Source organism: Nelumbo nucifera, chromosome 3 (genome assembly GCF_055504915.1).
Source record: "Nelumbo nucifera cultivar China Antique chromosome 3, China Antique-T2T, whole genome shotgun sequence".
Classification (NCBI taxonomy): domain Eukaryota; kingdom Viridiplantae; phylum Streptophyta; class Magnoliopsida; order Proteales; family Nelumbonaceae; genus Nelumbo; species Nelumbo nucifera.
In genome coordinates this window covers 3,498,931-3,571,019 of record NC_142651.1, presented here as the reverse complement: position 1 = coordinate 3,571,019, position 72,089 = coordinate 3,498,931, and the positions used below count along the sequence as shown (strand labels likewise).

The window sequence follows — 72,089 nt, the reverse complement described above, 5'->3', positions numbered from 1 at the left end:
TAAGCAAAAAGTGTAAGAGATGCTGACTGCCTTATACCCATAAACTTGTTAAATGGCTATATAACCATGGTAGCTGACTAGTCCAGGTTTAATAAATGAGTCCTAACTATGATACTGAAAATTCCGGTATCATACCTGTATGGCATCAATTGACAATATACAAGTACGTGATATGTGGCTGTAGGTAGAGTCTGGTTTTGGCAGGAAATCCAGTGACCCTGCCTAGCCTGTTTCTTTGTCCACGCAACTTTAAAATGCAGGTCGCTTTGCATTTCCTTTAAAATACAAATTTTGGCTGAACCGACCAATTTAATATATATATATATATATATATATATAGTTACCTTTTATTTTCTTTTTCTGGTAACCAAAAATAAAAGATATTAACATCAACGAGACCAGTTGTTAGTTGAAATAATTGTTATAAGAAGTTGATTTTTGGACAACCATATAGCCTCCACAATAAAGAGTTAAACCAATCAATTTAATGATCATGAAAGAATGAAAGCGAATGACGTGACGGCATCGATATCTTCATAAGTTCGTAGATTGCTTTTGTTATCATTTAATCAAAGTGATAAAATAATTAAAATAGGTCATAAAATGCTAATTAATCAAAAAAGAAATTCTAATATTCTAATCCTATGATAGGTAGTTGCCCAAGAGGAAGAAGAATAAGTGGTCTCAAGTATAAAATCAAATACTGCATGCAGTGTAATACTTTATCATGCACCATGAATCAAATTAAAAGATGGTAGAGAAATTATTTTTCTGATTACAGGACACCATTAATAGGATGCTGTTTCTAGGAAAGCAACGAGATACTAGAAAACGGAGGAATGGCCACTTTCCCACCACAAAAGATGAGGAAGGAATTGGAGGAAGCCAAAAGACGAGCTGGCCAACTCTTCCCTCCCTAGCTCCTCCCCGGCCCCATTTTGCATCGCCATCAGTAGTTCATCAGTCAAAAAGCTTTAAAGTTAGCAAACAAGCACAAGACATTCCAATGGATACAGGCCAAAACTCTCGTCCTAATTTAACAATTAGTTATATGCAATCCACGTTGTTGCAGTAGTGTTTGCTTGCCATGTTGTGATCAGAAGTCCCATTCCCTGATCACATGAAGTCTCCCTTTTTTTTTCCCTTTAGTTGAGTGTAAATTTAACTCTTTCCTTTTGGTTGCTTTGAAACTGGAAAAAACCTTGGATTATTAATTCGACTACAACATCTGAGGACGAGGCTAATCAATTTATCATCTCCTCCTCCACGCCACTGTGGATACGTAGATATCTAATTAACTTCATGCGATGTTAGCGCAGCATATTTCAGTTACAAAAATGTCGCGTCGTTATAGCTTGTGCTATCTAGTACAATATTAATATTCGTATGATGATGGCGATGAATCGATGATGAAGATGTAGCTACTTCTATTCTATTCTATTATTTGGAATGGAAGCCCGAAGACTTGGGGATGGGGGTGAAGTCCCCGCCCCATCCTGATTCTAATTATATATCTGATATTATTCATATTATATATATATATATATATATATCAAAATATATTTAAATATTATTTATATTTTATGTTTTATTTTAAATATATTTATTTTTTAAAAAATACTGTTAATTAAAAATTTTCAGGAATTGAAGTCCCCATGGAAAAATGTCTCCATCTGAGATTGAAGGAGAAGGATAACTTTTATCCTCATAAGGGATTGGGGTTGGGGATGGGGATTTAATACAAAGCCGGGGTTAGAGATAGGGAATATGATCCCCGATCTATTGCCATTCCTAAAGTGGAGTGTACTTGCATGGTGCAATTCAAAACTATTTGAATGTGTATGTGGGGCCCATCTTGAAAATTGTATGTGGGCCCCACATATATGTCCACATACGGACCCACATGCATGTCCGCCAATGATATGTGGGGCCCACCTAGAGAAATGTATATGGGCCCCACATGCATGTCCACTCATGATATGTGGGGCCTACCTAGAAAAATGTATATGGGCCCCAAATACATGTCCACCAATGGTATGTGGGGCCTACCTAGAAAAATGTATATGAGCCTCACATACAAGTCCACACATAAGACCCTACATGCATGTCCACCAAAGATATGTTGGACCCATCTTATAAAATGTATGTGGGCCCCACATACATGTCCACACATGGATCCCACATACATGTCCACAAATGGTATGTCGGGCCTACCTTGTAAAATGTACGTGGGCCCCATATACATGTCCACATATGAACCCCACATGCTTGCCCACCAATAGTATGTCGGGCCCACCTTATAAAATGTATGTGGGCCCCCACATACATGCCCACCGATGGTATGTCGGCACTTAAAATGTATATTGGCACTTAAAACAGCGTACCCAGGGCGCAAGCACCAAAGGGAAGAAACCAGCAGTCCGAACTCCCTTCGAGGAGCCCGAACTCCCTACGAGGAGCCCGACCTCCCTACGAGGAGCCCGACCTCCCTACTAAGAACTCGAACTCCCTACGAGGAGCCCGAACTCTCCCTTAGGCCCCGAGCCACACAAGGCAGTGACCCAAACTAACCCGCCTCATGGCAGTTCGAGACACTCCCCTATCCAAACTCAAGACTTCACCTCGTTCGCCACTCCAGCACTTCGCCTCCGAGACGCCGAACTGAACAGACGTACCATACCTGACACCGAGGAGGTCCCTATCCAAGGGGCGGCGCATCTGATTGACTTGGGATCTGACGCTTGACAGCCGCACTTCAACGGTCACCTACCACCGCCACCTGCCACCGTCATCGCCAGTCGCAGAGACGGCTCCGACAAAAGGAAGCAGTGGCGGTTTTGACCAACAGCGGGGATGACACCCAAACTGGCAGAAGGCCAGAGGCAACCGTACCCGACCTGACAGAAGCCTAGGAGTGAGTGCGCGAGGTGGTTATAAAAGGCCCCTTACCCCCAAGAACAAAGTATGCAAACTTTGCGCTATCTGGTTTTATCTTGCCTTTCAAGGATTCTAACTTGAGCTTCGGGGCCTCCACACCGGGTTCCCCCTGAAGTTTTCTCATCTTCTCAGTTTCAGGTTCCCCGCAATTCCGCTCAGAGGCAAGGTCGTTGACAGCTAAGACCGACCGGATTGCGCACCATCAATTGGGGCCCTCTGTGGGAAACGCTTCAAAAAGCCTCCCTCCAAACTCTCATAACCTCTTTTCTTCAAAAAACCCAACACTCATGGCTTCTTCCAGCAACGCCGGACGTGGCACAAGGACAAACACCACCGGAGAACAACTTCAAGTCCCTGTGGTGTGCGTCGAACAGTTCACCATCCCCCTTTCGGTGGATGGGACCCCTAGCTTGAATGTGCCACAAGCAGTGGCGCCCGTAAACCTTTCTGCCATGAGCATCCCCTTTCCTCCCCCTATCGAGACAACCTTTACTGAACCAACTGTCGCCCCCCTGGCAGCCAGCCAAAACCGGTTGGACGACCTGATGCAGTGCATGCGGGCAATGCAAGCCCAAATGCAACAGTTCCAGCAACACCAGCTCCATCAGTACCAAGTACTGCACAACGTCTCCTAGTATCACTATCAATAGCAGTTCCCCCAACTGCCGTTGAACCAACCACTACTTCCACCTCGGCACCCTGCTCCGAGGCCGGTTAAGGCCTCCCCACAGGATGGACGCCCCCACCAGGGAAAGCCCTCCCGGCCCCAGAACCCCCCTAACAGCCAGGCCTCGTCCCCAGGCCGAAGAGAGAGAAAAATCATCCCCGCCTCACAGCTCGCAGGAGGGTCGGGAACCTCGCCCGCAAGGTCAGCACCTCAGCGCTCCAGGCCCGAGTTCCCGCTCATGGAAAACCAATTTGGCACCCTGGCAGCAGACTACCAGCATTCTGGGCCCATCGAGCTCGGCTACACACAGGCCAGCAGCGCCAGTACCAGGCCCACTCAACAACGAAGGCGCCGACGAAGTCGCCGAACTGCCACCTCTGTCCTGCCAGAGCTCAGAGGCAAGTAAGAGACGAGCTTGGATGAGGTAGGAGTTGCCCCGATTCTCTCAGTTCCTTCCCCCCTCGCATCAAAACTCCTGGCGGTCCCCTTGCCCAGAGATTTCAAGCTCCCACCTTTGGACAAGTATGATGGGTCCTTCGACCCCAACGACCACGTTGACGCTTTTTAGTCTCAAATGCACCTCGCCAGGGCCAGTGAATCGTGCATGTGCATGGCCTTCACCACCACCTTCAGGGGGGTAGCCTGCACTTGGTACAGGAACCTGGCCTCCAGGTCGATAAAATGCTGGGCCCAGTTCGTTCAAGTCTTCACCGCACACTTTGTCACCAGCAAACGGTGCCCCATAATAGAGGAAAGCATCTCGGAGTAATCCAGAGGGAAGGAGAATCCATCCGGGGCTACATCAAGCGGTTCAATGAAGCATGCTTACAGATATCGCGGTTAGACCTCGCGGTGCAGCTCGCGGCGGCCAAGAGAGGAGTAACGCACAACAAGTTCAAATGGCACATGGTAGCTAACCAGTACGCAACCGTGGCCGATGGTAGCCAAGAGAGGAGTAACGCACAAAGAGTTCAAATGGCACATGGTAGCTAACCAGTACGCACAAAGAGTTCAAATGGCACATGGTAGCCAAGAGAGGAGTAACGCTCGCGGCGGCCAACCGATCTTCTTCACGGAAGACGATGCGCGAGGGGTCCACTACCCCCATGATGACGCGCTTGTCATTAAACTAAGGATCAGCGACTTCGAGGTCAGACGCGCACTCGTAGATTCGGGCAGCTCGGCGGATATCCTCTTCAAGTCAGCATTTGACCAGCTATAGTTACAGAGGAGCGAGTTGAAGCCCGCGAACACTCCTCTAGTGGGTTTCAGCGGAGAGGAAGTCAGGCCCCTCGGAAAAGTAACAGTACCTATGGAAATCGGCACATGGCTTGTGCGGTGAGACTCAGCCATGATTTCCTGGTGGTCGTGACCCCCTCCCCATACAATGCCATAATAGGGCGGCCAATCATACATATCCTGCGGGCAGTGGTTTCCACCTACTATTTGGCAATGAAGTTCCCTACATATTTCGGTGTGGGGTTAGCGCGGGGCGACCAGTTCGAGTCCCGCAAGTGTTATGTTACCGCCCTGAAGGAAAAACCAAGGTGGCCGATGACCTTGAACTGGAGCGGCCTGTGGAGCAAGGCGAGGAACGCGCTTCGCCCACAGAGGAAATGGTTGCAGTCCCGACTTCGACTACAGACCCAGCTCGCACACTACAGATCGGTGCTTCCGTCGAGGAACCACTACGAACCGAACTGGTGAGTTTTTTACTTCAAAATTTAGATATTTTTGCCTGGTTCGCGGCTGACATGCCCGATATCAGCCCCAGCCTGATACCTCACAAACTTAATACTGACCCTGTAGTCAGACCCCTTAGACAGAGAAAACGCAACTTAGCCCCAGAGCGCTGGAGGGCGGTCGATGAGGAGGTCGAGAAGCTCCTCGCAACAGATTTCATAAGGGAAGTCCATTACCCGAGCTGGGTACCCAACCCAGTGCTGGTGAAAAAGGCAAACAGCAAGTGGCGCAAGTGCGTCGACTACACCGACCTGAACCGAGCTTGCCCGAAAGATTGCTTACCCTCCCCAGAATTGACCGCCTAGTGGATGCGACCTCGAGACACGAGTTGCTAAGCTTCCTGGATGCCTACTCGGGCTTCAACCAAATCAGGATGGACCAGTCCGATGAGGAAAAAACCAGCTTCATAACCGAGTTCGGCCTGTACAGCTACAAGGTCATTCCCTTCGAATTAAAAAATGTCGGGGCAACCTTCCAAAGACTTGTAAATAGGTTGTTTCGGCCGTTGATTGGCACGAAGATAGAATTTATGTAGACGACATGGTCGTCAAGACACAATTTTCACAAGAATTAATACGAGACTTAGATTATGTCTTCCAAAGCCTCCGTCAATTTAGCATGAAGCTGAACCCTAACAAATGTGTCTTCGGTGTCACCTTGGGCAAGTTCCTAGGGTACATTGTCAACCGGCGCGGTATTGAGGCCAACCCGGACAAGATAAAAGCCATCATAGATATGAGACCACCCCGGAAAGTAAAAGAAGTTCAGAGGCTAAACGGCTGCATAGCCGCTCAAAGCCGCTTTATGTCCAAATCAGTAGTCCGCTGCCTGCCCTTCTTCAAAGCAATCAAAGGCAAAGGGTTCGAATGGACCCAAGGCTGCCAGCTCGCATTTGACGAGCTAAAAAGTTACCTCGCTAGTGTGCCAACCTTAGCCCGGCCCGAGGAGGGCGAGGTCTTAGAACTGTACCTCTCGGCAAGCGACGAGGTGGTTAGTTCGGTACTAATAAAAGAAGCAGACCGGGTCCAGCGACCCATCTATTATGTTAATAAAATTTCCCAGGGAGCAGAGACAAGGTACCCGCAGATAGAAAAGCTAGCACACGCACTAGTGATAGCAGCTCGGAAACTCCGCCCGTACTTCCAGGCTCACACCGTCATCGTCCTGACGGACAAACCTCTGAGGCAAGTTTTACTCAAGCCCGAGGTTTCCGGTCAACTGACGAAATGGGCAATCGAACTCAGCGAGTACGACCTCCAGTACAAGCCAAGAACTGCTATTAAGGCCCAAGCCTTGGCAGATTTTATCGCCAAGTGCACGTTTAGCCTCGAAGCCCCTGAGTCGATCGAGCCCGAGATCCCCAGTTCGGGCGAGCTCGGAGCTCCCAAGCCAATAGAGTCCGAACCCCGTGAAATAGCAGCCAGTGTAGCATCTCTCCTGGTTAGGCCAAACGCAAACTGGGATGAGGAGCCCTGGATCCTTCACGTAGATGGCTCCTCGAACCAATAGGGCAGCGGGGCTGGAATAGTGCTACGCGGCCCAAGCGGAACGAAATTGGAATATGCACTACGCTTTGAGTTCGCGGCATCCAACAACGAGGCAGAGTACGAGGCTCTGAGAGCCGGGCTGAACCTAGCGCACAAGGTCAGAGTAAAGCACGTAATTATCTGCAGTGACTCCCAGCTCGTGGTCAATCAAGTTACAGGCGAGTACGAAGCACGCGAGCTCACTATGATTGTATACTTGGCAAAAGTAAAGGAGGCTCTGTTTAACTTCCAGTCACACTTCATCAGGAAAATCCCGAGGTCAGAGAACACTTAGGCCGATGCCCTGTCCCGGTTAGCCAACACGAGTCACAACGCCATGAGAACCGTGTACGTAGAGGACTTACCTCGGCCCAGCATTCACGATGGGGCAGAAGAGGTCGCTCCTGTTCTTGAAGCAGAGTCAAGCTGGATCGACCCACTCTCGAGTTCCTTGCTAGATGGAACCCTCCCTACGGACCGCAATGCAGCCAAGAGGGTGCAGCGCCAGGCAGCCAAATACATCATAATAGACGAACGGTTGTACCGACGATCCTGCATGCTTCCCTACCTGCGTTGCTTGCGACCTACCAAAGCCGAGCTCGTACTCCGCGACACTCATGAAGGTCTGTGCGGCGGACACCTGGGGGGCGGAGCCCTCGCTCAAAAGGCACTTCGACAAGGATACTACTGGCCAACGGTGAAGGCAGAAGCCGTCGAGCTCGTTAAAAAATGCGACAAGTGTCAGAAGCATGCCAATATCCACAATCAGCCTTCTGCCGACCTCAAGTACCACACCAGTCCATGGCCCTTTGCACAATGGGGCATCGACCTTCTGGGGCCATTCCCGCCAGCAACAGGTGGCAGAAAGTTCCTAGTGGTGGCAGTAGATTACTTCACAAAGTGGATAGAAGCTGAACCTCTGGCAACAGTTACAGCCCGAAACATACAGAACATCTTTTGGAAGAACATAGTATGTCGCTTCGGGCTACCTTGAGTACTGATATCCAACAACGGGAAACAGTTCGAGGATATCAAGTTCCAATAATGGTGCCAAAATATGGGAATTCGTCAGAACTTCACGTCGGTCGCACACCCGCAGGCAAACGGTCAGGCAGAAGTAATGAACAGAGCCATCCTCCGCGGACTGAAAGCACGACTAGACCGAGCTAAAGGGTTGTGGGCGGACGAGCTACCAAGTGTCCTGTGGGTTCACCGAACCACGGAAAAAACCGCTACGGGAGAGACCCCCTTTAACCTCACCTACGGCACCGAAGCGGTAATCCCGGCGGAAATCGAAATACCTACACTACGACTAGAAGCATACGACGAGCAGACAAACGGAGACGAGTTACGCACCAACCTCGGCCTACTGGATGAGGTAAGGGACCTCGCGCACATTCGAACAGCGGCCTACCAGCAAAAAGCAGCTCGGTACTATAACGCCAGAGTAAAGAAGAGGAGCCTCCGTGTCGACGACCTGTTTCTCCATAAGATCATGGTGCCCGAACCCGGTGTGGGCAAACTCGGACCAAATTGGAAAGGACCCTACAAAGTAAAGAAAGCACTCGGGGGGGCATACGAGCTCGAAACCTTAGAGGGTAAGCAAGTACCCCGAGCATGGAACATCGTCAACCTAAGGCGATACTACCTGTAGACCACCAAGCAAAGTGGATAAAATCACCACCAAAACAGGCCACGCAAGTGCGGTAGCCCGGGCAGGAAACAGATCGGACGTATGGTTAGTTCGGAAAATATGCTCAGTTTGGGAGAAAGAACAACCAACACTTAACAAAAAGAAAGTCATTCCATTTCAAAAGAAAGGTAGTACATAAAAAAAAAATTACAAGCCTGGAGCTACTTCTTCAATATCGGAAGGCACTTTAACAATACCCGAAGGCCCCGTCTCGCCCTCGGAGTCTGGCTCACCATCAGCAGCATTGACCCTCTCCTAAGTTATGCGCGAAGTGGATATGGCGCTAATATTGAGCTCGGGGTACGTATTCCAGATCATCCGCCGGCTTAGTTTAAAACCCCTCCTATATGAATCCACCATCAGATCATCAAAGCTCGGCGAAGCAATGTACTCATCGACAACCTTCTTCTTGGCATCTTCAATACCTTGAGAAAAGATCTGCGTCCTCTCCCTGATGTCCTCCTGAAGGTACTCAACCTGATGCTGCAGATCCAGCCTCAAGTCCGCCATGTGCTTCACCACCACTCCCATAGCCTCGGCATCTCTCTGAGACCTCGCTTGACTGATCCGTGCAAAACGAGCAGCCTCCTCGGCAGCACGAGCAGCACCTTCAACAGCTCGCGAAGTCGTCTCGGCAGCGCGAAGAGCCTCTTCGGCAGCTCGCGCCTGCATCGAGCTCCTCTCCACCTGGGCCGCCAAGGCGTGAATAGAAGAGTTCACCTACCAAAAAGAACCGAGTGATCAAAAGAACCAACAAAACGAAAGCCAGAGAGCTCTAAAAAAGGGAGATCACTTACCACCATGGCATGGGTAACGACATGACAGGCCACTTGATGCAGAGGGAGATCGGTCCACGCCGCGACCTCCTTGGGGAAAATGGCCTCCTTACTCTTTTGAAGACCATGGGTTGGCGATAGCACACTCCTGAAATCCCCCGGGGCCCCCGAGCTTGAGGGCCCAGCTCGCGTATGAGCATACCTGGAGTTAGCAGGGGCACCGGAGTATGTAGGAGCCCCTGTGTAAGTAGTCTCAGCATAAGGGATGCCTCCCGGCTCCTGCATTGGAGGAACCATCTCGGGCTCCCTTGGCAGATCTTCTGACGGATAGTCTGGCACCTCGGGCTCTGCATCTCGGGGCAGATCAGCACAAGTTCACTTGGCAACCTGCTTCCTCCTTTTCATGCCTTGGAACAAATGCCCACCATGGGTCCCTCGAGAGTCCTTCACACCTGCGAAAAGAAGTTCGCCATCAGTAAAAAGCAAAAGAGACAGCAAGACAGAATCTCTAAGTGAAGAAACCTACCCGAGCTCAGGCCGGCCACAATGAGCTTGGCCTCCGTTAGATACTGTTGACACTTCAGCCCAAGCCGCGCCCATTGCCGGAGGCCCTTCGCCGTCTCTTTCTCAAGCGTGACCCCGGAGTCAGGAGCGACCATCCCCCACCCGGTCTGAAACGGCTACCCCAGCACACTTCGCACCCCGAAATAGTCCTGCTTCCATGCTGGGACCTTGTTGGGGAGTCCATGTAAAAGCATAAAGCCCGGGCGAGGAGACAGGTAATATGCCCGCTTACGCCCGGGGAGGGGACCCGCTTGCTACTTAAGCATCAAGATTGAAGAAAAAATCTCCAAGTCCAAAGGAAAGCTCTCTTCGCAAAATAAGGAGATTGTCCCACCAAAATTCGAATGGAGTTCGGGTAAAGCTGGCCAACTGTCACACCAAAGTGGTTCAAGACTTCGACAAGGAGAGGATGGAAAGGCAATCGCATCCCCGCGGCGAGCTGCTCCCGGAATATCACGATCTCATCAGGACCGTGTTCCCAAGGAAAGCTACCCGAAGGTATGAAATAAGCGTACTCCCCAGGCAAGTTATAGTAGGTAATGAGGGATTAGCTCCCTCGGGCGTCATGGTCGAAGGGCCAAACTTGTCTAACATCCGACTCCGACGAGAGATGGACGCCAAACTACCCGAAGTGCCTCGGCCTACGGGTTCGAACTCTTCCTCGAGCTCTACCTCCGGCTCGCTAGGGCTATCAGGGGATGCAATTCGGGTAGCTTTCCTTGGGCCCGACCTCCCTACTAAGAACTCGAACTCCCTACGAGGAGCCCGACCTCCCTACGAGGAGCCCGAACTCTCCCTTGGGCCCCGAGCTACACAAGGCAGTGACTCGAACTAGTCCGCCTCATGGCAGTTCGAGACACTCTCCTATCCGCACTCAAGACTTCACCTCGTTCGCTACTCCAGCACTTCGCCTCCGAGACGCCGAACTGAACAGACGTACCATACCTGACACCGAGGAGGTCCGTATCCAAGAGGCGGCGCATCTGGCTGACTTGGGATCTGACGCTTGACAACCGCACTTCAACGGTCACCTACCACCGCCACCTGCCACCGTCATTGCCAGTCGCAGAGACGGCTCCGACAAAAGGAAGCAATGGCGGTTCTGACCAGCAGCGGGGATGACACCCGAACTGGAAGAAGACCAGAGGTAACTGTACCCGACCTGATAGAAGCGTAGGAGTGAGTGCGCGAGGTGGCTATAAAAGGCCCCCTACCCCCAAGAACAAGGTATGCAAACTTTGTGCTCTCTGGTATTATCTTGCCTTTCAAAGATTCTAACTTGAGCTTCGGAGCCTCCACATCGGGTTCCCCCCGGAGCTTTCTCATCTTCTCCGTTTCAGGTTCCCTGCAATTCCGCTCAGAGGCAAGGTTGTTGACAGTTAAGACCGGCTGGATTGCGCACCATCACAAACCATCACTGATCAGAACAGCTAGACTGTTTGGCCTAGAAACCGATTAGGAGACTGGTTGCTTTTGCACCTCGAATTGCTCTTTGCCATTGAGTCGTTTGATTAGAATAATTATTTGTTGGTAATTTTTATTTTAACTTTTTAAATTGTCACAAGCTAATCTATTCAAACTAGAAGATCAAACCGCTGACTCAGAAACCGGTGGCTAATGTGGTTACATTTTCGGATCAGTTTTTCAAACCATGCTGAATTGGCTTAATTTACTTATTTATATTGATTATTTTCTTTATTTAATTTACTTCATTAACTTAATTTCTTTATTTAATTTAATTTAATTATTCAATTGCTTAATTTACTTAATTAATTTTATTGGCCTTTTCAAACTTTAGGATCAAAAGTGGCCTTTTGAAACTTGAGCAGTGCCGCATAAGCTCATTTTTTTATATATTTATTATCTAACGGATCTGTCAATGACGTCTCTAATATCGCCTATTTTTTTCCTTTAAGTGGCCTTTCCATCATAGGGCAAAAATAGCCCTTTTAATTCGTTAGGGTTTAAAGTGTTTTTTTTATTAATATATTTTTTTTATTTTGCAAAAGAACCAAGAATACTAATATTAGATAATCAAATGAAAACATGTTTTAAAACAAGAAATTTAAGGACATGGTTTTGATTTTAATTTTGAAAAAAAAAATCACATACAACAACATGTTCAGAAGAATCTGTTTTCAAACCAAGTGGTTTTGATTTGTTTTTGAAACCGGCAACAAAAAAAACCAATTCTTGTAGAATGCACCTTAAATTGTTTATTCTAAATTGTATGTTTTGACAGCAACAAATATCAAAACAATGAAAATAACTAGCGGAGGGACCTTGCTTCGTAGAGGTTGGAATGGAACCGTTGACCCGTTAACCTGGCTTCTAGCCAAAAGCCGTTGAATCGGTCAACAATCCATTGATTCGAGCGGTTGAACCGTCAACCTGTTGACCCGTTTAATGTTTTTTGACCATTTTTTTACTTTTTTTCATTGGTAACCATCTAGGTAACTGGTTCCGTTTTATCCTAATCTCGGTCCCTAGCCAAAAATCATTGAATCGGTCAATGACTCATTGACCCAGGCGGTCGAACCGTTGACCCATTCAATGGTTTTTGGTCTTTTTTTTTATTTTTGTTGTCAGAACACACCATCTGTTCGAACCGTCGACCTGAAAACTGGTGGCCAGAACGGTTCCGTCTTCAGGTCATATGAGTCACACGCTCGAATGACATAACACATATGGTACTGCTTAATGGACCTTAGACACTCAATTTTTTGTCTGTAATTTTTTTTGTCAGAACGGATTGTCTGTTTTTTTTTTTAATTGGGTACCATCCAGGCAACCAGTTCTCTTTTACCCCAATCCCGATCCCTAGCCAAAAACCGTTGAATCAGTCAATGACCCATTGACCCGAGTGGTTGAACCGTTACCCGTTGACCCATTCAATGGTTTTTGGCCATTTTTTTTATTTTTTTTAATCTGTGTTGTCAGAACTGGTCGTCTGTTTGAATCGGACAGTCGAACTATCAACCCGAAAACCAGTGGCCAGAGCGGTTCCATTTTCGGGTCGTATGAGTCACACGCTCGAATGACATAACACGTATGATACTACCTAATGCACCTCACACACTCAATTTTTTGTCAGAATGGGTTGTCCGTACGAACTGTCGACCCGAAAACCGGTGGCCAGAATGGTTCCGTAATTTTTTGCTTGTAATTTTTTGTTGTCGGAATGGGTCGTCTGTTCGAACCGAACAGTCGAACCGCCGACCCAAAAACCAGTGGCCAGAACAGTTCCGTTTTCGAGTCGTATGTGTCAAACGCTCAAATGACAAAACATGTATGATACTATTTAATGGACCTCACAAACTCAATTTTTTTACTATAATTTTTGTTGTCTGAACGGATCGTTTGTTCGAATTGGATGATCGAATCGTCGACCCGAAAACTGATGGCCAGAATGGTTTCGTAATTTTTTGCTTTAATTTTTTTTTTTACAAAATGGGCCATCCGTTCAAATTGGACAGTCAAACCATTGGTTGTCAGAACGCTATTAATAACATTTATCAATAATATTAAGTAATTATACTATTTAATTAAATAATCATTAATGATAGTTTTAATAATATTATTTAGTTATTTTTAATATAACAATAAATATTAATTTTATGCATAGGATTTATAAACAATATTCATTAAATTAATAATTACCAAAATTAAATTAAACAAATAGTATTAATCAGTAATAGTAATTATAATATTTTATTAAATAATCAATAACAATACTTTTAATAACATTTTTAATATAACAATAATTACTAAATTTATTAACAGTATTTATTAATAACAATATTTATAATAACAGAAGTTATTAATTATAAACACTAATTATATATTTATTAAATTACTGTAATAATCAGTAATTACTATTATAATACTGTTATAAATAGCAGTAATAACAGTAATTAGTATAACAATATATATATATATAATATAATATTACTGATGGTGCGCAATCCGGCCGGTCTTAGCTGTCAACGACCTTGCCTCTGAACTGAGCAGCAGGGAACCTGAAACGGAGAAGATGAGGAAGCTCCGAGTGGAACCCGGTGTAAAGGCTCCGAAGCTCAAGTAGGAATCCGTCAAAGGCGAGATAAAACCAGATAGCGCAAAGTTTTGCATACCATGTTCTTGGGGGGTAGAGAGCCTTCTATAACCACCTCGCACACTCACTCCTAGGCTTCTGTCAAGTCGGGTACGATTACTTCCATGCTTCTACCAGTTCGGGTGTCATTACCTCTGCTGGGGCAGAACCGCCACTACTCCTTTTGTCGGAGCCGTCTCTGTAACTGGAGATGGCGGTGGCAGGTGACGGTGGCAGGTGGCCGTTGAAGTGCTGGAGCGGACTCCTTCCGTGTCAGTCAGGTGCACCGCCCCCGGATACGGACTCCTTCGGTGTCAGGTACGGTGTTCTGGAGGCGAAGTGCTAGAGTGGTGTGCGAGGCAAAGTCTTGAGCTCGGATAGGGGAGTGTCCCGAACTGCCTTGAGGCGGGCCAGTTCGGGTCACTGCTTTGCGTGGCTCGGGGTTAAAGGGAGAGTTCGGGCTCCTCGTAGGGAGTTCGAGCTCTTAGTAGGGAGGTCGGGCTCCTTGTAGGGAGTTTGGGCTCCTCGATGGGAGTTCGGTCTCCTCGAGGGGAGTTCGGACTGCTGGTTTCTTCCCTTTGGTGTTTGCACCCTAGGTACGTTGCTTTAAGTGCCGAGCTACTTGTTTTTTGCCACGTGGCATGATTGCGAGGTCGGGCCAAATCTTCCTTCATCAATTACCATTTTAAAGCACATTTCATTTCCATCAAGACATTCTCAAAATGAACTTTGTTGAAAGAAAGTTGAGAAAAATATGTGAGAGTTAGGATTTTAGGTAAACTAAATAAAAAGAGTAAAACGATTTCATAAAATAACAAATGGGTAATTCATGGTTTAGAAATATTTGGAGAAATCTATATAAATATATTGAAATGTGTATGTAAGAAGGCCTGAGGATGAGGGAAATGGAATCTAACAGTATTTTTTGCCTTTTTTTCATATAAATTACAAGAATGCCACTCTCTCCTACCAACTCTCTATCTCTCTCCTGCCATCTCTCTCTCTCTCTCTCTCTCTCTCTCTCTCTCTCTCTCTCTCCTGCCATCTCTCTCTCTCTCCTTATAATTTATAAGAATGCCACTTTCTCTCCAACTGAGGGAGACCTTAGCTTGGAATCGTGGCTGCTTAGGGACCTACAATCAAAGGTAGTCGAGTTCGAGCCAAGCCAAGCTCGAACTTCTAAGTTCAAGTTCAAGTCTCTAATTCGAATCGAGCTCATGCAAGATGACACCTCGACCACTGAGGGAGACCTCGGCTTGGCACCTCGGTCACTAAGGGAGATCTTGGCTCAGCACCTCGACAATTGAGGGAGACCTCAACTCGGCACCTTGTCAACTAAGGGAGACCTTAGCTCGACACCTCGTCTGATAGGGAAACCTCAGCTCGATACTTCAGCAATTGAGGGAGACTTCGATTTGGCACCTCGAAAATTGAGGAAGACCTCGGCTCGGCACCTCAACTGTTTGAGAGACCTGCAATCAAAGGTAGCCGAGCTCAAACTTCCGAGCTCAAGCTCAAGTCTCTAATTCGAATCGAACTCAAGCCTAATAGTTTATGAGCGAGCCCCTGCTACACAGGGCCCCTTCCGCTAGTATTCCATTAAGTGACAAATGCTAAGAGTGGGGGCAAACTACTATAATCCATAAGTTCAGGGGGGGTTTATTACAAAACAAAATTTGTGGGGCTGAATGTTAGTACCCCTATGTATAGGGCGGCTATTTGTAATTTATCATTTTTTATAATTTTCCTTTGAAAGTAAAATATGTTTTTATAGGAAACCACTTTCTTGCATCTAAAATATATAAAATAAGATCTGGTCTACCCTGATCAGATTTGAAAATAGACCCAATTTTGCAGCTTCGAGTTTCATTATGAGAAGAGGTTTGCTATAACTAGGTGAAAAAGAAATAGAGGGCTTCCCTGCACGACCCTACCAATTTCTGCCACATGGAAAGAGACCAATTGAATTACTCAAATGTTATTCTATAATCCATATCAGACCTATGCCCACAATACTTGATTGTTGTTCAATCCATACTTATTTCAAATTTTTAATATTATGAAAGTGAATTAGTCAAATGTTTGACTGTTAATTTCCCTTAAGTTTGGTAAATGTAATAATTTCTCTTGAATTAACTTTTTAACATAATTGCAAGTAGGACCCCATTTGTTAGAACCCACTAAAAAGAAGTATGAAATTGTCCAAAACACTCATGTAGTTACATTTGATCAAAATTTGTGTTTTTCAAATATTTTCTTCATATGAATCACTAGTCCAAATCCTTTCAATCTCTTTTTCTAAAATTGATTATTTTTTTAAATTTTCCCTTCATATCAATCACTTAAAGATAAAGCTACAACTTTAAATTATCTTCTATTTTTTTGTTGTTTATAAAGTTTATATTGTTTTTCTTGTAAAAAACAGCCTCAATAGTAACTACATAAGTATTTTAGACATTTTCATGCTTCTTGTTAGAAGATTCTAAAAGAAAAGGACTTACAACTGTATCATAAAGTTCAGGAGAGGTACTTCAGGAAGGTTTCAGCAATTTACCCTTTGCTGTGTTGGGTTGTAGTGCAAATTTATTTGCACTGATGCAAAACTATGACAATGCAAATGTTTTGAGTGTAAATTTTGATTTAGTTTATTTCAAATTTTACTTTACTTTGTTCGGTTGCAGTACAAATGAAGTAAAATAAGACCTAAAGCAGAATAACATAAAATCCAAAACAAAATTAAACCAAAATTTACATTTTATTTCATTTGCATTCCCATACATTTATACTAATACAAATAAAATTACATTGCAACCAAACACAGCCTTAATATTATTAAAGTTGCCCAGTACAAAAGAGAGAGAGGAAATTAACTAAAATACCAAACGAGCAAATCTGTTCCCTACAATTATTACAATTAATAATATATGTTATGGTTGATGGAAGTCGACTCAATCCACTGAATTCTGCTTCACTGCACAAATCCTGCTTTGTCATTCATTCATATCTCACAAATGCTAGCCTTTCTTTCTGTCCCTATAAAGTATAAACTACAACAAGGGAATTTAAAATAAATAAATGACCATCATCAACTTGCTCTCTAGGCCTATCACCACTCATTTTGGCAGGTCATAATCTCCCAAAGCTCCTTCTCCTCCTCCTCCTCCATCTATAGGTAACGCTAATATTTAGCTTTCTGTTTTGCATTGAAAAGAGAGGGTTCTACTTATATATATATATATATATATATATATATATATATATATATTCATTCCAACCACAACATAAATACTTTTGACAAAACAAATGTAACATGTCCATGGAGCCTGGGCCTCACACATATGGGCCATATGGGCCATATGGCCCATATCCTAGCTGGGCCTGGGCCTCACACATTGACATGGGTTTCTCAATTAAACAGACCATAGATAATTACTATTTCTTAACAGCAATGTTGATTACTAGTTAACGTTCCACACTTTGACTATTTGGTATTCTGACGATATTATATTAATCTCTGGTCAGCTGAAAACAAAAGGCAAATAGAAAGGAAGAAAATAGTCCTGGTAAGGGAACGAATCAGGCCCATTGGCCCCGATTGCATCTCAATTATTGTGGGAACATTCCCAATTAGTATCTTATACTTTGTACCTACTGTCATTTTGGTTCCCGAACTTTAAAATGTGATGATTCAGTATTTGAACTTTTAAAATATGATGATCAGTACTTGGCGTTAACGAGCTGTTAATCAGCCGTTAAGTAGTATTTTAAAAAGATACAAATACCTTTTGAGTGTTATCTAATTTTCTTTATCAACTATCTAAACCTTGACAAAAAACTAATTCCCAAATCCTTGCCTCTTCTATTCAAGAAAGTTGGGGTCACCAGAATGCCCATACAAACGTGACCCCAACTTTCTTGAGTGGAACAGACAAAGATTTGGGACTGTTAATTTTTTTTATCAACGTTTAAATGGTTGATAAAGAAAATTAAATAACACTTAAAAGAACATTTGTGTCTTTTTTAAATGTCACTTAATAGTAGATTAACATCTGATTAACAGGATTATCACATTTTAAAATTTTGAATATTAAATTATCGCATTTTAAAATTCGAGAACCAAAATGACACTACGTCCAAAGTACAGTATACTAATTAGAAAATTTCCCTTGTTGTTGAAATCTGGATACAGAGTACCAAATCAGGGCTGATACAATTCGAGATTCCTGAATACTGATGGTTAAAACAAGTACACAACTCTGGTTACACCTCTACTTTGACCAAATACCCCTTCTGGAATGAATGGTTCGTCATTATGTGACTCTTTAACACTTGTATCACCAGGGGTGAGGGAAGGGAGATGCACATCCACCATAAAATTCACTACACTTGGGGGGAGTTCCACAGTTGGGTTTTGTTTTTTAAGACAAAAAGCAACTAGTTTTTGTTGTTGTGGTGGAAAATAAAACCAACCATATTGTTTAACACCCCCTTAATATTTTTCATTCCATCGGCTTATTTATAGTCCATTGCCAAGGTTGCAGAATCATCTATTCCCGATGTCTGTTTGATTCAGTCAGGAATCAAAATCAGATTCTGACGTTACTGTTTGGTTCAATCAGAAACAGGAATGGACATCAGCCTAAATTTTTAATTTTAACCCTGTTAAAAGAACCACAATGGCAGTATTTAAGACACATATCAATCCAGAATTAGGGGAAGAAGAAGAAGAAACGGCCCAACTATTAGAGTGATTTGATAAGCGGTTGCCAGAGATATTCAAGATCTGGAGCTTGGATGAACATCCAATCGAGTTTAATAGAGATTTAAGCTGGTTTGAGTGAACGTCCAACATGACAGCGTTCAACAGTCTCTCTATTAATGGTTCTGGAATGCAGAAAAAATAAATAAGTTGAAAAAACAAGATAATTGAGGAAGACACATGCTTATAAGATTTTCTGTCAATAGACATGCTTGGATTTATGCGTTTTGACCCATTTTACTGCACTAATAAAAGTGCATGCACACGGTGTACATGGCAATATCAAATGATGATGATGATAATATTCGGCAACCAAATAATCTTACTGATTTAACCATTGACTTATTTAACCAGGAAAATGGGCTATGATTAAGACATTTTTCTTTGTATTTTAGCTATTTCTATCTTTATTAACAATAATTCTTATTTTTCAAACATATTTTTGTTTAATATGAAGAATATAATATTAATGCATATTCAAAATTTTCTATAAAATTTATAAAAAAAAAAACTCTATATTTTTAATTATTTAATTTATGAGATAATAAAAATTATGTATTTACCAAGAGGAAATGTAATTCAAATATATTGTTTGAATATTGGTTTTTAATACTGTGATCAAATCATATATATATATATATATATATATATATATATATATATAATATGTTATTTGTATTGCATTTTTGTAAATTTCCTATATGATGAAAATAGTTGAAAAAATTACTTATATTTTTTGTTTTATTTATTTCAACTATTATATTTTCTTTTCCTTTTAATAATTTATTATTTTTTAAATGAAATTAGATCGTATCAGAGGGCTCGAGTGGGACTTTGGGGGGATTTTACAATTTTTTTAAACCTAAAAAATGTAAAAAGAGAAGGGGGTCGACAATTGAACCATTGCCCGCTTATCGGGTTGCTGGTTCAACAGTTCAACCGTTCGGATTGTCCAGTTCACTAACTTATCAATGGTTTTTACGAAAATACCAGATTTTATGAGAATCGGACCCATAAAATTGACTGGGTGACGGTTCAAACGATTTGACTGTTGGGATCGATGACGAGTTAAAAACCTTGGGTAGTGTGGATGTTGAAAGAATTGCTTACACAACTTTCAAACTTTGGTCAATTAGGGGTTGGAATCGAATTGGGTGTTTTTCTATCAATAAATAAATTAATAAATGGACCAGAATGAGAATCACATTTCTTGGGGTGGGATCGGGAATGGCCATTCCCCCATATTGGGGAATCCCATTGCAGCTAGAATGGGAATCCCATTCTGCTGAACCAAACCACAGGATTTAGAATAGCTGATTCCCGACTCCTATTCCCTTGAGCCAAACACACCTTTAGTCTCAACTAAACATTCGAGTCCATTGAAAAGTTAATAGATTTCCAATCCAATCCAACTTTTTTTCTCTTATTATACATTAGAAGAGGATATACTCATAGGAACATTGATAGTCTGACACCATACATCTTTTTCATTCCATGGGTCTACACAATTGGGGGGAATTAACTCATTCACCAAACTTGTAACCCCCCCAACCCTAGTGAAGATAGGAATCTACCCCAAGTCCCAAATCTCCGCTACAACTAGTGGGTGATGACTTGGCAATTGGGTTGTGTGGGTCGGGTTTGGGTTTGGATTGGCTCAAGACATTATGAGTTCGGGTTGGGTTGGGTCATTCTCAAATTCAGGTAGCTAAATATGAGACCCTAACCCTAGTTTTTTCGGGTTGGGTTAGGTAAGGTTCGCAGGTTGGATCAACTTTTTGCCAAGTCTAATGGGAGACTTTGCTAACTGAGCTAGTTGGCATGTTCAAGACATATATGGATCTAGTGCCTCAAAGCTTGCACCTATGACTCCTGGATACTTCATACAAGTTATCTAAAAGTGCCATAGATACTTATATCAAGACTAAGTAGAGATGGCAATTTCTACTTGGTGGGGGTAGGGTACAATATTAGGCTAAACCTGACCTTTCTTGACCCACATATTGCTAGAAAGCATATTAACTTATGTACTAAATGTTAAATGTAATAATAGTTTAAATTTTATGTGAAAGATAATTTATAGTTTGTATTTTTTACATGTTTAATCAAATAATTGGAAATTTGGATATTTGTTCATACTATTTTACTTATTTATTACTTATATAATAAGAAATTAAATGCAGATTCTAAGCCCAATTCACCTCATCCTCAAATACAAGGAGGGTTTTGCATTTTTGTGTGCTAGGAGGGTTTAGATTTTAAAAATCCAACCCACTACAAGTTTTAGAGAGGGTGCAGGTTGAGAAGTGTAAAGTGACAAGTAAAATCTACAATTTACAAAACCCTTCCCAAGCCCACCCAATTACCATCCCAAAGAGTAAGAGCATCTTTACCTTTACTTACAAATCCACCCGTTGCCATCCATAAGAATGAGAAGATCCTCATTTTTGCTATATTAACATATAGTGCCCATAGGCCATACCTGCCTTGGCTTCATGTTTACTAGGGGTATGAGTCAAATCGAATATTAGATTATTTAGGCTTCAGTTCATTCCGAGTTAGAAATAATATGACGTGTTAAATTTGAGACAAAAATACTGATTTGAATTTGACTTAACTCAAAAGTTTATATGCTTAAGCTTGACTCAGCTTGAACTTGACAATAATAGTCTCTTCTATACCCCACCCCACCCCACCCACCAATATATTGTGAACATGTTTTTCCTATATCATATGTTGGCTAGTATAACCCTATTTATTGTATCATTTAATGTTAATATTTACAAATATTGATTGTTTAAATGTTTTAATTTTTGAGTCTAATCAATGAGTTAATATATTTAAGGATATTAAAAATCTGAAATTACAGTCTCCTCTTAGTTTATTAGTAGCCTCCCTTATAAACTGCATCCTATTCATGAATTTGACATCAATTCACGGACAGGATTAATACTGTTAAAAGTTAATTAAAAATTATTCAGTTTAAGTTAAAACTTATTTCAAGAATCGAATACCAAAAAAGAAAAAAAAAAAGAATTTCAAGAATCTAGATGTCTGTCAACATTTTATCACGTTAGTCGTCCCAATTAAAATGAAAGGTATTCCAAAATCAGCGGATGATCACAAGGTAATAATATAGGCAAGGAACGATAGTGGGTCCATGTTCTCAATACGAGACGACAAGTGGCAAACTATGAAGAAACTCCGGAGTCCAGATCCGTAAGGGAGTCTTTGTGTCCCCGCTTCCCAGATCTCAGCTTTACTCAGAGATGGTACAGTACTAGTACTATACAAATTTTCTGCACAATTATTCCTGTAAAATTGTACACGCGTGTGGCGCTCATTTGTCCGTCTGAGGGTTTTTTATTGAGAAAAATACGGAAACACACGATGCAGAATTCTGAATTCTAGCCTCCCCTACAACTAGCCCTTTCCCTCTATAAATCACATCCTGTCCGTGAATTTGGCATCAATTCACGGTCAATAAATTCTGATCTGTGCTGATTGGTACTTCTCCCTTTATTTTTTTTAATTTTGGATAAGTTTATGAGATATATGCGTCCCAACTCCCAAGGGCAAAAGGTTTATTGTCCCACAATTTTCGCTTAATTTTTTTTGTCTTAAACTGTAATTTTTAACATTTAAATTTAAAAAATATTTGTATATACTTATATTATATGTAAAAATAATTGTATATTATTTTGTTGATAAAATACATATGATTGATCCAAAAGAAAAAGACTATTTGGCTTCTAAGTAAGTTTTTAAAACATTGGTTTAAATTTTAAATACTAATCTATTTATCTATCTATGTATAATAAATATATTACATAAATTATAGATAGATACCCTGTACTTTGGGGGTAGTGATAGATAGGCACCTTGAACTTTTAGTTGCAATACTTGAATACTTGAATTCTCAGAAATATTGGCTCCATCCGTTAGTATTCTCTCAGTTGAACATTACATAATGTCAAAAATACCCTTTTCATGTATTTTTTTTAGAGATCATTCTTTAGAGTAAAATAATCACTAGAGAATGCCCTTATTGGAAATTTTGAATATATTATTTGATGTCCATGTGAGAATGTCATCCTAAGGTAGATGTTCGGTTACCTAGAATGATCTTAGACATACACAAGAAGGGTATTTTTTACATTATATAATGTTTAATTGACGGAATACTAAACGGATGGATTCAAGTGTCTATTTTTGAGAGTTTAAGGTACTCGTTGAAAGTTCAGGTTACCTATTTGTCACTACTCCCAAAGTACAGAATACCTATATGTAATTTACCCATAAATATATTATATAATATATTTTGAAAAACATATATTATACTATATAGCATGACGGGCAAAGTTACGACCGAAGTGAAAACGTTTTATTTTGGACCTTATAATAGGCTTGGCCATCTATACAATGGCCCAATTTTTGCATGTAATATTTCCAAAAGTACTTGGTCTAAAACTCCTGATTTCATCAGGCGTGTACTTGATGCTGAGTTGAATCAATGAAGCAGCCTAAGGGCTTTTTCCCAAAAAAAATAGAATGACCCATTTTGTAATCTAACTTGGTGAGAAAGCTTCGCCCAAAGATTGTTTGGCATATGATCAAAGGAGATGCACAGAAGATTGCTCTTACTCTGTTGAACCTTCATTATGAGATTTTTTTTTGCAAAGACTGAAAGAGAATTCATTGAGAAGAATTTAAAATACATTTCCATTCTAAGTTAGGTTATTTTACAACTAACAAATTGATTAACAACATAATCAATGTCTTCAATCAATGCTTGTTCCAACTTCCAACCATCTTCTGCTTTTGCTTTTGTTGGATACCTGAGAGACTTGAATAGCAGAATCTGTGAAGACTTGGACCTGTTCCAACCATTATGAGGTTCTTTGGTGTATTTCACTAAATTATAGCCGATTGTAGGGAACTTCCCCTTCCATTCTCAGTCTCCTTCACTTCTAGCGCATGCAATAAAGCAAAGCAGTTTACACATTAGCAAGATATGTTGGTAATGTTTTCAGACCTATTATTTGGATTTAATGAAAAAAATTTTGCCTCCAGGCTTTTTTATTTGAAAAAAAAAAAAATTTATTTGCATGGCAGTAAATCACCATGTACTGATGTACTAATAATGATTTAATTTTGTTTTAGCCTTTTTCGGTAACACACACTAATGATGTTCTAGAACAACTAAAACAAAGTAATGTGGCAAAAAGAAAGAACTAGAAATAAGATGGTTTAGTGGGGATTGAGATGAAGGATCTCGATTTGGGGTGAATTTTTACCTTCAAAGAATCAAAATATGTTTAAAATTCTTTGCATTAGACGCGTAATGGTGGAAGAGTTATTGGCTGTTGTCCGATCAAATGCATTTTTGAGTTAAAATTTAGGGTTAGGGATTATAAATTTATAATTTAGGATTTAGGATTTAAAATTTAAAATTATTATACAAAAATATGCGTAACAGGGCAAAGTGGTCTTGGGAGGGATTGAGGATCTGATCCAGATTTTTAAACCCTAAGAATGGACGGCAAATATGGAAATCTGCATCAGTTATAGAGCGTGTAGAGTGAAGGACTCATGGCAGCGCGAAAATGTGGACCCCAAGAGAGGGAAGTAAGTAACTAATGTCCAAATGGTTGTGTCAGCAAATAAAAGCAAAGATTGTACTGTATGCAGGATAGACCAAGCAAGGTATCTATCACTCATCTGCAGTGGCCATTTAATAATTCTTGAATTCTGATAAGAAGAAAACGACTAAACTATTCTCTCTTTTTAGATAAGGATTCACCATTCCCTCAACATTATAGTTTGGATTCTACTTGCACCCGAGTAGGGTAACTGATAAGCCTTCCTTCCAAATTTATATATATATATTGGTCATATTTCAAATGAAAATGTAAAATATCAATTTAATTTGAGTGTGAATTGTATGTATGGTGCGGGGATACAAGCTAGCTAGCATATATATACGTTTGAGTGGAGCTTCATCCTCTCTTTCTCTCTCTCTCTCTCTTCAATTATTATTATTTATTAGGACAAAGGATAAGATTGGTGGTACAATGGGCCTACTCTAACCATGTAGATCCTGTATGTTAGTCATTCCTTGTCTCACCCGTTGGATTTTAGTCTCATAAGAGATTAAATTTAATGGATTTGATTGATCAATTACATGAGAAATTACACCTGTATATTTGATTGAAAAATTAGTTTCTCTCTTACAAAACCTAGATTAAATGTGCCAACATTACTGTTCATAGGGTTGCTAGTCATGGACTATATTTAAATAGCACCCATACTTGTCTATCTTCCTTAAAACAAAGGTGAATGCTTTTGTTATGAATTGCGAGGCGTGCAATCATGGATTCCAAATCCTAAATTTCAAAACACAAAATATTAAGTAACAAGAGGGAGGGGAGATGAGCTGAGACCAGATCTGCTCCTTACACTTGACACCTCACATGCACAATATTCTCAATGCATGGTGGATGTGCCTGTGAGGCACCCATTTATGAGGAGCAGATCCTGCTTCAGATGAGCTAGGGTTGTAAATTGGGCTATTACCTACTCTACGTGTGGGAAGAATGGGTAGCTCAGAGTCTCAGACCCGATGATAAAGAATTAAAGAAATGTGTCATCCTCTGGCTCTGTGATAGCAGCACATATATAGCAGTCAGCAGCCCTGATGATGCCATGTGGGGCAGAAGCCCCATCAAGCCTAATTAAAGAAAAAATGCGATAAACACATAATACAAAGAACAGGCGATCGAGCAGCGATTGCGATTTGCAAACCATAGAGTAGAAACATTGCCTTTACGAGGATGGGCGAAGGGCACATGCCGTAGTATCAACCTATAAATTATAGGGTAAGTTTTAGAAATTGGATTAAAACTTGTCCTATTATTTAAAATATCCCTAACATGAAAACATTAAAAGAATTATTTTACCTTTCATTTTTTTTTTAATTTTCAAAATGATAACAATTGAATAAACAACATTTTATCATATAATTTTGGGATTTTCAAGTCTTGCTCTTGCTCCAATCTCAAAGTTCTCAAAGGCTGATGAACGGCCCGGCTCACCCACATGTAAAATGGGATTTCCTACTAAAATTTTGAGTAGAGACTGATGAACGACGACTCATCAAAACCTTTGATATTTCGATACAGGCATCCTTGGACAACACAAATGTGTTAGGTTACTAATTATTCATCAACTTGTCATTAAGCCTCCATGTTCGGGCTGACCAAAGATAACACTCATATTATCCTATTACATCTCATTTAATACCCCAATCACTATAACTGGAGATAATTAACAAAATAAAATAGAAAAATAAATAGTATTTTAAAGATTATTTCCAATGGCTTTCAAAAATAAAGATTATTTCTAGCAATCTGATATTTTCTTCAAGATTCTATGAGAGATCCTTTTGTTTTTTTGTTTTTTTTTTTTTCCTTCCCCCAAGTAGTTGAATAAGAGATGGGTTGGCTTTTTAAGCACACAGAATTGATTATGACTATTTTACTTGGAAAGGGAAAGTAAGGCAAATACCGAGCTGAGAGAAATTGCAACTAAGGCTACGTTTGTTCGCAATGTAAATTTAGATTTACATCGAGGATTATTACACCGATTGGTTCATGAGTGTAAATTGGGAATTGGATGTTTGCCCATTTAATACTCTTCACGTTTAGTAAATCATTGAGGTAAAAGTTCTTGCAGTCCTGGTTGGTCGGCCAAGAAACAAAGCACCGCGAGCAGCAATGAGTGGCATTTCAGATGGGGAAACTGGTGACCAGGGGTTGCAACAGGAGAGGCTCTCGCATGTGAGCGACGTATCAAACCCATTTCTTGCACTTGGCTTCTTCTGTTGAAGCTTCATCCAAGAATATAATGGGAGCTTGCAATCGCACCAGTGGACGAAGAGAAGCCCATATACATAGAGTCCATGAAAACCGAAGAAAGATCAAGTGATATCGACAGTAGGGGAATCTCAGGTTTGGGGTAACAAAGTAGAGCTAATGTTGCATTGAGTTGCTCCTCTGCACCATCATACTCTATCCAAACTTGCATTGGATCTCCGCTTATGAGGTGCAGGCTCTTGTTGATCCCTTCTTTGCTTGAACAATAAGTCGCTGGAGTTTATTCAATCAACTTAAGGTTGTTCATATCGATCCCAACATGATTATCATTTATATCAGCAAATTCGGGGCTAAGAATTGTATCTAGTTCTACGGCGAAAACGTGATTGGAGAAGTCTCCGTTGTTGGTTTCATTGAACAGTCCCAGGTACTAACTTGCCACTGCACCTGGGAACCCCATGAATGGCGAGAAAGCCAAGGTGATGCCATGGCCACTCACAGTAGTCAATTGGGGAACCATGGCAAATACAAAAGTGGTAGAGAAGGAAAGAGACTGGGGATATTCAGGTGAAGTGGAGTTAAACCTCAGAGGAGATGGGTACAAAGCATGACCAATTGGTTCTTGCCCCAGCGACCACTGTTGTCGCCGACGGTCAACCACGGAAAAAGGGGCTACGCCCCGCCATCATCTTCCTCCGACGGTCAACCATTGCTATCACCACCTCTCTGTTCTCGTCAGAGGAAGATGATGAATAAATAACCCTGTTTCGAAAGAACCTTGCCTCGACCGAAGGGGTAACGGATAGATCGCGGGGTTGAGTTTTACACTTTAACCTTTAACTGTTGGACAGATCGGTAAAGTTTTACATCGATTTTAGCGATGTAAAATTTTCACTGATTTTCGATGAATTTTCTGACAAGAATGGACTTTTACACCGATTGATGAGGTATATTAATACCTCTACCAAATGCCTGCAAAATAGAACCAAGGTGAAAAGTTTACCCCGGTTCTCATTTACACATCTACCAAACACAGCCTAATCTCCTTTTCAATTGTTTTTGATATCTTTCATTAGCATTTTTTTTTTATTTTTTTGAATATTTTCTTGTGGGTTTGTCAAATTTATTAATAACTAAATCTGTTTTTTATTTAATTGAACTTAATAAAGTTTTGCTAATTTTCTTTCTTGGGCCAAAGTTGTTGGAGAAAGAAGATTTGAATTTTTGAAGTCAATGGTTTATTCAATTAAAGTCTTCCTCCAATTGAAAGCTGCTCTGCTCCATGTGGTTTCTGTAGTGTGAGTGGAAAATGTAGCACCCATCACCACTTAACTATGTGTTGATGTCTTCACTCTTCATCCAAATTAAATGTCGTTGCTGTATTTGTTGTCGTGAATAAATGGTTGTTCGTAATTTTTCTGATTAGAGGAAAGGAGAATAAGATGATCAATTTCTTGTTTGTGTGAAAAGATGTTTTGAAAATTTGAAGGATAATGAAAAAATAAAATAGACATTTTCAATTATTAGATAATAAAAGATAAAATAAACCATGTGGTGCAATAATTGCAACAAGAGAGGATCAGGGGAACTTGTGAGAATATTTTAAAGCCAGGCCCGTTTGCTTTTCGGCGTATTACTTGATCGGTAATGAGAATAATAAAGTTTAAGTCTCGGCCTGTTAGATTTTCGGTCTATTGAAAAAAAAAAAACATTTACCCTATTTAAGAACTAACGGCCCTTCAAAAACTTGAGGGGTAGCTTCAAGCCTTTTAAGTAATTAACCACATAGAATGGGGTAGAGAGGAGAAAGTACTTTTAGTTATCAACAATCCTTGCCCTAGAATTAAAATGGAAATTACGGAAATCAGAATCATACGGTGCAAGTTTGGTTTGAGTTTGTTAGGAATTAAATGCCCATCCAATTCCACTGGTTCATGACCATGGATTCGTGAATATATAATATAATTAAAAACACCTCTCTGGCTCTCTCTCTCTCTCTCTCTCTCCCATCGCCATAACAACAACAGACAACAGAAGACAGATGGACAGACTGAAATTACGGTAAAAACACGAAGGCCTTTCCGTAATTGGCCTACCCTTTCTACTTTCTAGTTTGTTAGCTTTGTGCCCTACCAGATAAGCATTACACGAAAACCTAACCCTATTTTACTTTTTGGGTCAATCGGTGTCCAACTGTCGATCTCACGTCTCACCCAAGATCAAGAGCAAGACGCCAATCAATATATCATCATCATCTTCTTAACTTCTTTTAAAAACTTTCAAATTCACAAAAAAACCATATAAAAATAGTGAAAGAGTCTTGATTAAACAAAATTTTCTTTAGCTTCTGTTTTGTTTAAAGGAAAAGGTAGGGAAATCCATACAAAGTTTGTAAAGATTTTCCTACCTTTCCCTACTTTTTCCTTCAAACCAAACACAGTGTTAGAGATTCTCTTACCCTCTTCCCTCCACTAAAAACTAAAAAGCTTTGCACCAAAGCATTGAAAATCGCAGTACTGGTCTCCTACTCCAAAAAAACCAATCTATATCTATCTATCTATTATATATACCTGTGTATACTATAATAAAACCCTTTGGTGAATGCTGCTAATGGTCACTCCCTCCTGTCAGACGTGACATTTGGATTGGTCTACGTACCCAACCATTCTCACCAACTCAAAATGCTTAACTCCCAAGTAATGAATATCTAATATTATTCTATGTATATGTAAACTAAAAACAACATAACCACCGGTAAGATGACATATCGCCGTAAAAAAAAAATTAAGGCGTAATAATATGTATGGACAAAAAGAACCTTCTTTGCCTTCACAAAGGAAGTAAGATGTAAACATATTCGTCTTCCAGACTGCAGCTACACATCAGATCAAACTTCCTTACTCATCCAACTATCAACTATCTGATTCTTCTCTTTCCTTCTCCAAAATCAGGTTTCTCATTTCTCATTTTCTTGTCTGGGCTCGAAAAATAAAACCAATAATTAACATATAATAAAAATACCACTTACACATTCGGACTCCAAAGGCCCCATAAACGCGAATTGAACAACCCCAACACGTCCGGTAACACCTTCCTGGCCAAGCCCCTGTGGTTGCTGGCCGGAATTTGTACGGCGGCCTCCTCCATAACCTGCAGGTTCTCCGTCGCGTACTCCACCACATCGCCTTCTTCATAGTCGTCTTTCTTCTCCACATCTTCCGATTTGTCTAACAAAACAGTCGGAAAGGCGTCATTTTCCGGCACTAGGCAGCTCGTCTCCAGCTCTGCTAGTACAGATTCCGGCACTTCGGGCTCTTTCTCCGGCGCCATTGTCTCCGCTTCCGGTTTCTCGATGACGAGACGACGAGCCATCTTGTCTTTCTTCTTGTTTCTGCCACTCTTCTTTGAGTTCTCTCCGTTGGTCAGATGCTCTTCGAAGGCCTCAATGGCTTGATGTATGAGCTCTCTGTTGGGTGACGAATCCCACCTGAACCAGTAGCTCGTGTAGCAGTCGAAGCACCCGCAGTCGAACATGGGGGGCTTATGAACAATACTACCACCGTTGTTGGGCTTCTTGCACTTCTTCTTTTCTTCGACCATCGAAGGTGGATTGGTCGTCTTCATGGACCTTGTAATCATGTAAGCCAAAACCTCACGGTCCTCTGGGGAAAGAACGGAGGCCAGGGCAAGAATCGCAGCTGGGAGGAGCTTTAACACGGATAGGGCATCTCTTGTTGAGCAATAATAAGGAAGAGAGGACGAGGAGGGGGAAGGATACACTTTACCTTTGTTTTTAGGGTAGAGATTCTTCATCTGCGGTTGATGGATGGGAGGGAAACCCGTTTTCTTCTCTTTTATTTTTTTTTTTTTGTTCTGGAGGTTTTGTTCTTGTCCCCCGGCTTTTGGGTTGCGACGGGAAAGGCAGCTAAGTTGCAGAGATGGTGGCGCAGGCTCGCTTTCTTGGGATGGTATGAAGTTTTGAGGAGAAGAAAGAAGGGAGGAAGAAAAGGGAAGAAAGGAAGATTGTTTCTATTTATCTTGATAAGCACGGCAGACAGGGAGGTCATTGTCTCAGAGGCAGCGCTTATTTAAAAATTAAAACCAGTTTCTTAGCTTGCTGTTTTTCGTTTTTCCAGTATAAACTATAAAAATAAAAGAGAGCAGACCAGACCAGACTCCATTCTCCAGACCAGAGGGTTAAGTAAAGGGTTTTACTTTACTTTACCTATCTTCGTGCGTCCGACCCACGCAGACCGGTTAATACCAGTGTTTTGGAATCCTGTTTGGGGAGGGTATAATGGTCATTGTGTGAACTGATGGAAGCAGAAAACACCACTGTCCGGTGTCTACTGCCTGCTGTCCATCCGCTGCGTCTACCGAGACAAAAAAATCGAGCTGAATGCTGGAAAACCGGAAAAACCGGAAAAGTGAAAGCCATACGAAATAAAAGCGGTCGATGAGTATGAGATGAAGACAACTGGAATAGTTGAGTGGGTCAGACGTTAGAGGCCATCCGATTGTTGACCATATTTTGACTATTCGTCTATGCGCTATGCTTGTTTTTCTGAATCAGAAGACAGAACACACAGAAGTCGAGTGTGTGGAATGAACCATGGAGGGCCAGTGGGTCGTAACGTTAGCAATAGCAGATACAGCTTTCAATTGCGCTTATTCTATGGTAATAGTTAGTATAAATGACACGGATTGGGTAGCGCATTTAGATGGGCCTAAAAGGAAAAAGGCAAAGCAGATTTTATTGATGATGATTGCCAATGTTAAGCTTTTAATATAGGTATACGCATGTTCAAAGCCCAATATGATGAAAATATTTTATATATATATTGGAAGAGGCCTAAAGTGTGAAACACTTTATGGAGATGGTCTCATCGTCTAAGGACTAACGATAGATATCCTTTCTACTTTGGCACATTTTTTTTTTTTTTTTGTTTATGTGCTTTGTCGTTTTAGTTTATTACTATTTTATACCACTTTGCAAACATGTTGTGTTGTGTGTGGCTAAATTCATAAGTGGGGCGTATTAATTAAAGGAATTTAAAAAGAAAAGAGAGGCTTGGCGTGGGCCCACGGATCAGAACAGTGGCCCATCAGAGGAAACAGGTTCTGGAGGGTGAACAATTTGGTGATTCTTTTAATATACAATTCAAAAGAGGGTGATATTTGCAACCGATATAGCATTCTTATCTAACATACAAACATGATCTTTTCTTTAGAATTAGTTTGCAGGTAAGTATATTATTTATCTGCCTATATTTTCAGAAAGTCCATTAAAAAGATTAAAAAAAAAAAACTAGGTTTACAAAACAAGTAGACATTTAGACAACACCCTTATAGTGGAAGTTGGAGAGAGGTTTGGAATTTGGATTCAATGCAGAATTAGATATCCCAACCCAACCCGAGTCCAGATGGACTACAAAGAGAGTGGTTAAGTGACCCATCAAGAGGCCCGATACACGGCGGGAATATGGTGTGGGACGTTGTGGGGCACAGACTGCATAAAGTGTGGACCCAACCCAAGTGCACGAAACAACTGACATGCTGATTAATTGGTCCCGTAGTCGGCTGATCTGGAATCCCATCCGACCTACCACCTTATTTCATTTATAGCCTCAAAGCTATGAATGCATGGTAGGAGTTACGGATCCCAACAGGCAACAGGCAACAGGCAACACATTTCATTTATCAAATGAAATTAATACTGATTTAACTTAGCAAATGGAAAAGGGGCTTAGAGGGTTTGGATGTGATATCCCAACCCTATCTAAATTTTCAAAAGCAATGATGCTCAGAACTATCTGTCGGATGGGAAATCAAATCATTGTCTACCTCTCAAAATTAACAAGTGGTTTTCGAAAAGATTAAAATGTTTCATCCTTTCCACAAAGAGCAACCCCTGGAATTAAGGTTTGAATCCATTAAAGTTTCATAAGGCATTGCTAATTAGTTATTATTGCCTTTTTTTTTTTAGAAAAGCAATATATATATATATATAGATAGATATTTTCTTTCTTTTATGTGGCAGCTTATCATTACACATCACAATAACCACATTCTACCTTTCAGACATGAACTAGTTGCTAAATTTTAAAGGAAAACCTTGATATTATTAATAGCATCACCCTTCATCGTCTTGACATAATACTTGCCTTTTTATTAAGTGAGGCTTATTTGAGTTGAGTTGAGTTGGTATGCATCTTTTTCTTAGAGGGATTATACCCATTTTTAATTAATAATATATGATAGGACATGTTGAGAATTTTTTGTCCTTTTAACACACGGATATATATATATATATAAAGACTAAAGAGTTGTATAGTTGGATACTAAAATTGAGATAGATTTAATTCACTTCACTTCACTATTAATAGTACACGATTGGAGATTGGTCTATGCTTAATTCAGTCAGTTAGTTGGCCTTTGATGCCCCTTAATTTCTTATTTCTTTTTTTAGACGGATCCGGTCACAGCTCTGCAAACGGATATACATTTTAATAATATATAGTGTATAAATATGTTTCATATTATATATTATTTTATATTTAACTTATATTTTATTTTTTTTATTTATAAAAACTACTAAAAATTGTAATTTAAGGCAAAAATGAAGTTTTTTTTTGCAAAAATAGTGAAACAATACATTGAGACACAAAAAACTCAAAAATTTATCTAAAATAAAAAAAAAAAAATCACTCTAATCAGAATATAAAGTTATAACTTCCAAAAAATTTACATACAAACAGGTCAACAATCAAACCGGCCGAATTAAACGATTCTTGACTAAACCGAACCCAAAATCCAAGCAGAGTGACGATTCGAACAAAATTTTCAAACCGGACAGTTGAAAACATTGGTATAACCGTTCAAATACAAATATGTAACCTTAATATTTATATTGCAATCGGATGTACCCATCCAAGATAAAGTTATTTCCGATCCTTGGTCAAATCTGTCCTTCAGATTCAGTCTTACGGAATGGTCTATCCAATAGCCCGATAGTGATATCGGGCAAGAGTGATATTTCATTCCCAAGGGAGGGGCAGGGAATGAAAATAGTAATCCAATCCTGCCCATCAAACAGTAGAAATCGGAATGATTCTATTCCCATGAACCAAACGGGGCCTAAGAGTGTTGAATGATGAACCTTATTTTTTATGTTATGCATGTCTCCATGTTTGGTTTGGCCTGCCGTAAACATCTCTTCAGTAATGGGGGAATGAGTGTTTTAAGCTTTAAATCCATTACGTAAATTTTACGACGGGGAGCTTTGTGTAATAAGGCCAAAGCCAAAAGCCCAGCCCAGTCCACGCAGCTTAACATCATTGAGGAAAACCCAGCAATGGCATTATTGGCAATAGCTCCTCCTGATCCTGATTCGTGAGAAACAGCAAGAGGAAACAATTTCAATGGTTAACCTGATTGATATTTTCCAGGTACGTACTGTAGTGCTGCAGCATTTATTTGCAGCACAAGGGTGATAAATTATCAAGGAAGAAAAGAAGAAGTCAATTCATCAAATAAGGAATAACAGAGGTCGTCCTTCAAATTTCAAAACCCAAAACAACACAGCCACAAACTGAATAAAGTTTATCACCTAGCTATGCCAATGGATCACTAGACTACTAAAAAGCAAAACCATTACCAAGTTCAAAGACCATACAATATAAACGAAAGCTTTGTCCATTGTGATGGCCTTTAACACACTTCACTTGACAATGATCAATCAGCCTTCTTTGACTCGGTAGGTGTTGATTGTGCTTTGTTCATGGCTGCGGACCGCTTGTGTTCTGCCATCTTAGAGTGGATTTCATTCCTTTCCTTAAAATACCTCTCAAACGCCCTTGGAAGGAACTGAGGAATCAAAAATCCAAAGAGATTGATGGAGAAATACGCTAAGTTTGCAACAGCCAAGCCCTTTCCAAACCATAGCCACGCAACATCCTACACATTACTAGCACTGAATTCCATTAGTACTTGTACCAAACCCTTTCCTATGCAATATCTCAGCCGAGCTTAGATTTTTCAATTTTGGAATCAGATTTTCAAATCCGAGTAGCATAATGTTTATACACAAATGTAAAAGGAAAGGAAAATATACAATACAAGAAAGAGTAGTAAACAGAACTCCATTTGCATTTTCAGGCCCATGGACTATGGTGAGAGCTTAAGTCGTAGATGGATAATGCAGGCCAGACTTTGTCCCAATCCCAGCCTAATCAACTCAGACTCTCCTTTTGCCTTTTGGTTTAAAAAACTTCATCAATTCATGACTAGCCAAACCAGACGTAACAACCAAGTATTTCTAATAATATAATAAATTCCTTCTAGTTCTAAGATAGTGTTCAATAGTCAACATGAACATTCCTTGATTATTATTATTATTAAGGGAGGGAATTAGGCCATCTCATAAGGAGCAGAACCTTTCTTTGTTTTTGCCTTATCGGTTGAGGTTATTCTAGTACGTACTATGTAGCTGTAGCACAATGCCCATTAAGCTGACGATCCAGCTTACCACTTTGGATTACTATGCCTGGTGATGGTCAGCTGGTCGGCTCTAGTGTAACGCCCAGAACTCGGAAGCCCGTATACGTATACGGAACTTAGAAGGATGATCCAATCCGATCCTTTCAAATGGAGAAAATGCTCCTTCCACAGTGGACGAAAGAGCCACGTGGTGTATATGGATGACGTGGCTTTGGTGAAAGGAGCAGAGTACTCCCTCATGAATCATGATTTCTTAAATCTCTTAATAGAAACGAAGATTGAACTCTTAAAAAGGCCGGGCCCAGTAGTTAGTTTTGGACAGAAGGGACATGGGCCTTACCAGGGTCGGCCCGGTTATGGAGAAGAGAAAGAAAAGAAACGCATGTGAAATGTGATGACTCAGGAGTCAGGACCGAGAGTATACCTTAAGTTGTGCATTAGCAGGCAAGGTCTTGTTAAGCCAGACATCGAATATCCAATTGATGATGATGTAGATCCTTCTCACAGTATAAAGTAACGGAACTAGAGCTCTCACCGGCGGCGAGAACAAGGACAGCCCGCTTATTATGTTCTCCGTCAGTATCTGGAAGGAGAGCAAGAACAGATGCGGCGTGGCAGAGCGGACGGCGTGGTCATCCCCTCTGGCGAACCCTCCCAGAACGTAAGCCAACGGTAAGAACAGCCCTATGGTGGTACCCAACACCACGTAGAGCCGGAACAACTTGCTCCCCTGGAAGATCTCTTCTGACCCCGCCATTGTACTGCCGTGCGCAGGGAAGGCAAGTCGTGAAAGTAGTAGGAGGTAGACCGAGGCGAAGGCCGGGAATATCAAGTCTAAGATTGGGACGAGGCCACTTGCGGAGAAGACCATGATGAAGGCTACTAGTTGGAGCTCTATTACCCGCAATGAACCCATAACTCCCCCCATGGGTGCCGATGCCTGTGGTTGCTGTTGGATGGGCTTCTGCTGCGCTTTCGTGCCGGTGGCTGATGTGGTCGTCTCCGGCTCCTTCCAAGAAGACACGGCGACAGATACCCCCGACATGTCTCTCCAATTCTCTGTTTTATTGCGCTGTGAGCTTTGCTGTTTCTACTTGTACGGGCTTTTGCTCGGGTTTTTATTTGTTTCGGTATGGAAGTTGGTTCTCAATAATTTTCACATCAGATTGATTACCAGGCAGAAAACAAAACAACAATGAAAGGAAAGGAAATAAATAGTGGATTTTGATGATTTGCTCTAGTCTGCTACTAGTGTCTGGTCGGTGGAGGTCGAGAGGAAGGCCGGAAGGGACTAGGGAGAGGAGACTTTATTGGGTGAGGAAGAAAGGTATATGGGAGTGTTACAAGCCCCGAAGAGTGGAGTGGGGGGATGCATGAAGGCACCACGTTTGGTTGTGAAACAGAGAAAGAGGCATGTAGCAGGACACGCGTTGGTGGGCAAAGGCAACATGTGATAAGTGAGTTCCAAGTGGCGAGGGAAATTTTATATTGCCGAGCTTCTGATCTGCTGTTTCGGATCCCGAAAGCGAAAGCGGACGTTTTCAAATTGAGTAATGACTGGACTCAAGTTCATACCATCTATACTGTAAACCCTCTTAATTCTTCAAAGATAAAACATTAATAAGTTTGGAATTTATTAGGGTTTTAATCTGTTATATATAGAACGCTTCTGGCTTCTGGGGCAGCGGTAGGTAGAATGTTTAGACAAATAGATGATTAACTATGACTTACGCACATGGAAAGATCAACGGAGAAGGACTGCTGGCTGGAGGGGGAGTTACAATTCGCGTTGAGTAGTGACTAGTGAGTGATTCAGGACATTTTTAGTGTATCTCGTCGGTTGTCATTGGCCGGTTTCAAAATATCGATACGTATTGGTCGATACTTTCGTTGTAGAACTTTTCCGAAGTGTTTTTATAGTTGGTGTATTGAAAGTTTGACCGGTTTAAGGGGTGGAAAAGCCTTAAATCAATCTCCTTGAACCGGTTTAAAAAAAAAAACAGTATCAATTCATCCAATAGACCAATACACCCCAATTGGCGTCTCGATCGTTTCAATATTTTGAACCTTGGTCACTGGGTCAGGGTGGACTAGTTTCCAGCGTTCCTTTCAGTGGGCCGGTTGTCAAATAATCTTAACCCATGCCTTAGCAGCAACAGTCCGAGTGTTATCCTTCTGTAATTGGGCCTTCGGGCCTTTATATTATCCTCCTTGGTGGAATAATATTCGAGTGGATTGTCTATCCTTTGAGCCTCCTTGTGGCGTTTCATGAATGAATTTCCTCTTTTACGGTCTATATACTTATCCTCACAGACGTGTCTTCACTATCCATCATTCACGGAAGTTTATATCAGTAGACAGTAGCCCAAGAGATCGTTCGAGATTTCATCATCAGATCAAAATTCTTATTCTTTGTACATAAGAGGCCTATACTTCAAAGTTCAAACCCTTAGGCTATGTTTGGTCCCAAGGAAAAGGTCGAAAAAGGTAGAAAACTTATAAGAAATTTGTAAAGGTTTCTTTTTCTTTTTCAACTTTTTCTTTCAAACCAAACACAACCTTAATGCTTTCATCCTGCTAGGGTTTAGTACTGTGAAGATCAGAATGCATGTGCACTAATGTTTATCCATAGGTTGCGTGCTTAATTGTTAGGGTTGGGCCTCTCCGTCACCTCTGGGCCTCAATCAAACCCCATAGTCGACTATTGGCTGCCTGATGTAATCTTCGAAATAGCTTTTATCGTGTATTAATGGTCTGGCTGATCAGGATTCATGGGCATGCCCCCTTCCTAACAAAAGGTCCAATCCATGTCCAACTCCAACGCTGGAAAGGATCTTGCGTAATCTGGGTGGAACTCAGATCCAACGAACTGGGTCAGTACCTGATCATTAGCAAACCCGAATCAGGATTTTTTTTTTTTTCCAATTGAATAAGGAGTTATTAGGGATCAGATCAAAGTAAACTTAAGCATGGAGGGATACAGATTCAACGTAAATTTAGTTGGAACCTGTCATTCGCTGTCAAGCTTTGTTTGGTTGAAGGGTTTGGATATGAATTCAGCCCATTGACCGGGGCAAAACAGCCAGCTATTAGTGGGACGTAGCATACATACTATTACAGTATTACTGGCATTAGGATTTAGGACCCCCAAATTAAATATAAATTCCTGTTGAAAAAAAAAAAAAAAACAAAACAACAAAACATAAGACTGAAAGAACAGGCAAACAACCCTTTAAATAAGTGTTTTCAACATCTCGTTCACCCAACCTTAACCTTAACGGACCATTTGACCACAATCCAATTATAGACCCAACTTTGGACATTGGTTAACGCCTACGCCTTAACCCACCTTTACTCAAACCCATTGACTCGGTCAGAGACCCAAGGACTGGTCCTCCAACTTGGGCTGGGTTTGGTCAATTTTTGTTCATCTCTATTAATTTATGATGATTATTGGTAAACTATAATATTCATTGGAAATATTGCTAATTTATTGGTAAATTATCAATTTTTTTGAAGGCTCATATTTTAGTCTACCTATATGTGGGGTATATTTATAGATGTATTATTTTTCTGCACATTTATGAAATTACAGGTTTTGGGGGTAGTTTTTTTTTAATAGATATAATCTGGGGGGGGGGGGGTAGTTGAACGAGTCGGCATCGGGTTGATTTTAAAAATACAGCAACGTTTTGCTTATAAATAAATGGAAAAGTGACAACCCACCAAACCGGATATAACTGTACGGCTGCTTCTCCCGGAAATTTCCTTTTAATTCTCCTCGATTTAATACTCAAAATAGTAACCCTGTTCCATTTTTGCGTGTGAAACAAAGGAAAATCAATGGTGGAAGGTGACTCACGAGTCACTAACCCAGGCATTGTATCCTGATGCACGTCGGACGGTAAACTGTGTGGATCTGCAAAAATATATCGTAATCCATCCAAAACTCTAAAAAAAGAAATGAGGACGACAAGACAGCATTTGGCTCCTACTCGTCGGACTACCTTGCTTTCTGCCAGGATCCGCTTCTTTGCTATATAATCTTTGCTTCGAGTGTCGGTCGGTGCAATGCCATTTCATATTTCACATCTTAAATTCATAATGGTTCATACTTTTGTTTTTTGTCAACAAAAAGTGATTAATTCAAGTGATGATAGTACTAATATGATTGATCAATAAAGTATTAGAGTTAAAATAATATTTTTATATTAAAACAGGAAGAAACTTTTTTGTCTTATTAGAAATTAGAGTGTGGTCATTTGTGCTACAGTAGTTATCTTTTAGAAATTATGGTTTTGTTTGGTTTTAACTGCCGGTTTGAGTTTGAGGCATATTTTTACCGGCGGGCGACTGCCGACAAAACCCTTTGCCGGCGGTCAGGGAATTTATCACAGACCGCCTACAAATCTTGTTTTTTTTTTTTTTTCCTTTGTAACGCATGAATGTATGTTAGAAAATGAAATGAATAAAAAAAAAGGAGGCCAATACAAAATTTTCAAAGAAATGAGCTGTGTTAATTACTTTTAATTTTATGTTATATCTTGTATGACCACTAACTTACATAATACAATCAGAAAATGCATTAAATATTTGTGAGGTTCCAACATTGTAACATAGATAGAATTCAATTCATTTTGAATGTTAAGAAAGGGGGAAATGAGGTCATTTTGAGTTTATCCATAAATGAATTACTTCCTTTTTAGGGTATGATGAACTCATGGGTTGAAAAATGTGGAATAAATAGTAGGCAAGTTGATTTCATTCCATATAAAATAATTAATACCCCATTAATTTAAAATGGGAAGCCACCTAAGTGAAAATTCAAGACCTTCGCTTGAGCAATTACTCAAGTACTATCAAGTATCAACACACCCATTTTTTCCCGCAATGAAAAAGCACATGTTTTGCAAATTAAGGTTGTGTTTGGATGAGTTTTAGCATTTGTGCTTCTAAAGCCCAACAACACAAAGCCCCAATTTTAGGATTTATGTTTTGGGGGGCAAAAGTGTTTTGACTTTACATTGTTTTGTTTTTAAAAGCAATTTTTATCTACGGGTGGATTCGAACCAAGTCAAGTCGAATAGTTAGCTATGCGAGCTCGGCTTGCCAAGGTAGTATGAGGCTCGAGCTAAAACCTTGAGTTCAGACTTGGCTTAAGTCAAAAGCTCGTAAACTTGAGCTCAATAGCCTCGACTCAGCTCGAGGTTGACTTGAGAAAAATATTTTATAAAAATAAAAAAAAATTATATATAAAAAATATTTTTCATTTGATATTTAAAAAATTAAGAATTATAATAATTAGTTATTATTATATATATTATTTTCTTTAGTTTTATATTATTATTATTATTATTATTATTATTATTATTATTATTATTATTATTATTATTATTATTATTATTATTATTATTATTATATGTATGCATGCATGTATGTATGTAGCAATTCAAGCCGGCTTGCGAGTCTCATGAGCCAAGCTTTATTAGGCTCAAGCTCGGCTCGATTAATAAACGAGCTTATAAATTGGGCTCAAATTCGGCTCAAAGTTTGGTTGAAGCTGCACCAAGCCAAGCTTTTCATGAGTCAAGCTCGAGTAGCTCATGGCCACCCCGACTCTTACCAAAGGTTTAAAACACTTACGCGCTCATATATCATATATGTTTCCCACAAACTAAAGTTTAAAAACAAAATCTTATATAAACAGAGCCTAATCTTATCAAGACATCCACTTTACCTTTGAAACTTATTTTTCCAATTAACGGACTGGACCATTTTGCAAATTGCAAAAGCTGTTAAATAATGCTGAAATTTGATTTAGACTTGGTTCTCTTGCCCGGCAACATTTTTCAAGTTAAATGCATTTAGCCATATTCTTTTTTTTGGCACCAATTATTTCTTCCTTTGTTGTCAGTTATCACTTTAATTATTGGGTTTTCAGGGCGTTTTAGTCTTACAATAGTTTGGGACTTTGGATAACCTTCCTCTTCCATGGGAAAGGGAAAATGATTTACCCATGTAGAAAAAGGGTAACACACTAATCCAAGGAAGTGGGCCTAAAAGTTTACCCGAGGGAAAATGCACTTTTATGGGCCCGTAGTTTCCTACAAAATAATGTAGGAATTGACCAATTTTCCCCTATTGTATATAATCTAAACAATGAACTTAGTGTAATTACCCTTATAACCTTTGATTAAAAGCCACTGTAACCTCTATTAATGGTTGGTAAAACTCCTTAGTTTCAAGGCAGAAATTTTATAGTTATCGTCCCATGAAAAGGAAAAACATAGCCTGGGATGTGCTCAAATCAATTCCCTTTTTTTGTAAAGCTTGTAGGTGATCGATTCCACTCATCAATCAGATAAACCAACTTACATGGTTTCAACATAGTTACCAAAAGCTAAAGCTAAAGTGTTGGAAAGGAGAGCTCTGCAGTCTGCACTCCCCCCAATAAGAGTTTGTTTCGCTAGGGCATAGGACTGGACTCCAAGAGAGCATGAGTAATACCTCTTGCATCTTCTTCCACTACAACCAAACGGAGGTCCAATGAGAACCAAAGCGCCTTGAAATAGAATAATAGCCACGCAACATTTTTAGCCGAGCAGTGGCTAATGGACTTGTGACATTCCTTATTTTAAGGATTTATCTCTTTTTTGCTATTAAAAATTCAGTGTCGATAAAGGCATTTTGACTGCAAAAACATACTATAGGGCAAAATCAAAATTTTGCACTCAACATATACATATTTTATATTTATACTCCTTCTAAACTGATCCAGTTTGAGTCTTATTTCATTCAAGCACAATATTTCTGACCAGTTTGAGTTTAATTTAGAATTTTAGTATTTTTAATAATCTTACTAATTCATAGAAGTCAGGAATCATACATAAAAAGATTATTGTGTAAGATCAATTTCAGATAACTTAGGCCCTATTTGGTTTGTGGGAATAGGGGTATGGGATGGGTTATTCCGATTCTAACTGTTTGGTTAGACAAATTGAAATCCCATTCTCATTCCTGTTGGAATGGCATTCATCCATTTAAGGAAATGGCCATTCTCTGCCCCACCCATGGGAATGAAATATCATTTCTGTCAATTCCAATTCCCATCCCCATTCTGATTCTGATTCTGAAGGATTTTGATTTTTTCAATTCCGATCATGAACCAAATGGACCCTTAATACAGTTATCTTTGAATTTTCTTTTTCCTCTTCTTTTCTTTGTATATTCAAAACTTTAAAAAAAAAAAAAATACACACACAAACACACAAGAATAGTGCTTTTCTTTTTACCTGATTTCTACTACGTCAAATCTGAACTCTTTTTGCAATCCTATTTGACCAGTATCCTTATAAAACTCCAAACAGGTAAGGAACCAAAATTGGGATTAAGCTGCTTCGTTTCACCTTAATTGCCTCAAATGATTAATGTAGGGTTCAAGCGTCTTTATAATCCTTTCCATGGTTTTAAAAAAATGATTCGGAAATGGAATTGTTCATGCCACTGGCTTTTGGGTTGATGGTTCGATTGTCCGATTCGAATAGATGGCCTGTTCTAACAATAAAAATTAAAAAATAATTAAAAATAAAAAAGGCCAAAAATTGTTGAATGGGTTGACGGATTGACGATTTGACTACCCGAGTCAACAGGTCGTTGACCAATTCAACAGTTTTTTGACAGGGACCGGGTTTGGGGTAAAACAGAACTAATTGTCTGGACGTTCCCAGGCCGAATGATCTGACTGTTCAGGTCAATGGCGGTTCGAAAACCATGATCCTTTCTATTCTCGGAAAATTTGAACCGATGGTAGAATTGATAACTAATTACTAAATCAATAGTGGAAGCTGAATTTTTTGCCATCTATCAAAGAATCTCTCAGGCACACCAGTTGGAATATCTCATCTTTTCATCTGTTCAGATTCTCAGTCCGTTGTTCAGGCTCTTCAAAGTCGTTCTTCGTAACACTGGTCAACCTTGGGACTATTAACAGAGACACAAACTCTTCTTTCTTCTTACGGTTAGACTCAGGTTCATTATAATCATGTTTGCTTAGGAAAAGTAATTTTCAAGGTTTTCAAAATCGGACTGGATCGGACGGTCGGATTGAAAAAATCAGGAACTGATCCAGTTTCTCCAAAAACTGGATTTTTCTCTAAAACCATTAATTTTGGTCAGCAAACTGCTGAACCGGGCGGTTAACCGTTCGAATGATTTTCACTGATTTTTATTTTTTTATTTTTTTGTCAGAACGGGTCAAACATTCGGTTTGAACGATCCGACCATTTAACCCGATAACGGACCCTTGACCAATTCGGTCTCGGATCGGTTTTAAAAACCATGATAATTTTGATAAGAAATGCCAAAGGCTTTGCCTTGATCCGGAAAGGGGAAATGTTGGAATGTATTAGATAAAAAAAAAGAATGCATTTTAATAAGAACAATAGAAAGGAAAATTTTCAAAATTTATTCCATTTTTTGTATGGACTAATATCATTATGAGCTCAAAGAAAGAACACAATGTAGAAACAAAAAAAAAAAAAAAAGTAAATTCCATCATGATGGCATTGAAAAACTTAATGTGAAAAGACAAAATTCCACCTGGGTCCTAAGTCCATTTTCAAATCTATGTTCTTTAAAGCTCAGCATCGGTCCATAGGAACAAACTTGTAGAGTGCAGGCTTTCCGTGGTATGGTCAGTAGACCTCACATGCACCCTGTTCTGTCCTCGTCCCTCTGTCCATACATAGATTTGAGGGACTATCCAATTAATCAGATTATAATAAATAAAAAGAAATGATAATTGAATTTAACAAGATTGTACAAAAACAATTAAACTTGAGTAGGATATGTTTTATTTATTTATTTTATATCATACTTAGCAGCCTGTCTTCCAAATAATAACCTTTTTTTTATGACTTTCAGAAGAGAAGAAGGACAAATTGTGTTATCAATTTTTACTTATAATTCCTATAAAGTGTGTAAGTCTTTTCAACACAATTGATCACAAATTATGGGTTATATAAAAGTATACCTTATGATTGCAGTAAAAATGAATACAGGATCGAAGTAGCAGAGTGTACCACCACAAAAAGGATATATCGGATCAGGCGATCAGCCCATCTCTCATACCCCACAAATCTCCACCCAAACCCAAATTTGATAAAGGCGGAATTCAATCCACTGCTCCAATCTGCAGCAGATTTCGATAACAACCTAGCTGACAGCTTCAGATTTGAACGCATATTTTACCTTACTCTAGCTTGATTTATTGAAAACTATGCATACGGCAAACTAATAAAATAATTCGAACATTATAATTTACTAATAAAATGAACAAATTTCATGAGACCTGTAGCAAATAACTCTCTATTAAGCATGCAACATTCAAACCAATTTTACTAATAGATGCATTTGATTTTATGCATAAGTATAAATACAAATGTTCGAATATTATCGGATTGGGGTTGGGGCAGATCATATTGGTGTATTATTTGTATTCGTATTTATATTCAATTTAATGAAAAAAAAAGGTTCAAAGTCGGACATTGTACACGTTTATGAATACCCCTTAGAATAAGTCCTTAATCTTGTATGAGGAATGCTAATCATGGTTCAAAACACGGTTTTTAAAATTGACTCGGTGACCGGTTCAGTCAGGGGTCCGGTTACTGGGTCGAACAGTCCAACTATTCGAACCGAATGTCCGGCCCATTCTGACAAGAAAATAAAAAAAAATTAAAAATAAATAAATAACGGTCAAAATCATTTGAATGATTCAACGGTTCGTTGATCAAAATCAACGGTTTTGAAGGAAAATTCAGTTTTTGGAAAAACGGAACTGGCCAGGTGACTGATTCCTTTTTTTTTTATCCAACCATCCGGTCCGGTCTAATTTTAAAAACCATGGTTCAAAATATCATGATGTGTTACGTACCCAATTTAAAATTTTTTCGAATTGAAAAAATGAATATTAGTTGTTAAAAACTCTGAATACACAATTTTTTTTTTTTTTATATCTATAGCATCGATACTTTGAACCAGGATACTAACCAGACTTTGTTAATATTAATTGTTTAAACACTTGTATTTGAGTAAGCTTAGGATTTATAGTATGGGGCTTAAAAGTGTTTTGGCTTTAGATTTATCTCTCTTTTAAAAGGGAAAATCATAGTCGAACCCCTTTTCCACATCATTTCTTTTCCATATGAGATAAGTCGAACCCCTTTTAAAAATAAACTTTTATCAAATTCTCAGCACTTTTTCGGTTCATGTGTTTCCCAGGACCCAAACCTACAAAATAAACATTCATCCAAACGGAGCCTTGTCACGCCAGTGAGTGTTTTGGTCGTAATTACACTACCCTTAATCGTTAATTCGTTATATGTACACGTAAAAAGCCCTCTGATTTTACAAGGAGATGATTCAGAACGCAGTCTCTTGCTCGACATGTTAAACAAAAAGAGCAGCCAACCATCGGATCAGTATCATTGCAAGTTGCATCACCTTAGATTTAGATGCTTTTGTCATGTTACCTTTCCAGGGATCCCACAACAATTCCAATCTAATGGTTCCAATTCCATATCGAGCCTGCGCATCCGAGGAAACAAATCTCCGTTTTGAATTAATCAGACAGTGACCTCGCTGTCATTACTCATCATTACCCCCCAAACGCACTCAAGCTCAACAAAAAATGATTAGTCTTTAACTCTTTATTACTTACCGAATGTAATATAATATATACCCACTACTTTGTGCGAGCCCAGCCCAAAGCCCATTTGACATAGACGTTATAACTTACAACAAATGCAGGGAAATCAGCAGAAAACTGCTTCATGCTATTCATCTGATCAGAGTTCACAGGAGCCCACTACTCATCCATTCAATATGAGAGAGAGATTCGTTTACGCTCCAGTCCCCACGTTTAACTCTTGGATTGCGGTTTTTTCTTTTCTGCAACAGAAATTTCAGGGCTATGATTCGAAACTTATATTTGCAAAATTTTTATTATGAAAAAAGTATAAGTATATATATATCCAGAAAAATCCAAAAAACACGTCGAATACTACAGGTACCATTTGTCTCTTAACTGTACTATGACCCTTCACCCTCCTTCGCACGTGCCACTCCTTAAAATGCCACGTCATGTTATGATGATGATGCGTACCAGGAAGATGATTCCCATCTAATGGTAGTCATGATATGGAGAAAGAAAAAACAGTGAATAGTCTGAGTCGAGATGAGATGAGATGAGGTCATAGAGAGCCACTGAATAGCTTCTGCCATATTCGTCTTTAATAGCTTATCCTACGCCTACCGCACTCGAGCTCTCTTCATTGTTGTATCTGCAACTCGAACCACAAGGAAGAAGAGAAAATAAAATCAAAATGGGGGAGGTATGCAAACCATAGCTTCCACCTTCTTCTTCTTTTCCATCTATCTATCTGTTCTGTGTTTTTTTCCATTCTCTTTTATCGATTTTGGATTTGCTGACTGGTGACGGACTGACGGTATCGTTTCTTGTTTCAGGAAGAGAAGAAACCGGAGGAGAAGAAAGTAGAAGATCAGAAGAAAGTAGAAGAAGGGAAGAAACCAGAACAAGAGAAGAAGGAAGAAGCCAAGCCCGATAAGTCAAGTGGGGAGACGAAGGAGGAGAAGAAAACAGAGGAATCCAAGGATTCCAAGAGTTCAGAAGAAGCCAAGGAGAAGGAGCCCCCTCCTGCACCAGAAGAAATCGTTCTTAGAGTCTACATGCATTGCGAGGGGTGCGCTAAGAAGGTCAAGCGAAGCTTGAGGGGATTCGAAGGTTCGTGTTTAAGAGATCCATTTTGATTTTGTCTAACTCTGTGAGAGGTTATTGAATGTGGGTCTCGCCCTTTTATTTTTGTGTTGTTTGTAGGCGTTGAGGACGTTCAGACCGATTGCAGGACGCATAAGGTGGTGGTTAAGGGGAAAAAGGCAGATCCGTTGAAGGTGTTGGACAGAGTTCAGAAAAAGAGTCATAGGCAGGTGGAGCTGCTTACTCCGATCCCGAAACCCCCGGCCGAAGAATCTAAGAAGGATGAAGAGAACAAAGAAAATGTTAAACCAGAGGAGAAGAAAGAAGAGGTTAGTTCATCTTAACATAAAAACGGTCGTAAAGAGAAAGATCTTCAGATCTCTCTGATTAGCTTCTAAAGATTCCATCTTTTATTCATTTCAGTTTAATTTCCAGGATTTTTCTTTGATTCTAAGTTGGTGTTTGTTTTATGCAGCCGCAAGTGATTATAGTAGTTTTGAAGGTCCACATGCATTGCGAAGCCTGCTCTCAGGAAATCCGAAAGCGCATACAGAGAATGAAGGGTATATTCTTTCTCCGATTTTCGGTTCCATATGGCCTCTGCATTCTGGGACCTTCTTTCCATCATTTCGCTGTTTTCTTCAATTCTATTTTGAATTGCAATGCGATTCCAGCGAGATCTAGAGGCATCTAACAGTTGTTATGTATTGTTTTTTATTATTTTCATTTTCTAATTAAAAAATGAAATGTTTTATTGATTCTTACTTTAATTAGTCTTTCGAATCTTTTTTAAAAAGGGTCCAAAAATTCTTGAGTTTTTTTTTTTTAATTTGGTTTGAATATTCAGACCTTAGAAAGCTTTGAACCTTGGTTTGGTAGAATGGTAGTAGAAGTCGAGTGTTCTTCATTTTCAAGCCAATTTCTACTCTGAACGTACTTGGCTTCCTCATCGGTCATCTCGAAAGAGAATATTTCACAAATGTCAAATTCAGCTGGGTGTTTGGAATTCCTAATAAAGCTGGAATTAATTCTCAGGTCCGTCGCGCGTTTTGGAAAATTTTGCTTATTAAATGTGTTTATCTTTCCAGCTGCAACACAAACGAAAGAAAAATCTCTTTAAATACAAGAATTAATGCACTCAGAAAGATGTGTACTTTTCAGGGGTCCAAGCAGCGGAGCCGGATCTGAAGAGCTCACAAGTAACGGTGAAGGGCGTGTTCGATCCACCAAAGCTGGTGGAATACGTTTACAAGAGGACGGGGAAACACGCAGTGATCGTGAAGCAGGAGCCGGAGAAGAAAGAGGAGGAGAAGGGGAAGGAAGGGAAGGAGGAAAAAAAAGAGGAAGGCGGGGAGAAAGAAAAAGAGAAAGAGAAAGGAGGGGAGGGCGAGAAGAAGGAGAAGAAAGAAGGAGAAGAGGAAGCGAAAGCAGAAGCAGCAGCCGCAGCCGCAGCAGAAGAACAAGACTCCAAGGTAGAGATGAAGAAGAACGAGTTCTACTATTACCCCCATGGCTACATCCCCAGGTACACTGTATACCCATACCCATACCCTCCCCAGATTTTCAGTGATGAGAACCCCAACGCATGTTCAGTTATGTAAAAATTGTGGAGCACCAGGGGTAGAAATGTAATTGGGAAACTTACCTATTTCCCTGCTTCCCTTGGCCAGTTGCCTCTCTCTCTCTCTCTCTCTCTCCTGTCTTTACATATAAAATAGGAGATTCCTGTTTAGTTCCTCTCTCACTCTCACTCTCTCTCTCTCTATCTATTGCCATAAATCTACAGGGAAAAAACTGTAGAGTTTTGTGAGGTTTTGTACTTTTTCTCTGGTTATATTAATTGTTGTTACTATATATAAATAGTATAAAATATGGAAAGAAAATGTGGTACATGGGTTTTGTAGTTTATTGGGTAGCTTGCTTCATTTATGTGTGGAAATGAATGAATGAATACTAGTAAGAGGACCAGCAAAGGTGGGCTGTAAAATGCAAAGAAGTTGGTGGAGGGACTATTCATGTACTGAAATCAATGTAAAAATCACTAATATTTCTTGTACTAATAATATAAGATAATTTTTCTATTCTAAAATAAAAAAAAAGAGGCTAAGATCCATCTCATCCATGGAAGCAAATTGCCCGGCAGGTGGTATACCGTAATACTTAAGTGAAGTATAGAAAGCTATTATGCTTCACTGTGGTGCCATTTATGAATATGACGAAAGAAATAATGAAATATATATAGCATATTGGCATATCATGGCTGATGGCATGGTCCTCTCCTCTTCTATGTATTATTATTAGTCGATTGTGAGTTAAATGATAATGGAGGAATGGGCGTATTCATCATATATAGCACTTTGCACCACACGATTAGATTGGATTGTTAGGGTTATAGTATAGCCTTATAGGTTATAGGGGGTTGTTCTTGGTTCTGGGTAAGGGGATAGCCCCTCCAATCTCCATAGTCCATAGTCCATAGTCCATAGTCCATAGTCCATACCATTACATGACATGATGGCCTTATGTTAGCCCATGCCCATCTTCTAGTTGTGGGAATGCAAATGTTTGGCCGAGGATTTGTGGTTGGATGTCTCATGTCTGTCTACACTGGGAGAGGGGAATACAATTTTGAGTCGGTGAATTTGTTAGGTTCGTTCCACTTCCACATATGATATCATCACTTGCTCACGGGGGAGTTTTAAATCTGTGTTTTATTTTAAAAAAGCAGACTCCAGGGCCAGGCATGGGGATTCTGGAAAACGTTGAAAGTAGGAACAAACCACCCAAACCGATACAACTACGTACACTGCTGGGTTTATGATTTGAGTGCCCAGAACTGAAAGATGTTGAAGAAGAAAAAGGAGCAAGAGAAATTAACGATGGCCCGCAACGCTCACTCATCAGTGATCAGACCCCGGGCTTTTCAGTTTTCACCATGTGCGTGCCACGACATGGAGATCAGAGATATGGGTTCATCAGATCAGATCAGAGCACGGAACTAGGTAATAAGCTAGATAAAAGATAAAAGAATTTGGGTGGATGGTGGGTGGCGTCTGTTAAAAAGTTTTACCATCATTTCAGCCTTTTTTCTGAAACAGGGCACAAACCAAACCAAACCAATCCATCCACATTCATGATTCATGATTCATGTTCAATTGTTCATCATCCATCCATTTTCTTTGTCTAGTACTGTTGCCTCGACATCTGCAAAAGAAAAAAATTCCGCCGCCAAAAATATAAATAAAAAATGAGTTGTGATTTGTGAACCCTTCCCTCCATCAATAATCACGATCCATCTCATCTCAACTCATCATGTGCTTTCTTTATGGGGGTGGGGTCGACGGAATATTATTGATTCTCTTTGGTCCCACTACCCACGTGATTCTCTTTCTCCCACTCTCACTTGATTTAATTGTTTCCTTTTTTAAATAAAACTCACCACCATGGATCTCTTCTGTTGCCTGCCATTGTTATGATTTATGAATATACGATGGATTGGCCAAGGCAATTCAACGCAATGCACTACCGTAATTTGTATTGTTCTTTATTCACAGTTCAATTACTAAAATGCCCCCGCTGCCTCTATGTAATATGCTCGTCTCATGTAGTTGTTGTGTGCTTTTATCAGCTATTTCTAAAATCCCATTATGATTATGTATTTATGTCCTCTTCCAATTTTCTTCTATTTTTATCCCTTTTCTACATCAACCCAACTTTTTCAGTCATGATTTTCTAGCTAACTATAGATTTGGATCATTGATCTCATGCTTATATAAGACCCAGTCAACCAATTCCAGCCACCCATGTGATGTACCCTTGTCCTATAAGGCACCCTCCCCTCCTTTGTGCCTGATGAGGCCCTAGCTAAGATCAGGAGTCAGGACCATTTACATTAAAATTTGTGGGCCCTGATCATCCTAGTGTAGGAAGTAGATTGTGGGCTCCTGTGTCCCGGACCCAACAAGGACAGAGTACTTAGGGCATGAAATGGAGCATTTAGTTTTATGGAATTGGGCTGTTATAGAGAGCATTTATAAGTGAAATACAAAGGAGGTGGAATGTGGACAAGGGAAGATAGTCTGTCCCGCTACTGCTAGTCGTTGGTGACTGGTGAGATTGATTTGTAGGCATCACATGGCAACTGCACTACTGATGTTTTAATATGTCCACGCTTTTCCTACTCACGTAGGACCAACCTCTGTTAATCGTTAATTATTGCAAATATTCCTCCTACTTTTATGTCTCCTTAATAATAATATGGTAACAATGTGCCCAATAATGGAATACCTATGTTTTTTTTTTCTCTCTTATTTTAAGGGTTCATAATTGGATTATCCTACTTGTTAATTAGGCTTAGGCTCAATTTTTGAAAACGTAGCAACTAGCAAGTGTTTCTTAGTTTTAGCCCCAAATCTGAGCCATTAATCAAAACTGATGAATAGATCATGTCAGACCTTTCTGATCTCCACATCAACTTGCCACGTGGTAGATTCTTTTGGTCATTCTCCCTACACACTATAGTGTGTTTTTTGTTTCGAATGGTACAAAAATATATAATTATATTGTAAGAAATACAAATGTGGGTAAGTGTACGGGCTGTGAACCTGCGAGCTTTGTGTAATAACAAAATAGAAAAACAATAGAGAGAAATAAAAGGAGACATATGGAAAAGAAAAGCATAATCGCTTTTTAGCCGCATACTAGCCCGTGCGATGCACGGGTAAAAATAAATGTAAAATTCAAAAATATCATTAAATTCACTAATGCAAATCAAGTATGATAAAAAAAAAAAAAAAAATCTAACTTGGGATGAATATATGGTGTTGACCTCAACTTGAGAAGGACATGGATTTAGGTCTTTAGTAGCTACAATCTAATCCAAACCCATATTGGCAGTTGGCATCTTATACCTTGTCAATTGTCTCACTTATTGATGATCATATCCCACTGCCACTAGGGTTAGGGGGTTAAGGGGATGAGGGATGGGTTACCCTCATTTTGTGTAGCCCCATAAAATATAAGAAAAAAAAAGAAATAAAAAAAAAATGAATGAAAATTTTTAATCAATGGTGTTGGCAACAAAATGGAGACACTATAGTATAATAATATTTTGACTTTTTTAGTGAATATAATATTTTTACATTATTTTATTGGCGCACTAGGGAACTTTTAACTTTATGAAAACTTTCGTCCCCCATTTATATTTACGTTGATACTATTAAAGGGTCAAAAACATTTCTTTATTCTACCTAACCATTTTTAACGTGGGCTATTGTTATGTGAGTTCACTTTCTCAGTACTCAACTTATAAATACGTAATAAATTTATATGTCAACTTAAAAAAAAAAAAGAAGAAAATCCAGCCTTAATAGTTAATACAATGTATAGGCCATTGAAGTGTAGTAACTACGGTCTTTGGAATACCTTTTATCATCTTCCTCAAAACTCTCATCACCGTTCCTCTCCCTCCAAAGATTAATTACAATCTTCGCTTTCAAATTCACTTTTCTATTTATCTCTTTCCCTCACTCAAATGAAAATGCCTTTAATTATTCTATCTTCAAGGCCAACACGCCAATGGTGAATGTTCTTAACAGATTATAACTTAGACCTTTTGGGTTTAGGTGATGGAATGGGGTATGTCTTTCCAATTTATACCACTGGTTAGGCATAGTATTCACTTTCTAAGATACCATAAGTTTAATAAATTGGTTTGATTTTAACAATGGATCATAAAATAGATAAGAACTTTTATTCTTCTTTGGTGGTAACTAAACAATGGATCAAAATCTAATCTTGCTTTTTTCTCCAAAACCATCCAGCCACACTATTCGCCTTCATCTTCTTAGTTGTTGGTTATCTTCCTCTTCACCTACGATTTTGCTACTGTAGTAAAGATAGGGAGAGGGCTAAGTTCTATTTTTACGATTTTTAAATAAAAAATGATTTTATTTTCTTTCAAAAGCATATGAAAGTTTCTTCCCGTAAGCAGTTTCTTGCTTTTGTTTTCTATATTTCACTTTTGATCAAAATTAAACATTCATATAATTTTGATTATGATTCCTTATTTGGAGAAGATATACTTCTTATGGTCCATTGAATGTGAATCCCCTTTATAGACAATCATAACGTGGCTATAATAAATAATTGAATCCTTCTTATTGAGTCTACTGCCATCTTTCACCCATAGCTAAAAAAAGTATCCAAACAAACCCTAAATTAATATTAAGCCTATAATAAGATTCTTATTATCTAACTAACGGGTTCAACTATGATATGGGAAAAACAAATAACCAATAAACTAGAATCATAAACGTGATAATGATTCAGGTGTTATTTATCAAAATTCATGGGTGGGTTTTGATCGGTCAAAATTCTTTCCATACCATATCTTTCCCATATCATAGATTTTCCCCTAACTAAAATTCATATTAGTTCAATAAGAGGTGTCTTTTGTATTCTTTTCCAATTTTCGTGTTTAGATGATTTTACATGCAACACGCTAATCCTAAGTGAGGTTCATGCATTTTTTATTTTTATTCTAAATATCAGGATGACTTAATAGAATAATTGATTGATATATGATTTCAGCAAAAACCATAAATAATGATAAATTATTGGTTATGGGATCTCCAATCACCGTTTACAGAATTTATAGACGGTTGCAATGTATAAAATGAAAATAGTCTTGTCCAATTAATTTCTAACATGTTCTATTCTTTTGCACTGTTTTCTTCATGATAGAGGTTTGGTAATTAAGAATATAGTATTTTAATTATATGCAGAAGCGTTGGGTGGGTTGGGGAAAGGAAAATGAAAGAATTTCAAACTGAGGTTCCACTTTCCCATGGAAATCCTTCTTTTATATTTATTGCAAATTGCAACTGTTCACTGCTTGCTGTTGTCCAAAAATTTCGTCTGTTCATTTGTCAACCTTTTTACTCCATTGTCCTCTATATCTATTGTTGAGCAGTCCTGTCATTCCATCACTATTTTGCAACTTTCCCTTTTCTCTACTTCCTCCCTCTCATCTCCACAAACCGTAATCCACCTTCCCCACATTCAAATCCTTATATCCTATTGATGATCAGTTTCGTTTTTGATGTCAAGTAATTAAGCATGTCTTTTCGGTTTGCTTTACAAAGTTGAACACATCTCATTGTCATCAATTCATTGAATTTGTCCAAAAATTTCATTTGAATGTTAAACTTAATAAGGTTCAAGTTCATCCTTAGCTTCCAACCCATTTGTTACTTATTTATATAAATAACATTTATTTACAATTCTCTATTTTATTATTTATTTTACAACATGGCCTCATTTATTTATTTATGAATCTGAAAAAAAAAAACCTCTAAAGATCGATAAGATAGATAAGGAGATTATTTTACAATATCTATTCCGAATTGCGATGGTAAATGTTTTAAGCTTTTAGGTTTGGTATCTAAATAGGTGGTTTATTCTTAACATATTCTCTTACACAAAAGTTCGAAATTGGAATAATTCTGGCCATTTTAATAAAAAAATAAAAATTATCAAAAATCATTAACCGGATCAACAGTTCAATTGCCCAAATCAATAAATTGTTAATCAATTTAATGATTTTTAACGAGAGATCGGATTTAGAGTAAAATAAAATCAATTGCCTTAATGATTTCCGACCGACTGTTGGATCAACGATGATTCGAAAACATTGCACGAAACAATAGACAAGCCATTCAAAATCGTCTACAACTCAACTCTGGTGGTAGTACCTAACTGGCGAATCTCATTAGGATATACATCAAATCTATAGTCTGTATCACGTGGCTGTTGGCAGATGTGTCGGCTGCATTCTTCCTTTTTCCTTCCTGCATGCAGCAGCAGAGGAAATGACTAGTGAGGAATGAAGGATTTCTTAAAAAGTGAGATGGCGCCCATGGCGGATAGTGAATGATTAGTGATTGACCCCCAGTACTCTATTTTCGACGACCAAGGTGAATTGTTGTTTTCTGTATATAGAGTATGTTGACCGCTGACCGGTCTTGGATTTGGATTTGGATTGCATGATACCCAATACCCATCGATCTAGCTAACTGGGTGGTGGGGCTCCACTCGACTCGAATTTGGTCCTTCTTCTGTTTTCTGTCATCAAGAGAGGACTGATTAAACAACTAAAAATAACCTACTAAGAGGAGGTATCTAACTATCCTTCGGTTCGGTAGTCGGTACTGTTAGCGATCAGTGGATTGAAAGTGGTTACGACTTGGGAAGAAGGTGGTGGTAATACATTTGTATTGATGATTATAAATCATAATTCAGATTAAGGATTTATGGTAGGGTCGTAACCATATTATACCTAAAAAACGTTCAGCCCAGAGTTAGAATTTTTAGGCCCAAATACAGTTGGGGCGGTTATTGACATTTTTAATGTTTATAGCTAGAGGTATTATACTCATAGCCTGGCACAAATTTAGACCGGCCTGGCACTACAGTCTGCAAGTCATGCTGGGTTTAGGATTTTAGGTCCATGGGCCAGCATGATACTGCCCAGCCTGCAGCCCGGCTTAATTTTATTGTATATATAAGTAGTTTTATTCACAAAATTATAATTATATAATATATTATAATTATAATTATATATTATAATTATTTTATATATATTATAATTTTATTGTATATAGGTCATGGCCCATATATATATTTTATATATATTATAATTATATAATATATAATATATGATATATTAATAAAATAAATATTTTTTAATTTTATTGTACTAATTTATTTAATTATTGTATATATAAGTAGTTTTATTCACAAAATTTATATAAAATTAAAATTTTAAGTTCTTTTGTCAATATTTTTAAAAAAATAGCTTTGACTTGATACAGGCCTGTGGCATGGGCCCACGTAGGCCCAGGCCATAGGCCGTGCCATCCTGGCATGACCCATTTCACACATTTTACAGCCCGGCATGACCCAATGTCCTTATTTTTCCAAAAAAAAAAAAAAACAAAATCTTACCGGACGTACATTATCATTTATCAAACATAGATGGAATAAGATCAGTAGTGCAAATCAAAATGATAGTAATGGATGGTTAATCTCAACTATTAATCAACATCCTCCATGGGTGGTGGGTTTTTGAATGGTTGTGAGAGAAAGATGGAAATCAACATTTCATCCTTACGTCACATATTGGACAAGAAATAGTATTTATGTGCCTCGTTTATTTATTTATGTTGCTTCAAAAGTATCTACCTCCAAATTAATTAAACAACTATATATTAATAATTCACTATAGCTAGCTAGTAACTATTATGCAGCTTTGAAAACTATACTAGTCTTTAAGAGGCATCAGCATTCTCCTTCATAATATTATTTTATTTCAATTTTTGCATTTAAATAATGGTCAGTGTCAGCTAAACCTTTTTGATTCAAATCAAACAAGCAAAAATTAGAATGTTTCGAGGTTAAATTAAATTAATAAACCACCTTTGAATGTGGGAACCTCCTCCCTCTGCTTTTGATAACTATCCAGTTTTCAAAACATTGTTTTAATAACTCTAATTATATATGCATAGTCTATTTAATTTGGTTCAGACTTCAGAAACGAATTGGAATAAGCTAGGTGAATTGCAATTCCACCCAATTAAACTGTTGGCCGTCATTCTGATTTCAAGCGATTCTAGACCTCACCTCTATTCCTATGAACCAAACGAACCCTTAATTTTTATTACCTATACATACTGGTTTAGGCCTGGTTTGTTTACAGCGTCATTTCATTTATACTGGTACAAGCACCGGACTCTAAAATGATCATTTCAGTGCAAATTCTGGTTTATTTTACTTTATCAACATATTTTATTTGATTGCAGTGGTGTGCAGGTGAAGTAAAACAAAGTTTGAAGCAAAGTAAAAGTGAATATAGCAGACTGCAAGCAAATTACAAATGGAGCCTCAGCCTTTGTTCATTTTAAATCGTTAACAGTGGCGTGCATTGTAATTGACTAAGGATTTAGGATTTGGGTGTGGAAAGTGGAAACCCTTTTTAAATTTATAATTCTGGTATCATAAATACAAGTCAACTATTGTGGAGTTTGAGTAGCAGCATTCTCAATGGTCCTCGTTCGTTTCAACCATTCAAAACTTGTCTCTTCATTCATATGCCCACTTAAATATCAATTCCTCTCCTCTCTCTCTCTCTCTCTCCACTCAACTACTTCTTTGAAATTCGAAAAATATGAGTAACTTTATAAGTCTCACTCTCACTATGTTGGCATGTTATCGATTACTATGCAACTCTTTACGATAGAAGAATTATTTCGTTACGAGACGGATTTCTATAAATAGGGAAATCCTGAGATCCCGAAATGAAGGAACTAAAAATATTTGATTCCTACTAAGAAAAAGAATATTGGATTTCTTGTCATTTGTCAAGGAATACTATAAGGGTTTCATCACGTATCTTACGAGATATCTTTAAGACAAACTTTCTTTTTGTCCGAAAATTTTCATAATCTGCATGTGTTATTTCTTTTACTGACCCATTTAACCGATGTATGATGTTATTATTTAGTTGATACGCTCTTATTAGGCCGATGGACATCCCATCACGCACGTAAATTAAAGACGCATGTGCTTCTAACATTTATCCTTGGTCTGCAATAGTCCTACACTTGTCACAGTTCTGCAATAGCTTTGAAGCCCATTGCAGATCCGCACGTGTGCAAAGCTCATTGTGGAATCGCACATGACTATACTCATTGCAAGTTAGCGGGTGTCTGAAGCTTATCGTAGGTTTACTCTGGCCAAACCTAACCACAACCCGTTTTGGGTACGGGTTCATCACAATCATGCAATGAGTTATGAACTCAACTCATCGTAGGCATCCAATGAGCTATGAACTTATTGCAAACATCCGTGTGGTATTAATTCGACAGTTTCTATGCTTTGATGGTCTGAGCGATTGTTATGAGCACCTGCACCACACGGCAGCACGCACCGCGCACACGCCCAGCACCGCACGGCAGCGGTACCATGAGCCGCGCGCACGCACTGCGCAGCAGCGGCACCGCACGCACGCACTGTGTGGCAACGGCACCGCGCGGCGGCGACACCATGAGTCGCGCACACGCACCTGGCAGCAGCAGCAGAGCAGGGCCCACACGACAGCTCATAGGGGTGGGCCCACCCTTTTCTGGACACATCAAGACCCTTATCTGGACACGTCAAGAGAACTCGCCGCCAGCCTTCCTTATCCCTTATCCCATCCTCCTTTATCCTGTCCCCTATTCTTAGAAGGAATTATAGTACCATTAAAAGTAAGTAGTCTAATTAGAAGTAGGAGTTTGAGTCCGTTTAGGACTAACCTAGCCGAATCCAAAAAGGAACCCTCCTCTTGTAATCTCCTATTTAAGGAGACACCATTATTGAATGAGGATATCGAACATTCAGTCGAGAGAGAGAGTAAAGGAGAGTTCGGGTGATCTCTTGGCCAAATCACCCACTAGATAGTCAAAATAGGGTTTGTGCGCAAGGCCAAAGGCAAGGGAAGATCAGGGGTTCCTGCTGTGGAACGACCCGTGACGCGATCCTACGCTCGGGCCCAAAACATCTTGGTATCAGAGCCTACCGTCATGGGGGAACAGGAGCCGCTGTCTTCCAGAGTCCATGTACTGGAGCATAGGCTCACAGAGACCAGTATGGAGGTCCGAGAGGTCAAAGATGACGTTCGGGAACTGCGTCGCCTGCTAGAAGCGTTCCTCTCCAACAAAGAAAGGAATTCTGAGGGTTTAGCCACTACCAACAGTCGTCGTACGGACGGGACAGAATCAGGTAACGAACATCAAGCCACCACCCCGACAGCTACAGTTGTCCCCAAGTACAGCCGGCTCGAATTTCCATCTTATGACGGCACCGGAGACCCATTAGGATGGTTGTACCACTGCGAACAGTTCTTCCGCAACCAGTGCATGGATGACAGAGACAAGGTCAGCCTGGCAGCCTTCCACCTTACGGAAGAGGCACAACTCTGGTTCTATCGCATGGAGCAAGAAGAACTCGGGCTCAGTTGGGAGCAGTTCAGGTCCTATTGCCTCCTCAGGTTTGGACCCCCGATAACGAGCAACCCGGTGGGTGAGCTAATCAATCTCAAGCAAATAGGGACCGTGGCAGAATATCAATGCCAGTTCCAAACCTTGCTTGCCAGAGCAGCCACGGTTAGGCCATATCAACAAGTGGACATGTTCACAGCAGGGCTGATAGAACCCTTAAGGGTGGACGTAGAGATGCAGCACCCCCCAAATCTGGTTACAGCGATGAACCTCGCCCGCGCCTTTGAACGGAAGATGCAGCTTACCCACGGACCCTTCAGCATTGGATGGCCAGCAACGACTTGGGCACCGTCAAGGACAATGGGAGTGTCTACCCCCGCGCCCAACAGGGAGCAGAGGACCCACACCGGTAACCCTTCCAGATCAGTATAACAGACAGGGAGCAGCAGGGTGTCACCCCCCATCCGGCGTCTGTCCCGAGCCGAGATGGCAGAACGGCGCGCGAAGGTGCAGTGTTTCAATTGCGATGATCTATACTCCGCAGGGCATAGATGCAAGAAACTATTCTGCCTTCTAGTAGACGAGACTGAAGAGGATGAGGAAGAGCCATCACCAACTGAACCAGAGATCTCGCTCCACGCAATCATAGGGATCAAAACCTCCTAGACAATGCAACTAAGGGCGCTAGTGACGGGAAAACCCGTGCGCATCCTGGTAGACTCCGGAAGCACCCACAATTTCATCAGCAATCAGGTGGCCTGCAAGTTGGAGTTGCCCATGGAAGTCAAGCCACAACTACAAGTAGCCGTAGCGAACGGGGAAAAAGTTCATAGCCCCGGTATCTGCAAGAACTCCAGAAGTCAGGTTGAAAAAGAATCCTTCCGAGCAGATTTATTTGTACTATCCTTGGACGAATTTGACATCGTCCTAGGCGTTAAATGGCTGATCACGCTAGGCCCAATCCTCTGGGACTTCGCTGCCCTAACCATGACCTTCCACTTAGATGGCAAACCGGTTACTTGGCAGGGAACCCGGACAAGGACCAAGACACAACTACATGCACTCCAGGGGGAGAATTCGCACACAACTGACGTAGATAGACTTCTCACCGATTAATCAGCCGTTTTCCAAGAACCCAAGGGCCTCCCACCTCCTAGAGCATGCGACCACCGGATCCCTCTAATAGTAGGGTCAGACCCGGTCGTGGTTCGGCCCTACCGCTACCCCCACCGACAGAAAGATGAGTTAGAGAAGCAGTGCACAGATATGCTACAGCAGGGGATCATTCGGCCCAGCCACTCCCCTTTCTCCTCCCCAGTTCTGTTGGTACCCAAACAGGATGGGACTTGGAGATTTTGCATGGACTATAGGGAACTCAATAGCTGAACAGTCAAAGATAAATTCCCGATCCCCATCATAGACGAATTATTGGACGAACTCCATGGCGCACATCTCTTCTCCAAATTAGACCTCAGGTCAGGCTATTTCCAGGTCAGGATGTTTTCCACAGATGAAGAAAAGACAGCCTTCAGGACGCATCATGGCCATTTCGAGTTCCTAGTTATGCCATTCGGCCTCTGCAACGCCCCTTCCACATTCCAGGCGCTGATGAATGAAGTCTTCCACTCCCACCTCCGTAAATATGTACTGGTCTTCTTCGACGACATCTTGGTCTATAGCAAGACATGGGTGGAACACATTCAGCATCTGCGGGTCGTGCTCGAGCTCCTAAAGCAGCACCAACTCTTCCTTAAAAGAACCAAGTGTTTCTTTGGTGAACGCCAAGTCCTTTACCTTGGGCATGTAATCAGCGGGCAAGGTGTAACTGTGGATAGCTCCAAAATTCAGGCCATCAAGGACTGGCCCCGACCACAATCCGCCAAGGCCCCCCGTGGGTTCCTAGGGCTAACAGGGTACTACCAAAAGTTCGTACATAATTACGGTCTATTAGCAGCCCCGCTTACCAACCTGCTCAAGAAAAATGCCTTCCACTGGGATAGCACAGCCGATGCAGCCTTCGTAAGCCTAAGGGATGCCCTCTCTTCCACACCAGTCCTCCAGCTACCGAACTTTGATCTCGAGTTCACAATCGAGTGTGATGTTTCCAGCACAGGCATAGGAGCCATCCTTCAGCAGCAAGGGCACCCGATAGCTTTCTTCAGCCGCAAGCTAGCTGACCGCCATCTCAAATTACCCGCCTATGAACGCGAGCTCATTGGCCTAGCCAAGGCAGTACAACACTGGAGGCCATACTTGTGGGGCAGACCTTTCATCATCAAAACAGACCACTACAGCCTCAAATATTTGCTGGAACAACGATTGACCACCTCCCCACAGCAACATTAGGTCAGCAAGCTGTTGGGTTTCAATTTCTGGGTGGACTACAAGGCAGGGTCCCTGAACCGTGCAATAGATGCGCTGTCCCGACGAGAAGAAGATAGTATGCTCCTCCATGCGATCTCCCAACCACGAGCCACCCTGCTAGAAGACATTCGGAACACACTGCCACAGTCATCAGAATGGAACGACCTGGTCCAACAAATACAGTCCGGGTCTGCTAACCCGAACTAGTCTCTCCACGATGGGCTGGTGCTCTACAAAAAGAAGATCTACCTACCCGTCGATTGCCTCCTAATCCCCTCCATCATCACTAGCATACACCACTCTACCCACGAGGGTATCCAAAAAACACTGCATCGTATTCACGCTGACTTCCACTGGCAGGCTATGAGGGCCTCGGTGCAGGACTTTATCCCGAACTGCACAGTCTGCCAACAGCAAAAATGGGAAAATCTGCACCCCGCAGGCTTGCTCCAACATCTCTCCCTCCCAATGCAGATCTGGGCCGATATTGCCATGGATTTCATCGAAGGGCTGCCCAAGGTCGGGGGGAAGTCAGTCCTGTTCGTGGTAGTGGATCGGTTCTCCAAATATGCTCACTTCCTCCCTTTATCCCACCCTTATACCGCAGTCTCGGTTGCCCATGCCTTCTTCACCCACATTTTTCGCTTACATGGACTCCTCGAGTCCATCGTCAGTGACCGGGACCCGATCTTCACAAGCACCTTCTGGAAGGAACTCTTTCGATTACAGGGCACGGCCCTCGCCTTCTCCTCAGCCTATCATCCACAGTCAGACGGCCAAATGGAGGTGGTGAACCGGACAATTGAGATGTACCTCCGCTGCTTCGTGGGTGACCAGCCACGGCGCTGGGTGGAGTACCTCCCATGGGCTGAATACTGCTACAATACATCTTATCACTCCTCCCTTGGAATGACTCCCTTCAGAGTTGTGTACGGTCGAGATCCTCCACGCCTTCTGTCCTACGAGCCGGGCTCAACGCGGTTGGAAGAAGTGGACCGCAACCTCCAAGCTCGCGATGCCCTCCTGGCTGAAGTCTCCTTGCGCTTACAGCAGGCACGGACACGCATGAAACGTGCCTACGATCAACACCACCGCGAAGTCACCTTTGAACCGGGGTAGTACGTTTGGCTGAAACTCTGACCATGCAGGCAGCTGTCTCTCAGGGGTCGGGGGCCCCTAAGCTGGCCCCCAAATTCTACGGGCCCTTCAAGATCCTTAGGAAGATCGGAAAGGTAGCTTATCAACTCGCGCTCTCAGGGCACAGCAGGATCCACAACACCTTCCATGTGTCCCTCTTAAAACTTTATGTTGGCACTCCTCCCGACCATGTGCCTCCCCTGCCCCCTCCGCAGGACGGAAGACCCATCCTCCAGCCCCGCGCCCTCATCCGGTCCCGCATCCATCAGAGAACCTTCGAGGTTTTAGTAGAATGGGAAGGACTACCTTTTGTAGAGGCCACCTGGATCCCCTGGACCGATCTCCACAACACCTATCCAGACCTCGAGCTTGAGGACAAGCTTGTAGTCCAGGAGGTGAGTGATGTTATAAACACCCGCACCATACGGCAGCAGCAGAGGCAGCAGCGTGAACCGCACGGCAGCACGCACCGCGCACACGCCCAGCACCGCACGGCAGCAGTACCATGAGCCGCGCGCATGCACTGCGCGGCAGCGGCACCATGAGCCGCCCACACGCACCCGGCAACAGCAGTAAAGCGGGGCCCACACGATAGCTCATAGGGGTGGGCCCACTCTTATTTGGACATGTCAAGACCCTTATTTGGACACGTCAAGAGAACTCGCCGCCTGCCTTCCTTATCCCTTATCCCATCCTCCTTTATTTTGTTCCCTATTCTTAGAAGGAATTATAGTACCATTAAAAGTAAGTAGTCTAATTAGAAGTAGGAGTTTGAGTCCATTTAGGACTAACCTAGCCGAATCCAACAAGGAACCCTCCTCTTGTAATCTCCTATTTAAGGAGACACCATTATTGAATGAGGATATCGAATATTCAGTCAAGAGATGGAGAGTAAATGAGAGTTCGAGTGATTTTCTTGGACAAATCACCCACTAGATAGTCAAAATAGGGTTTGTGCGCAAGGCCAAAGGCAAGGAAAGATCAGGGGTTCCTACCGTGGAACGACCCATAACGCGATCCTACGCCTCGGGCCCATAACAGCGATCAGTATATACCTATAACCTCTCTATTAAGAATTACCCATTGTGAGAACTAAGAAGGATCAAGTACTATGCAACCCAATGCAGAATTCTAAATGACAGCCCCGAGTAGTCTATTAATAGCCCACTATAAACCGCATCCTCCCCAACTTTGGCATCAATTCACCTATACCGTAGGACTACAAAATTCTGACCTGGACTGCTGAGTCATTCTCTCCAAGAATTATTGATTGAATTTGGGAGGCTGTGGTATTCACATTTTCCTTTGGGTATAATTAGGAATGGCAACGGGGCGGGTATGGAATGGGGCAGCCCCTCCCCATCCTCGCCCCGTGGCTAAAATCTCCTAACCCGTTCCCGCCCCGTCCCCGCTATCGGGGTAAAGATTCATCCCCCATCCCCGGCCCCGTTAGAGATGGGGAATCCCCAATATGTCCCCGCCTCGATGTGGAAACTTAACCAGAGAAAATTCTTCTCTCCTCTTTTGGGCTTCATCGCCTTTTACTTTCATCCTTTTCTTTTTCTTCAAACTTGCAAGTTGCAAGAATTTGTGGAGTTTTGCAACTTATATGGTTTTATTCGATCATCTAAAGAAGCTTGACTTTGCAGATTACAGGAGAAACTGAAAATGTAGAAATAGGAGAAAGGACAAAAATGGTATCTAATAACGCTGAAGCCCACGAAGACGCGTCAATCAGTACAGAAAATTTCTTATCCAAAGTAAACAACTCGGCCTCTGTAATCTGTTAGTATAGATGACCCACGGGATACTGAGATCCATGAAAACTCTATGTACAACTCGGGCTCTGCTACGGCGGTCAGCCGATGAACGGAGAGAGGAAGAGCGAAGAGTGAATCACTGATTCACTGTAAAGATCGAAGGAAGACTTGGAAGTCTAGAAAACGAAGAGAGAATTACTGCGGCGCCCTGCGGTCGGCAGTTCCTCTGTGTTATGGCAGCGTCGGCGGTCGGCGGTCGACAGTTCCTCTTCTCTCCGTTGGTAGACAAAGTCTCTGTATGTGCAAAGGTCGAAGGAAGACGAAGAGTGAAAACTCAAAACTCAAAACTGGAAAGACAAAGTCTCAAAACCGTCAAAGGAAGACAAAGTCTCTTCTCTCCAGGCGGCAAGGCAAAACGTCAAAACTCAAAACTGAAAAAGACTCAAATTGTCAAAACCGTCCTAACCTAATACCTTATATATAAAAGGGTATTTTTATAATTCAAAACCGGGGTCGTGGTGGGTTTGGGGATTTATAAGCAGACCCCATCCCCGCCCCGTCCCCAGTCCGAGGCGAAAGAAAAATCTCCCAACCCGACCCGTATACATTTGTAATTGGGGAAAATTCGCCCCATTAGGGCGGATCGGATCGAGGACCCGATTTTGTGGATAAAATTACTATCCCTAAGTATAATAATTTGTATAAATCCATATGAATTCTCATTCTAAAGAATGATCATAATAATACCAAAACGAATAAAATTCTGATTTTTCTTTTTCCTATTCTCATTCTAACGAATCATGTCGTTTTGCTGACATGATTTGTGGGATCTCTGAAAAAAAAATAATAATAAAAGCGGATTACATTGACGGCTTTTTTGATTCCTGATGGCATCATTAAAATAGAATCGTTGTGTGGGATCCGGAACCTCAATGTTAAACTTAACTGCACCACACAAGTGGGTTCTTGTTTTCGAAAATTTTAGTGACTAGGATATATATGCAAAACTGATGGCTAAAAAGCCTTGAAAAGGTGGTGGAACTTGTTGATTCACACTTTGGTTTCTAGTTGATGAAGCAGAATGCTAGAATTGACCCAACTTATAGTCTGCGTTTGGAACCGATGTAAAACGTAATCGGTGTAAATATTTGTATCGATTAGATTTGTTGGTATTTGAAAGAAGTGTATAAGCATGATCAACATAAAATTCTATAAAAGTTCATTAAATCAGCTCTTTACATCGTAAATATTACATCAATAAAATCAATGTAAACTCCACTTTTTCTTGTAGAGTTTTCGAAATTCAAATAATTACTTTTTAATGGTTCGATGTAAAACGTGATCGGTGTTCTTTTACACTGATGACGTTTTACATCAGTTCTAAACACAGCCATAGCTAATGACTTTTCCGTAAATCCAATGACTGATTGCCACCTATGCAAAGAACATGTGGTGGTCTTTTCATGTGTGGTTTACTTAACAAAGCCCATTATTAGGCTAATAATTTTGTTATTTATCTCTTAATTTGTATAGCTCAAGAATCCCAGAATTATACGCTTTTTTTTTTCCATCCTATTTTTACTCTTCATCTCTTCCTTCCCCCAAAACCAAATCCATTGGTTTTCTTTTGTATGAACTCAACCAAAAGCAACCAAACACTTGGAATACAGATATTGATATTTGTGTCCTCCCTTATGAGTATGGTTGTGATTGTATGGGTTATTTCTGCTACTCTACAAAGTTTGTCCAAGTCAGGTAATAGATTGAGGAGTCTTACACAATAATATACTAATTATTTGTTTTAATAAACTTATATAATAATTATTGTTGAAGGAAAAATGGGATTCAAATAACCCATTTAACTTATATTATTGAAACATGCTAGTATTCAAAGTAGGATAAACACATACCCAGTGCAAATATCATTAGTCAAAGTGTTCTGATTGCTTTGGTTGAATCAATGTATACAGCAGCCCAGAAATCCAATGAACACTTACCCAAAGCCCAAAATGTGGACTTCTTCCTAACCATTATACGCTTACAAATATCATGGGTACAGTGGAAGAATTAAAGCCCACTATTAAATTAAACAAAAAAGAATGCACTAGCAAAATTTATTTAAACCCCACTAATAACTAAATATAAGATATAAACATAAGAAGCACATATTTTAATAGTTTATATATATGAAGTACGAACTATATAGGGATACATTTCACAATTTGATAAATAGTGGAAGAATTAAGATATACATGGGTATTATTCGGTAACTAATAAATCTCAATATCTCATTAATACTATAGTTTTAAAAGGCACTGAGGCGAGGTGTGAGGCATGCATATATATATGCCTCAAGGTGAAGTAGAGCCAAAATTAAGATATACGTGGGTACGCAAGGCCCCAGTCCCCAGGCGCCTTGCCCCTCTACTAATAGGCTATCGCCTCTATTTTTGAGATGCTTAGACCTCACAGTTTATAAATATATAAATTAACTATATGAAAATTACATTGGTAAATTAAATAAATTGATACTTTTATTTAGGTAAATATTACCATAAAACATATGATTAATTTTAAGACAAAAAATGAATATAACTATAAAAATTGCTATAAGATAAATAAATTGTATTAATGCATAAAATATTACAAATAATTTCAGTATGCATGTATATATATATATAGTAACTATTTAGATAAGTAGAGTTGTAAATATAAAATAAAATTAAAAACAAAACACAAGGCTCATATTGAAAAAGAATATGTATATAATAAAAATATATAAATTGGCTATAAAATGAAATAAATTGTGTCTATATATACATATGTACAAACATTGTTTTTATAAACATAAAAATAAAAAGTTATATTTATTATACTTTGAGCTAATGCTTCAAACCACCTCGAGGCTTACGCTTTGCCTCTACTTTGGCACCCAACAGCCTCTCCTTTGCCTTTAATCTTTAAAAACCTTGACCAATACTTAAAAATACTATTTTTGATAATCAATCAATGTTTTTTTTTTTTAAAGATTTTATGATTGGTGCAGAATCAGTGTCAATCTTTATTGATTGATAGAGATTGATAGACCTTTGATACAATATGATACCAACCAATATTGTCTGCTGGTATGAGCGGAGTTTCATTGATATTTCAATATTTTAGAAATTTTGATACGATGTGCCTTCTATAGACTATATTGTATCGCTATTTCTTTTGGAGAAGATATTGTATTGCTATTCACTTATTTTGGCTTACTAATTTGGCCTTTTAAATAATCCATTAATCCATTTAATGCAATTTAATTTTAAGTTTATTAGGCAAATATCATTGAAAAACGATCAGAGAGCAAGAAAAATGAAAGAAAGTAACACCCATAAAAATGATATAAAAACAATCTAAACTTCTTGAAGCCTAATGATAAATAATATTTGGGCAGGCAACTATTCTCCTCTTGCGATGCTTTAAAACATCAGATTGGAAATATGTGGTGGACAAAGTGAAAAACAAGCTGCAAGGCTCGAAGTCACATACACTATCACAAGCGGGGGGCGTACAGTAATACCTTTGAGACTATATGTCCCAGTATACCACATGCAGGTGAGCTTATTACCTAAGGCTATTTGTGATATATAAACTCAATAAACTAAGAAGAAACCACATCGAAAAGCTTGGGGCACCTTTCTAAAGCCAAAAGAAAATGGGGGCCTAGCTAGGTCTAGTAGATGTGGGCCGAATTGAAGAAATAAAGCCCTAGTTACAAAACTTTGTTTCAGCATGCTAGTCCACACACTAGAAGAAACTGAGCTTTTCCTCTGCACTGTCCAAAAGTTACTTCCATTAGAAAGGTAGTTATAAAACTTAATTTCTTGGCGTTTTTGCACCCAGCGTGAGGCATTGTGGGTGAAGGTACTCTCAGCTAAATACCATTCTAATGGAAGTAACTTTTGGACAGTGGAGAGGGAAAGCTCAGTTTCTTCTAGTGTGTGGACTAGCATGCTGAAATCTAAGGAAAATCCTTGTCAGATGGATAAGTGGAGAGATGGCTGGTCTCTGTGGAGGCTTTTCATGCACCTTGGGTGGGTTCCTAGCTAGGTAATGGATTCACTGAATCCATTGACTCAAGGTTTGGAGAGGGGAGACACAGTTGATTGACCACTACCAGGAAACAATGCACACTGGAGAAGGGAAATGTTAAGCTTTACAGCATTTTGAAGAAAACTTTTATATATGATGTTCTCTCTCATCTGAGGACCTCCATCTCTCTATTTCCCAACATTTCTTATGCGCGCATATCCCAATAGTTCACACTTAAAATAAAAAGTCCATTAGTCCACTGTGTTCATGTGTTTCTCAAAGGTTATCAAGATGCCTCTTCCAACTGCCTTTCCATACATGTTACATTACTGATATTGCTCCGGTCCATTCAATTTATGCCATGAGTAATGCTACCTCTTTTCCAAAACAACTAGTACAACAGATAATAAGATGCCTATAATATGGAATAGGATTGGTAAGGGTGTCAATGGACCGGTTTTGGGATTCTTCTCGTCCAAATCAAAATCATGTTGGATGGGTTGGATGCACCACTAAGACATATTGAATTCGATGAGTCTATACTTCATGGTCTAAAGTATTTATGGGACTGGATTACACCTAGTCCTTCCGTAATGGATTCTTTATATTGAATTGAGCTAGATTGGACCAATATCCAGTCCATTGATGAAAGATAAGAATACAGGTGTCATTGGAGATTGAAATAAATCTAACTTAAAACAATTTTGAACAGTCCTGAGTCCTCACATTGAATTGGACCGGTCCAAAATGATTCAAAGTATTCATTTGATTGGACTGGACATGGCCCATTTTTAATGAACTCATATTAGACCAGATCGGATTGGACCAAATCCGGTCTAATTGACACCACTAAGGATCGATTGGATTGAATTGTTGACTTGTATATATTAGTCCAATTTCTTCAGTCCTACGTATTTTCTTACAAATGTGGAACTCAAAATTTGATGAGTTTCAATTTTAACCTTTTTCAGCTTCAACTTGTTGCTCTAGGTTAATGAGGTTCTATGTCTCTAGTCTCTACAACTCAACTTTAGTGAGGCTGCAACTTGAGTAGTTACAACCCAATCCAACCAAATTCAACATGCACGAGTTTTTGCACAGGTTGGGCCTGGATGCTTGAATTTTGGGCTTGATTTCTAGCAAAAGCTCATCCTTTTCCTAAACTTGGGTTGGGCTTGGGTTTAGGCCTTGGATAGCCTGAGGTTAGACTAGGATTAGCTTAATCCAACCTTGTAGCAACACCCCATTTTACAAAGAGTTTTAGTTGTACATAGAAAAAAAATTCATATAAAGCGAACCAAGCTTGTCTATCCATTGTTAACACCAAGTTTAATGTGCATGCCCCCTCATTTATATATAAAATGTTTATATATTTGGTATATAAATCCAAATCAAAGGTGAAAGTGCAAAAGATGAATGAAAAGGCTTCCAAACCTTACCAACCCACCTAAGCCCACTTGGGTCCATGCAAACCCAATCCCGCTGTGAATTGGGATTATTTTGAGCCGAATCTAGGTTGGTAGACTTGATATTTGATCAAGGCCCAAGGGGTGATAGAGGCTTGGGTTAGATTGGGTTGAAGTTGAGTTTAGGTTGAAGCAGAAAAATATGAACCCAACAACTTTTTTTTTTTTTTTTTAATTCTAAAGCTTAACAGAAAGTACCACAAAGAAGGTTTACAAGATCTTAAAACAAAAAATACCAGAAACATCCTCCCAAAGAAAAGGCACAAGATCACTCGGAGGATTATCAAAAAACCTAATTCTATATATGTTCTTGGTCATGAGCCTTTTCAGCTAACATGTCAGTGCACATGTTCGCTTCACGATAACAGTGAGACAAAAAGATATTGGGAATTTGATCATCCATCAACTCTAGCGTACTTCTGAATAGGGGTGAGCAAAAATAACCAAAAAACCGAATCGGCCTAAACTGAACTGAAAAATCGGTTAATCAAGCTGATTGGTTTGGTGTTTTTAAAATATTGAAGGTATCGATTCGGTTTCAGTTAATCAATATAGAAAATTGGCGGTTAACCAAACCAATCGGTATATATATATTCTATATATTTTATATATATTTATGTATATTATATATATTATTTTTTATATATTATAAATATAAATATATGTATTTATAATATATGATATATTATTTATTAATTAAAATATATTTTTATATATATTTATAATTTTTATTATATATTTATATAATACATATTATAAAAATTGAAAACCCAAAAAACCAACGAATCGAACCGATGATTAACTGTACTGGTCAACCAATTAACCGACTGGTTTCGATTTAATTTTGGTTACCGATTTTTCAAAAACCGATAATACTGGTTCAATCCTAAAAAAAGCCCCACAACCGAACATGAGCACCCCTACTTCTGCCATTTTTGACTGCGGCAGGATTTAATTAAGAGCTGATATAGTTGAGAAAGAACCGGGCAGGACTCAAGCAGCAGCTTAAAATATCCTCTTTGAAGAGCTTGTTTGACTCATTCGTGAATAAGCCACAACTCTGCCATATGGATAGAGGTTTGCCCAATGAAGATGGAGAAACCTCCTTTCCATATCACTTGGAGAAGGGTTAGCCCAAAGATATAACAAAGCCTCTTCCAAACTTGGTTTCCTAATATATAAATATTAGTATGACGAATCTGTTTGTGCTGAAAGATAAATTTATTTCTAACCTTCCACATATTCCAAATTAAAAAAAAAAAAACATAGAGTTGATGCTTGCTGTCTTCCTAGGTTTTTAACCATGTTTTAAAATCTTGTTGGGGAGGTCGAAATGAGAAATGGATTGAGCCAATGTGCATCTACTAAACAGATGCTCAACTGTTTCAGATTCAGTTTGGCTCGCAAATAGCACATATATCATTAATGATTTAAGATATATTGCGATACATGAGGTAAGGATTGAGGGTAGGGGTGGATTTGGTCCAATCCGGTTCAGTTCAATGTGAGTCCATTACAAATGGACCTGGTCCAATCTAGTCCAATGAATATTTTGGACCATTTTGGATCGGTTTAGAGACTGTCCAATCTGTTCAAGTTCCTATTAATTTAGATTGGTTTCAACTCAAACTTGGTCCATTGACACCTATGTTCTTATCTTTTATCAATGGACTAGATATTGACTCAATTCAATATAAATTCATTATGGACGGATCAGGTCTAATCCAATATGTCATATTGGTCCGTCCATTCCATCTAAATTCAATATGTCTTGTTAGTCCGTCCAATCTGTTAAAATGAATTTTAATTTTGATGGAGTCCTACTCAAAACCGGTCCATTGACACCCCTGATTGAGGGTTGAGGCCTTGGACAACTTGACCCAACTTCAACACAACATATCTAAGAGTGAAGAGTGTTTGAGGGAAATGGGAAATAATCATACGAGATCAATAAGTAGCTTTTGGATGGGCGTGGCGTCGGCCAAAAGCTCTACTCCCATTTTCTGTCCTTGCTCAGCGAGTCAGCGCCAGCGGAATAAACTCAAGCTAAACGCTACCCATCTTTATTATCGGCCTAAACAGTTTGTGCTTTGCAGGCCTACCCTGCTACTCCCCGGCCCCACCCACAATGGCGTATTCGCTCAAATTGGGTCACCCGAATCCGACTTTTCATCCGAGGTTCAACTATTCGGGTTTTTTGTCTATTAATGAATAATAAAGTCGGGTTTATGTTAGGGTTTTCCTCAGCCAACCACCCACCCACCCTAAAATGTGGCCTATTAGCTTAAATTAGCATGACAGTCAACGGTCAGCAGGAGCCCCAAGAAGAGTCAAATAGCGGAT

General features: G+C 40.0%; 3 protein-coding genes across 3 annotated transcripts; 1 reads left to right on the top strand and 2 right to left on the bottom strand.

The window, feature by feature from the left end:
* Positions 1-29,329: 29,329 nt before the first annotated feature.
* Positions 29,330-30,759, bottom strand: LOC104592839 (uncharacterized). The gene has a single exon (XM_010252349.3). It carries the CDS (start codon positions 30,443-30,445, stop codon positions 29,657-29,659), a length of 789 nt encoding a protein of 262 aa, XP_010250651.1. The 5' UTR covers positions 30,446-30,759; the 3' UTR covers positions 29,330-29,656.
* Positions 30,760-34,135: 3,376 nt separating this feature from the next.
* On the bottom strand, positions 34,136-36,759 carry LOC104592838 (uncharacterized). Its single transcript, XM_010252348.3, has 2 exons — positions 35,556-36,759; positions 34,136-34,588 (listed from the first exon to the last, which is right to left on the bottom strand). Exons 1-2 carry the CDS (start codon positions 36,174-36,176, stop codon positions 34,367-34,369), a joined length of 843 nt encoding a protein of 280 aa, XP_010250650.1. The 5' UTR covers positions 36,177-36,759; the 3' UTR covers positions 34,136-34,366.
* A 9,615-nt stretch (positions 36,760-46,374) lies between these two features.
* LOC104592837 (heavy metal-associated isoprenylated plant protein 7-like) lies at positions 46,375-48,815 on the top strand. The gene is made up of 5 exons (XM_010252346.3): positions 46,375-46,524; positions 46,658-46,934; positions 47,028-47,236; positions 47,383-47,470; positions 48,069-48,815. Exons 1-5 carry the CDS (start codon positions 46,516-46,518, stop codon positions 48,506-48,508), a joined length of 1,023 nt encoding a protein of 340 aa, XP_010250648.1. The 5' UTR covers positions 46,375-46,515; the 3' UTR covers positions 48,509-48,815.
* The last annotated feature ends 23,274 nt before the right edge of the window (positions 48,816-72,089 follow it).

What these genes read in the sequence shown, in the direction of transcription:
- LOC104592839 (XM_010252349.3), bottom strand. Translation starts at nt 30,445, where the DNA reads ATGAAGAATCTCTACCCTAAAAACAAAGGTAAAGTGTATCCTTCCCCC.
- LOC104592838 (XM_010252348.3), bottom strand. Translation starts at nt 36,176, where the DNA reads ATGTCGGGGGTATCTGTCGCCGTGTCTTCTTGGAAGGAGCCGGAGACG. An exon ending in CTGCTAATGCACAACTTAAG is followed by an intron (nt 34,589 to 35,555) that starts GTATACTCTCGG and finishes AGTAATGTGTAG; the next exon opens with GATGTTGCGTGGCTATGGTT.
- LOC104592837 (XM_010252346.3), top strand. An exon ending in AAGCTTGAGGGGATTCGAAG is followed by an intron (nt 46,935 to 47,027) that starts GTTCGTGTTTAA and finishes TGTTGTTTGTAG; the next exon opens with GCGTTGAGGACGTTCAGACC. An exon ending in CAGAGGAGAAGAAAGAAGAG is followed by an intron (nt 47,237 to 47,382) that starts GTTAGTTCATCT and finishes TGTTTTATGCAG; the next exon opens with CCGCAAGTGATTATAGTAGT.